Genomic DNA, 68154 nt, shown 5'->3' on the forward strand with positions numbered 1-68154 from the left:
TTTCATTCCCCTTGCGTCTCTTGCCTTTTTGATAGGAAGTGCTTTGGGGCTGGCACTGGCTATGTTTGTACATCACCTAGCACATTAGGGCCCCAACCTGGACTCTACCTCAATGTAAACGTTCACTGTTCTTATAGGACGACGTGTGTACGTTGCCCTCTTTGTCCACGCGTCTCATAGGGTTTTGCATAGGACCATCCTAGCTCAGTTAAACACACTTCTCATGATTTTATTGCAAGTCCTGCGATCGATGTGTCGATTCCAAGGCCAAAAGGGAGCACTGTGGTCATCTAGTCTGACCTTCTCTACAACACAGGCCAGGGACCTGCCCTGAAAAAATGCCTAGCGCAGATCTCTTTGACAACCGGCCAAACTAGATTGAACAATTGCTGGTGATGGAGAATCCACCTTGGAAAAACTGTATTTGTTGTTTTTCTTCAAAGCCCAACTCCTAGAATCAGGTGACTGTGTGGGGCCCTCAGGTTGCGTTTCCTTCCTTGTTGAAGTGTCTAGCCCTTGTGGCTGCAGAAAAAGGCCTGAGATTTAAGGCTGAAAATCCAGAAGGCAAATGAAAAGGTTCCAGAATGTATATTGAAAAAGAATCCTGATTTTGAAGCCACTCTCATGATTTTGCTTGTTTGGGGTTGGGATACTGTGCGTAATTTGGCCAAGCAAATTAGTGGCAGAGCCAGGAGTGGCCTCCCCATCTCTGCTCAGCCCACTGCCCTTGGCCCCACTGCCCCCTTAGGGAATGGGGAACATGCACCCATGATGTGAAGCAAACAACCTGCAATATAAAAATGGATTCTCGAAGTCCTGGTCGGTGTCAGTGAGCAAAGACATGACGCACACGCTGGAGGGTTTAATATATTTATTTACTAGTAAATAAACCAACCAGCTGCCCTTTCGGAGGCAATGCAGGGTGATACATAAACCCAAGTTATTAGACTCCTTGATGCCTTTGAATGTTGCATCCTCGTGGGAAAGTAACTGTTAAATCTCAAGAATATCTATATTTATAAGTAAGCAGGAAATAGTACTCGCCATTCCTTACTTGACAGCGACACCTCGTGGTCAGTAGTAAAAATGACACACGAGGCATAGGAAAGGGTTGGCATTGGTTAGCTAACCTTTTGTATGACAAAAAACTAGCGACGTGTTGCCAGTGCCCTAAACACATGGCTATTACAACCCTGTCATCATCAAAGTTTGAACCACAAATTGCAATGTACAATACTTTTATTTAAAACCAAAATTCTTATTTTAAACTAGCATAAGAAAAAATATATATATATAGTGAGAGACATTTTAAATACATTGATTTTCTAGAAATAAATTTCTATATTTCATATATCTATATAATATATTTATTTATATAGACAATAAAACCTAATTTTCCAGAATCACAGAAATGAGTTGGACTGCTAGAAGGCATCTGGTGCTGCTAGGAGAAGTTTACGGTGTGAGGACTGAGGGTGACCAGATGTCCCAGTTTTATAGGGACAGTCTTGATATTCGGGGCTATATCTTATATATGAGCCAATTACCCCCCACACCCATCCCGATTTTTCAGACTTGCTATCTAGTCACCCTGCGTGGGATAGAGAAGGAACTAAGGTACAAAGCCTCCATCTGGAGCCAGGGCTGACCATTTCCAGGGTTGTTTTTTTTTTTGGGGGGGGGGGGGGGGCTTAGATCTAGTTTTGGTTCAGTCCCAGCTCTAGCTTGTTGGTAGGGTGGCACTGTAATTCTATAGAACAATTCTTTCTTAGCTGAAATGCTATGATGCCCCCATGTAATGTCCCCTTCCCACCCTAGGGAGTCTGGAACTCTGCCCTAACAGAACTTAATCTGGTATCTACACCACTCTGATGGGCAGGACTCTCAGGAAAGTCTGCTTTGAAACATCCTGAGTTCTCACCCTCCCATTGGCGAAGGGTGCAAGGAGGTCTGGAACTGGAAAGTGAGAGCTGCCGAGCTGCCTGTCTTCTTGATTGGGTTTTGTAACGCCACACATCTCTGTGAGAGTGATACACATATTTGAGGAATTTGCAGATACTGTCTAACCCTTTCTGCACACCAGCATGACAGAGTCCACAGATCCCCACAGGGCATGTCCAGAGCAAGGGCTGGACTGGCCACCTTAGGGGCAGAGTTTGCCTTTGGTGCAGTGAAGAATCCAAAAGCTCAGACCCTTCTCTGGCACTTGGATAAACTCTCCAGAGTGGGTGGGCTGGGTAGCTCATGAGGAAGTTCTTTCTATCTCTGTTCTTTTTATCTCTGGTGGTCACTCATGCTTGCCTCCTACTCCTGCATGGCAATAGGACAAGAGATTTACGTACAGAATTTCAACTCTCCAGACTCTCAGTCCAGTATTTCAACCAAGTTTGAATCTCACTCTAAAACTGAGGGACAGTTTGGGGTGTTGCAGAGGAGCAGGATTCTTCTATTGCCCCGGTTTGTCCAGGGGAGGAAATCCCCCAGTCCTTACGCAGGCAATGGGAGTGGTACCCGAGTAAGGCCTGTGGGATTGGATGATGGGGCTCCGTATTTGGAGTTTGGTCCTATCCTGTGCTGAGTGCCAGATTTGCAGTGACAGGGCAGCTGAGGGCACTTGCCACCTGGCAGGATCACAGCCCTGGGGAGGAAGATGGAGCATGGTCAGGTCTGGTGCAATTCTCATTCCTCTAGGCTGAGATTTCCAGCCTGGGGAATGTCCCCCTGTTTCAGTCACTCGGCTCTCCCCTGCTTTTATGTTCACAGATGCTTTCATTTCTCACACAGACAGCTGGCACCCAGGAAAGAGCCAGCGCTATGTGTAAGCCTCCTCCCCCCACTTACCCCCGAGCAGGGGTCTGCGGGAGCAGCAGGGGGGGAAATTGGAGGGAGAAGGCTGGGAGGCTTGGCATGGGGGCAGTTCAGACCTCTGCACGGCCACGTAATTGGGCTGAAGGTGCTGGGTGGGAGCTGGAGGCATGGCCAGCCTCGCTGTAACGTAGCAGCGAGGGGGCTCTCCAAGAGATGCTGCTCCCCACCTCTTGGTTATGGTCCATTGCCGGCATTCTGCTTCAGTTCCATTGGGTGGGGTGGGGAACCTGCCACATCAATCCAGTCTGGAGGCAGGGAATGCGCCTGCCAGGGAAAGGGGCACCTCCCACCAGTCAGCTCCAGAAGAGCTGGCGAAGCCCCGTGTCCATCGAATGTCCTGCTGGCCATTTTTGCTGTGTCGCCGCACTGGGTGATGGTGCCGCGCACCTATAGCTTGCCTCTTTGCTCTCAAGACATTCCCCATCCGTAAAGGGGGAGGAGGCCGGTCAGTGCCGGACTCAAAGCTCCTCTTCCCCCTGGCGGTGCAGGCCCCGCTCGGTGCTGTTCTGTAACTCTTCTCGCTGGGCAGGTAGCTGAGCTGGGGGTGCAAACCCACCATGCTGGCCCAGCCAGCGGTGTTTTCTCGCTCGCTGTCACCTGGCTCCCTAAGGCAGCTGGCTCTGGTTGTACCAGAGAAGGAGCTGGACTGTGAGGGTGCATCAGGGGAAGGGGAGAAAACAGAGCTTTGCTCTTGCCGTCGGGCTGAAAATTAGATTTTCTGAAGAGGAAAAGTTTCACAGGCCGGAAACGGCCTCAGAAGAAGCATGCAGGGATGTGTGGGTGTGTGTGCATGTGGGCATGGGTGTGGGGAATTGTGCAATATTCTCTGGCTGGAAAAGGTGGAAAAACGAAAGCCGAGAAGGAAATGTTGCTGAGACCTCAGGGTGAAGACCTCCTTTGTGCCCCACAGCGCTCCCATGGGGCTGCCCCCAGTGCTGCCTCCCGAAGTCCCACCTGTGAGGATGCAGGTTAGGTGCACGCCAGCGAATCTCCCTTCTGTTTCTTTTGTTTCTTTTCCCTTTTCGTTTTCTTTGTGGTCTTGGGCTTCTCTGAAACACAGAAAGGATCGCTCGTTGGCTTGGGAGCCGGGAACGCCTTCGAAACCTGGTTTTACTTCTCAGCTCACTGCGGTGAAAAGAGTTTGTTTGGAAAGGGATACTCCCTTTGCGGGGAGAGGAGCTAGTGATTGGAACAGGAGACTGAGAGCCCCACCCCTCCATCCAGCCCAGCAGGACTCCTGGGTTCTCCTCCCAAGTCTAACACTTTGTGCCCCGGAGTCGTTATTTAATCGCTCTGATTAGACCTCAGTTTTCCCAGCTGTGAAATAGGGAGGAGGGTCAATAGTATTATCGCCATCTCTCAGGGGTGTTATACTGAGCTAAGGAAGGATGGCCTGAGCTGGAACTCAGGAGACCTAGGTTCAAACCCCTGCTCTGTCCCAGACTCCCTGGGTGACTGTGGGCAGGTCACTTACTCTCTCTGGGCCTCGGTTCCCATCTGTACAATGGGAGGATAGATCCCATCCCCTACCTGGTGAACCCTTGAGTTCCCATTCAGTTCAATGGGGACAGGATGCGCCCCTTGGGCTGTAGTTCTGACCATGCTACCCACCTCTCTGCTCCCTCCCTTACTTTATGGCCAGGGTATGCACAGGCTGCAGCCCCACATTCAGCCCAAACAACGAGCAGCAAGGTCCAGCAGCTTAGCTGGCAAAGTTCCTACCCAGCCTCTTGGGGCCAAAACCTCCATGGAAGTCAGAGGGGTTCCCCCAGCAGAGCAGACTGGTCAAGAGGTAGAAAGGAGCCAAACATGGCCCCAGAACCCTCAGCTCAGGCCAGGGCTGTTTCTTGGGCGTCCAGGATAGAGGGAAGAAAAAGCAAAAGGACAAAAGGGGGAGGGCAGCTGATGCATAAAAGCAGAGATGGGCCCACCTCTGGGATTTGGGCACTGCCTCTGGGATTTGAGCACCTCGGCCTTTCTGTGTTGGGAATAGGGGGGCTCACTTCAGACCCATCTCTGCAGTAGAGAGGAACATGAGAGCAGCACAGATGAGACCCCACCCTTTTTCTAGCAGGGAGCTGGGCACTCAGGAGCAGACCTGGGCTGTGTGATTAATGGCGAGAGACCCCCAGATCCAAAGCTCCCTGGAGTCAGTGGATAGCCGCCCAGCCGCTTCAGCGGGCTTTGGATCCAGGTCAAATATTCCTCTCAGCTCTGCCGAGCAAGCCTCTGTGTCAATGTACTGGTCTCCCTGCCCCGGCGGATTTCCCCCATGTTGGGAGAGAAGGGTATCAAACCAGGCTCCATCCTGGGCCTGGAGAGAAGGGTGTGTCCCCCCCTGGGGAGGGGGGTCTCTACAACAGCCCCCAGCGTAGTAGGGAAAAGAGCCCTTTTCCCACCCCAGCAGTGTAGACCTAGGGTCAATGGAGGCTGGAAAGAGGAAATGAAGGAAACAAACAGGAACACGGGAAAGCTGGAGGAAGGGATATTAAAGAGGAGAAACATAAAATGCCAGGAGGAGCCTGGCGCCCTGTCAGATTCCTCACATCCCTGGAACTTTCGCTGGCGGTGACAGCGTCTGACACCCACCCCAGGGCGATCCCTAATCCGGGCAATTAGGAACACATGAGAATGGAGTTTGCTTGGTGTTCCTCCTCGCCACGGCTGCTCGCAGTTCCGCTCTGCTGTTAGGAGCCCGGCTGCCAGGGCTTCCCATGTAGCAGAAGATTCGTTCTGCATTTTTCTTCTCATTTGTGGTACAAGCCACGTGGCGAAGCCCCGAATGAGTTGGCTCCCGGATTGTCCGCTTCAGCAGTAGCTCCTGACTCTGCTGGCGTGTTCCACAAAGGGGAAGTTCACACCGGGGGAAGGGGGGATTGTCAGAGCCCCCTAACCAATACAGGTTTCTACACACACAAATGCATGTTCATCCAGAACAAGCCCACGCATTCCTGTAGAGGACAGACCACCCAGGGCCTGAGCCAAAAGAACAGGGAAGAGTCCCATTGATTTCAATAGGCTTTGGATCAAGCCCCTATATATCGCCTGTCATTGTAAAGCCTTTTTCAAACTCCACAAGCCTATATATAAAAATTATCCATGGGGGCCCATTCATTATCACGCAAAAGCAGCGACTTCTACAGGCCCATTGAGAGAAATCTGGGGCCCCAACACATCATGTTGGCTGGGGCCCAACCCCTCCCATTTCACCCCAGTTACCGAGGTTTTGCGGGGACCCTAGTGCTCTTGTCCTCTCTTTCCTCCCCTCTTGTCAGCCCTGCGCCTCTGGGATTTAACAGCCACGCTGCGGGACAGTTTAGGACAGGAAGTGAAGAATGCTGCATTCTGGAGGTGAAGTGGAAATGCCCCCTTGGGAATTTGGTCACGACACCAGGGTTGACACTCCTGATCTTGCAAAGGGGCCACTGAATCTTTATAGGCACCAGTGGTCAGGCACCAGGCTTTAGGCTTCATCTGAAGGGTGCCCAGCATCCCCTAGCCCCACCATGCACCACTGATTGAGAGAGAACAGTGCCACCCCTAAAGGGATGGCAACACAAGGCCCGGGCAGTGACACACACACACAGCCCTCCTGGCTGGTCTCTTCAGACACGTACCTTTCTTGCTCTGTCCGGCTGACCTATGCCTCTGGGCAGAAAACTAGCTAGGGGCCTATGCACTGCTGAAACACCCACCAGAGCTGGAATTTGGTGGGCTGAAGGCCTGGTGTCCAGACTGAGTTCACCCTCTGAACCAAGGTGTAAGCTTGGGCTTTGACAAGACGGACCCATTGCTTGGGCATTTGTTCCCATGGGGTTTCTGATCCAGGGTCTGTGCAGGATTGTTCCCAGCTCTCTGCCTTTCCTCTCCCTACATCTGATTTCCTTGCTGGGTGTCTGTTTTCTTTTCCCCTTCTCCGTGTTACCCCTGGCAGTGTTCCGGCAGCTTTGATCACAGCCCAAACTCTCCATTTTGTTTCATGTCAGTTCCCAGCGTGGAATCAAGCTGATGATGTTACTTTGAGCTGTCAAGGCCCAGAAGGACAAGCTAAAGCCTTTCCTAGCCTCCCCCGAACAGCGTCTGTAAATCAGATTCACTGACGGCCTTGGAAAGATCTGGTGCTCCACCGACTGCCCTGTGGGGAGGCAGAATCCCCATTCCAATGTCTCCGTTTGAAAGGAGCCCTCGTGTTTAAAACCCCCCCAGCTCTGCTCTGGTAGCTTCAAAGGGCTGCTCCATGCTTTGTGATCCACGGGGGATACACTGAGCCATCAAAGGAAACTTTGACTTATCAGTACCATTCCCCTGTGGCTTGGATGGGAAGACTGCTCCTCCCACGAAATGGAGAGAACTCACCCAAGGTATCTGATGCCGCCACGACATCTTCTTCCTTTCACCAGCCCTTGCCTCTTGCCCCGGCGTCGGGGAGGGCCCTAGTTTTATTCTGTCCTCTTTTGGGTCCATGTTAACCCCTAAGGCCAGATGCCTTTCTACAACTGAGATTGGGGGAGGCCTTGGGAACATGCCTGACGTGGTGGCTCTGAAGCAACAGCTACGTTGACCCATCAAGGATCCTCTTCAGCATCCCAGCCCCTGGGATCCTGTATGCCAGCACTGTAAGGATGGTGGCAAGGAAGTCCAAGACTGAGTCAAGATTGTTGACAGAGGCTCCCTCCAAGCTGACATATGGATTGTCCTGCCTGGGTCTGTTTTTCAGCACAATAGGAGACGGAGGGGTTTGTTGTTACGGAGCAGCACATTGTTTTGAAAGGTCAGTAACGAATAAACATGCAATTGCACACACGGCAGGGAGGAGCAGCCAAAGCAAGACACACACCCACCCCCACCCCCCGGCTCAGGGCTAGGGGAACATCCAGCTTCAGGAGCAGTGCGTACAGGAGCAGGGGCATCCCGTTGTCACCAGTTTTCAGAGCTCGGGAGAGGAGGAGAAAGCAACATTTCCCCTAAATTCCTGCCACCTGGCTCCCATTATGCTCCCCAATGCTGTGAGTTGGATGGAATGACGAGCCAGTGGAAGATCGCGGCTCCTAGGCATCATTATTAGGGGAAAGTATTTGTGATTTATTTTATTCCTAATACAAGCTGAAAGGGCCAAGAAGGAGGAGGAGGAAGAATTTCTCTATGCTCAGCCTCCAGATCTCTCTTTACTTCAGCCCTTCACTCCTCCTTTCCCCACTCTATCACTCCTATCTCCCTCTCTTTTCTCCCTTTCCTTGCATTCTTTCCCTACTTCTTTTACGAGCTATTGATCAATCGACTGATCATTCGTTTGCTGTCTCCCCCTTCGGCTTTTGTCACTTGAAGCAATGTGGTTCTTCACTCAGCGAGTCAGGGCTCAAAGCCGTAAATCACTCAAACTCTGGGGCCAGGTACTCGGATCTCATTCCAAGAGCGACAGACCAGTACTCCTTACAAGCCAGTTATGAAGCAAATATGTCTGAGAACACTCACAGCCCGGCCAGTCACATCCAAGAATGACCTCAGCAACCTTCTGGTTTCCATTGGCCCCAAAGGTCCACAGCAAGGATTTTAGATTTGATTCCTAAACCGAGAATCCCCTGCTCTTGTCTGGGAAACTCGAGAATGGCGATCACTGGATACAGGGAGATGGTGGCAATAGAGGGGTCTATGTTTCAGCAGCAAGCTATCCTTGAAGCTGGAGGCTCCCCAGTTTGGATAATGGAACTGGATAGGTTTGGAATTAGGGCGCAGGATGGATTTCATGGCCTGTCAAGGGAACATTAGAGCAGTAAAACCCAATTTAGCGAAAACCTCCGTGGGTCGAGTCTCCTGGCAGGGGTCATTTTGCAAGCCATGGATCAGAAATCACCTTTATAATATTCAATATTAATTTAGCAAATATGCATGTGCGTAATACTGTGCAGCTCTCTAGAGCCTTTTATCCAAGGATCTCGAAACACTGATGTTCTCGCTCTACCTCCCTGAGCCAGGTATTTAGCAGATGGAGAAACTGAGGCAGACAGCAGCGTTGTGATTTGCCCAAAGTCACGTGAAGCAGTAGTGGAGTCTGGCCTAGAATTCAGGGGCTGATTTGTCAGGCTCCAGCTGCTCTTCCTGCACGCGCAATTTGACCCATATGGATTAGTGCCTTAAACCACATGCCCACAAGTGAGACAGTTGTCGCTGAGCTCAGCAATTTGTAATTCTGTTGTCTTTATTTTGATGTTTAACAGAACACCCTGAACACAAGCCCTGAGATTTGCAAATGGATGAACAGAGCAAGTGGCTGCTCCCTTCCTATGGTTTGGCCTTCTCCTGTATTTTGGGAGAGGAAGGCCTTACGGCTATGGCCAGGCCTGAGGACAAAGGGTAGGGCTGCCCAGCTATTTTTAGCACAGCGAGCATGAGCCCACGGTTGTCAGCCTGGGTTCAGCGGCTTGCTGCAGCAGGCTGGGCAGGAGTCCCCAGCAGGACCTGTGTTCAATTCCTGGTTCTAACACAGTCTCCCCAAGCGAAGTCTGATCGGTTATAGACCCTTCCTGGCTCTGCCGTTCTAGGCTGACCTTTAAGCCACAGCCAGGCATTCATAGCATAGTTCAATTCCTGGTTCTAACACAGTCTCCCCAAGCGAAGTCTGATCGGTTATAGACCCTTCCTGGCTCTGCTGTTCTAGGCTGACCTTTAAGCCACAGCCAGGCATTCATAGCATAGCAGTTGACTAGACTGCCAGAACAACCCCCCAGGAAATGGGAGTGTAACGTCTGGATTGCAAGGCCAGCTCCAGAATTGCTTCACACATGTGGATGCTTGTGTGAGTGCAATTTTCTTCATAGCCAGATGGATTATGGACATGGGCCCAGGCTGATTTCAAAGATGAGATCAAGGCTTCCCGATCATGAAAGGTGTGCTGTTATGGGGAAATCATATTAACTCAGCACCCTTCTCTTTGGTTGTTTAGGGACATAAAGAAGGTTTGAGCATGAATTTTCCCCAAATGGCTCTAAATACAAAAGGACTAAATCAAGTCTCCTCGGCCAGCCTGCTTGGGCATTATCTCCTTCCACACCCCATTCCTCACCTCCAGGGCAATGCTTCTTCATTCTACATTTCCTGGATTCCAGCTGGGCCAGGCAGGTCACTGCCTCCTCTTTGGCGCTCCTGACGACTTCGCGCGTCCTGCTCTTCGATCCCCACTTGCAGCCGCATGTTCTCCCCTCATTGCTGCAGGGGCTCCATTTGCTCCAGGGTCCCATCTCACACATCTCTGGCAGGGGGAGGAAAGACCAGTAACGCAACAGCAGCAGTGGGGACCTAACACGGCCTTTTCAGAAGTGGCCTTTTTGCCTCCTGCCGGCACACTTTGCCCGGCCAAGTTTTCGCAGGCTCAGAATTTCAGATTTATTTGCACAAAACCCCAGGCAGCCAGATGCGTGCGAGCACAGCTTGAAGGAGGGGCCAGAGCTTGGATAAGAAATGCTGTGGACAGACTTGTAGAGACTGCAGCCTGAGGCTTTGGGAAAACATGCCCTTCCCCTTTAATCCTCATCCAAAGCTCACTGAAGCCCACAGGAACCTTGCCTTTGATTTCTGTGGGTTTTGCATCAGGCCTGGAACCATCTATTAGAATTCTCCGAGTGTATGCAAGGCTGGCAAAAATGTTGCTCTGGACTGAAATCCTGTATCTGGTGCTGGGGGATCCCAGACCCATGGGGGATTGTTCAGGAATCAGACAGATGGGAAAGGGCAGAGGGAACCAGGGGAGGAGTGTCCTAAAGGAGAAGGGGCAGAGATTACCCAAGACTTACCCTGGCACTCCCTGGTGCTATGCTGGGCTGTGGTATTCGATGGGCACGTGCTGAAACACTTCCCTTTGTGCAAATAAAACTTCTCTTTGCATTTCATGCAGAAATCTTTGCTGAAGCAGCTCTCACAGCTCGGCGACCTGCACTCTGCAGGAAGGCACGGGGCATCAGTCAGTGAAACTGCCCCTCGGTTGGCAAGAGGAGTGTTAGGGCAGCAGGGACGACAGAGCAGGGCACTTCTAGTCACCTGGGGATCTCAAAGCCCATTGGCAACATTGAAAAATCCCACCCCCATTTTAGTGATGCAGAAAGGTGAGGTGGCTTACCCCAGTCACACAGCAGAGCAGTAACGGAGCAAGGAATAGAACCCAGGAGTCCTAGTGCTCAGCCTGCTGCTCTAACCACTAGACAGCCCTGCTCCCCATGCAATGTAAAGCTGACTGGAGGGGCTGGGTTCTTAGGCAGGAAACAAAGAGGAGAAATCTGGACTTTTCCCTTTCTGAAAGGCGAGCGTATTGTTTGTCATAAGGTGGGGTACGGCAGGGGAGGGCGAAGCAAGAGGGAGCTGAACGCCTCCCTCTGGACAGCAGGTGAGCGTGGCAGCTTGTAGGAGAGCTACATACTTGTGCATCTGTTGACCTCTTGGCCTCGCACCCCGAAGTAGCCAGGTGGGCAGGCGTGGACACATGCCCCGTACTGGCGGATTCCATCCCTCCAGATCAGCAGGAAGAGACGCTGCTGGCAGGCAATGCACCCGTTATCCTCCGAGCACATGATGCAGCCCGTGCAGTTCTCAAACAAGCCAGCGCTCGCTGCAAGAGAAAAAAGGCAGAGAAGAGAGGCTGTTGCCATCAGCTGGCACATTGTGCAAGCCGGGAGCAGGGGGAGGGGGACTAGGAAGGAACAAACTGCCCCAGGCTTTCTTGTCCTACATAATCCCCAACTCCCAAGGCTGGGATGGGCTGACCATCGCTCCAGCTAGTGCTAGTCCATCCCAGTGCAGGGATGGCTGATGTGCAACGTAGGCTTGAGAATGTCGAGGAGAAGCCAGGGAAGGAGAAAGTAGAGCTAAATAATAGGCTGGTGGAGGGCTGATTAGGAGCTGGTTTCAATGAAGGGTCTGGGCTAACCCTGCACACTGCTCCCTCGCTTCAGCCAAAAGGCATCACACTCAGCATCCTGCCCCACCGCCCTCCTTAGCTGGAAACCGAGGGCAGCTAGCTTAGGGCTCTCAACTGCCGCTCATCCCCAAAGCATCTGACCGCCAGGTGTGGAATTAGGGGCTGTGTCTTTAAGGGCTGAGCTTCCCAGACAGAGTCCAGTGGGGGTTAGGGGGGTGCTATAACTTATAGGCACAGCCTGTTGGAACTGGACACAGGATAAAGCAGAGAGCTGTGCAAGCACCTTAAGTACGGAGGTGATCCTCAAATGCCACGCTGGGGCTAGGGACTCCTCCTGAAGCTAGCTAGGAGCATGCTGTGTGATTGGAGGAGGAGTGAGAGGGTCGCATGTGACTGCTGACCGTGGGAGCTGAACATTGGGAAGCTTCAAGGGATGGAGAGAGGCCCCCGGCCTGAGAGAAGCTCAGACGGACAGTCCACGTGTTTACGGGCTCCTTCATGTTCTCCTTGATACGGCAGAACACCTGGCCCCAAGCTTGTGATCTCGCACCTTCGTTTCAGCAGCGCTGTCTGGATCGGATCCAGGGCCCACTGCAGCCAAGGAAGGCTCCTGTGGGTGTTGGATGGAAGTGTAGACATTACCAGGCTGGGTCAGAGCAGAGACCCACCTAGTGCAGTCTCCTGTCACCAGCCATGGCCCCGTCCAACTGCATCAGAGTAAGGTACAAGAATGCCTGCAGCAGGCAGTGAGGGGAATCAAACCTCTCCTCAGCTACTCCAAGCAGCCTAAACCCAGGGGATAGGGTTGCCAGGTGTCTGGTTTTTGACCGAAACGCCCAGTCGAAAAGGGACCCTGCTGGCTCTGGCCAGCACCACCAACTGGGCTGTTAAAAGTCTGGTTGGTGGCGCAGTGGGGCCTGGGGCTAAGGCAGGCTCCCTGCCTGTCCTAGCGCTGCACGGCTCCCAGAAGCGGCCGCCAGGTCCTTGCGGTGCCTAGGCTCGTGGGCGGCCAGGGAGGCTCCGCACGTGGCCTGCACTCTGAGTGCCAACTCCATAGCGCCCAATGGCTGGAAACCGTGACCTAGGGGCCACAGGGACCTGGCGGCCGCTTCCTGGGAGCCACGGTAAGCACTGCCGGGACCCCGCACCCCTACCCCCTGCCCCAGTCCTGAGTCCCCTCCCGCACCCAAACTCCATCCTGGAGCCTGCACCCCTGTCCCAGCCCTGAGCCCCCTCCTGCACCCCAAACCCCTCATCCCTGGCCCCACCCGAGAGCCCACACCCCCAGCTGGAGCCCTCACCCCCTGCATCCCAAGCCCCTGCTCCAGCTCTGAGCCCCCTCCAGCACCCAAACCCCTCATCCCCAGCCCCACCCCAGACCCCACAGCCCCAGCCAGAGCCCGCACCCTCTCCCACACCCCAACCCCTTGCCCCAGCCTGGAGCCCTCTCCTGCACCCTGAACCCCTCATTTCTGGCCTCACCTGGAGTCCGCATCCCCAGCCCTGAGCCCATAACCCCCTTTCCCCCCTGCATCCCAACCCCCTGCCCCAGCCTGGCGAAAGTGAGCGGGGGTGGGGAGAGCGAGTGACAGCAGGAGGGGGGAATGGAGCAAGCAGGGGTGGGGCCTCAGGGAAGGGGTGGGGCCTCAAAGAAGTGGGGGAAGGGGTGTTCAGTTTTGTGTGATTAGAAAGTTGGCAACCCTACCAGGCGGTAGTTCTCAGCTTTGCCTCCCCAGTCACACTTCTCCCGTCTACACAGCACTGGCCTCCTCCCCTCTGCACTGTCCCTTTAAAATTCTCACTCCTAGGCCCCACTCCCCAGCACTGGCCCTGGGCGATGGCGTCCTACATGCATGCATTTGCCATTCTGCTGGTGCCCTGGAGACTGAACGCTACAGACAGAACACCAGGAAAAGGATGTTTCAGTCCCACAGCCCCCTGCAGTGATACTCCATCCATAGGGCAGGCACAGCCCCAGCAGAGCCAGCCGCCCCACACTGCCCTGCCACTCCGCCTCAGCCCTCTGCTTGGGACAGATGCCCAGCCTCCATCTCCGTCCAGTGCTTGGCCTCTGTTGAGTTCTGCCAAGGCTGTCTGTTGTCCTGATGGGTGGGGGGAAAGGGGGGAATTAGGACACCCCTTGGTTTCACACAGGCTAAGAAACGGGGCATGACTTTTGGACCCCACAGATCGGTATCTGAATGAGTGTCCTAGAAGAGATGGACTCCATGTCTCCTTAGCTTCTGGCGTCTGTCTGCCTGTAATGATTTCTCTGAATCACTCATCACTAATTTCTCAGCCCTCCCTTTGTGCGTTGAACATTCCTGTTTGTTTTTCATTGGCCAGGACTACAATAATGTCTGCTTTTCCATTCACCCAAGGATCTCAAAGCACTACACCGATATTAACTAACCCTCGCAAGCCCCCTCTGTTGCAAAAAGGGCTGAGATAGAGATCAGTCTCATCCTTCACTTACATGCACATCGGTGCAGAAGGGTCACACGCAAATACACACAGACAAAACCACTGGCATCAACTATGGGACATTTCCTACATCTCTGAACTGTTGCTAGAATGCTTTGGAACTGTGGCTCTGTGCGACCAGTCACCAACTGCTCTGTAAAATCAAAGGCCTGAGACACAGAAGTTCGGTACTTAACTATGAACTTTACTGACCACTTCTGTGCTGCTTGGGTACCCGTACCACATGAGTAAAGCTCCATAAATTCTGGCCCAGCAAACTTGCCAGGCAGGAATCTAAAGGGAAGATTTCCAGGACATTCCATGTAGAGAAGGGTGATAAATACCAAATGAAATTTACAGCACAAGCCAAACCTTCCAGTCCTTGCCTAGCCCATAAGCAGCCAAATTCCCATGGAGTTCAGTGAGTTCTGGGTTTGATAGGAGTGCTGCTTAAGTACAGACTCAGGCCCTAATTCTGCAAAGTATTTAAGCCCATACTTAACTTGAAGACTTCAGAGGGATTTAAGCACATGCTTAAGTCCCTCTTAAGCACTTAGCTGAATTGTGGCCTTAGCAAAGATTGCTAGATTAGTCCCTCTGTGAATGAATAACCTTATCTAATTAGTGCCCGTAATGCAGTACATGTGGGAGGCATCTTTAGCCCATTAAATAAGAGTTGCACGTATCCTAAAGCATGTTAAAACAAGGATTAGTTAGTGGTTAAAAATATTGCCTGACCTGACACAAGTATCCAAGGCCTGTTATGCTCACAAAAGTTTATGCTCAAATAAATGTGTTAGTCTCTAAGGTGCCACAAGTCCTCCTGTTCTTTTTGTGAATACAGAGTGACATGGCTGCTACTCTGAAACCTGTTAAATGTTACAGGAAAGGAAGAAAGCTTAGGAAATGTTACAAAAAGGGCAGAGCCAGATATCGTCATATTGCCCAATACTACAGTCAGGGCCATCCCTAGTGGGGTGCGCCCTGGACAAGTCAGCCTGTATGGGCTCCCTTAACATTTTTTATACAGGTGAAATCTGGTGTGGGGAGGGAACACCAGTGCTGGGGGGCAAGAGATGATGGAAAGTCACAGGATGGCACCTGTGTTAGGGGCGAGGGGGCCCCCTGTGCTGGGGAGTCCCAGAAAAGGGAGGGGTCCGGGGCAGAAGGGCAATGGATAAGGTCAGCCTGGTGCTGGCGTGTTCCGGCGGCGCTAGGATGCTGGCGGCGGTGGGTAAGCAAGAAAAAGAAATAGAACACGCACTTCCCGCCGGTGAGTGCGGGCCTGACCCCTGCTGCCGGTGCCAGGACCCCTGCTAACTCCCTGGGCCAGCTTGGCCCCTCAGGCACCCCTAACCTCAACCCCCGGGCCAGCCTGGCCCCCGAGGCACCCCTTACCCCTTCTCCCCAGCTGGTCTAGCACCTCCCGTATGACACATGCACACTGAAGCACGGGGCCCCCAAAGCGCACGGCCTGGAGCAGTTGCCCTGATTTTCCATACCCAAGGGACAGCTCTGACTACAATAACATCTGCTTTTCTGTAACACCATTCACCCAAGGACCTCAAAGTGCCAAAGAGATATTAACTAACCCTCACGAGCCCCCTCAGAGCGAGGTCGTAATACATCCCTGATGGAGATAAGTAAGCTGAGGTACAGAGATGTTAAACAACATAACCAATCTCACACCACAAAGCAGAGGCAGGAAAAGAACCCAGGAGTCCTGAATCCTTTTCCTCTGCTCTGTTACATCACATTCTCCCACTGGAGAAACAGTAGCAGCAGCAGATGTCACAGCTTGTTAAACGGGAAGGGAATGGAAGGGGAGAGGCCTTGGAGTTCCTGAAGGTGATGTTTGCCCTCTATGAATCCATCACCTTTAGCCCAGGCCAGGGCGTTAACATGAACACGAGAGAGGCCGAAGCCGGTCTGAAGAGAAAAACGGGCCAGTAAATATATACAGTGGAACCTCAAAGATACGAACACCAGAGTTACTGACTGACCGGTCAACCGGACATCACGTGAAACCGGAAGTAACCAATCAGGCAGCAGTGGAGACAAAAAACAAAAGAACCCCCCCCCCCAAAATAAAACCCCAGCAAACACTGAACTGAGCCTGTATTGCGTCTGAAAGGTAGGCACATCTGGGCTGCCTGTCCCCACCCCCATGTGCTGGGCAGCCTCATACAGAGGTGGGGACACTGAGATTAGCAGGCAAAGCTGTGAGCCTCCGCTGCCAGCCCAAGACAGCCAGAGCAGGAGCAGCACTGGGGTCTGTGCTGCTTTCCTGGAAGCCAGGGGTGCTGTTTTTGCCCCCCTCCCCCAGCTGGGAGGGGGCTGGCGGTTTCTACCACCCGCCCCCCCACCCCTCCTCCCCGCTGCCAGCCAAGAAGCTGCCTGCAAGGAAGTTGCCTAGCTGCGTCTGGAACCTGCCCCAGGCCCGGAGTATGAACTGCTGGAGCCAGAGTTAGGAATATTTCAGCGTTACAGCCAACTTCCCTTCCCACGGTGTCTGTAACTCTGAGGTTCTCCTGTGTGTGTGTATATACACACACACACACAACCCAAATGGACCATATCCTCAGCGGGGGCAATTTGCTGCAGCTCCACAGATTCCAGGTTTAAGCATCCATCACAAGCAGAGCGAGGCTAATTTGTACCCAGACCCCAAAACTTTATTTCCTGCTCCCAGCAGAACGTGGGCTCCTACTCACCCCAGAGCAGAATCCAAGCGGCTTGGTTTTACCTTTGCATCGTGCCTCAGCCAGCTCTCAGAGCCTTGGCCCGACCTGCCTCGAGTTTAACGGCCTCATTCAGGAACTCAGGCTGTCTGCCTCAGGCACCTTGTCAGCCCCTGCCTCTGAAGCCCCCCTTTGGCTCATGGAACCGACTGGGACCTCAGAAGGGACTGTGCATTCATTCGCCACATGTGGATCCCCAACTTGCATACACAAGTTGCTATCTGGCCGCCCAGCTGCCTGATTTACATGTGCAAAATGGGTGTGTTTCCATATTTGTGGGTGCAACGAAATGTGGGCACAATTGGGTGTGAAAACGTGCAGCCCCTGGCTAAAATCCCTGTGGCCGTGAAGCTCTTTAGGACACAAATGATCCCAAGGCCCCTGAATATCTTCTATAGAACCCAGACTGGGATGGGGATACAGCTGAGTTTATTCTACTCAGGCTCCACCCACAACCCCAAACCACAATGCCAGAGTCACTGGATGGCTCTGCTGAAATGACCAGCAATGGGGTAGTTAAAACATATTAAAAGGGAGGCCCCCGTCCAGGTACAAAAATGCACTCCTACTTCATCGTCTAACGGCACTGCACAAGCACACCCAAATGGCGAGCTGAGCCTCTGACTGCGCCCAGTCACATGGAGAAGGGTTTGGGGGCATTTGCTCATATAAAGAGCAAGACATTTAATATGTGTAATGAAATCTTACGTTCTGCAGTAACTGCACCAGAAGTGCCGGTGTGCCTCCAAGCACTGATTCAATCTGTAATGGATCTTACTGCTGTCACGGAGTCCCTGGGCGATGCTCTGGAACTGCTCCCCATGAAGCCAGTCAGGACTCTGGGGCAGTCGCCTTTCTGTGAGCAGCCTGTCTTCAGGACACACAGCTCACACAGCTTCCACCTTCCTGGGTCTGACCTCGGAGCATTCAGCATCCTCTGCCCCTCCGTGCGCTTCCCCCCAGCGAGTCCGCTCAGGCGGGGCTCCTGGGGAAGCCAGAGGGTCCTGAACCCCAACTTCGCAGTCAGACGTGACTCTCAGCCAGCCAGCAAAACAGAAGGTTTATTAGACGACAGGAACATGGTCTAAAACAGAGCTTGTAGGTGCAGAGAACGGGACCCCTCAGCTGGGTCCATTTTGGGGGGCAGTGAGCCAGACAACCACGTCTGCACTTCACTCCATGTCCCAGCCAGCCCCAAACTGAAAACCCCCTCCAGCCCCTCCTCCTCTGGGCTTTGTCCCTTTCCCCGGGCCAGGAGGTCACCTGATTCCTTTGTTCTCCAACTCTTCAGCTCTCACCTTGCAGGGGGGGAAGGGCCCAGGCCATCAGTTGCCAGGAAACAGGGTGTTGGCCATTCTCTGGGTCCAGACTCCTGCACACACATGCCCTCTAGGGCTCTGCAATGATCATACACCCTTACTCCACCCCCTAGATACTTAAGAACTGCCTAGGGGAAACTGAGGCACCCCCACACTATTCAGAGGAAACATTAAGAACAGTCCCACTTCATCACAACTGCATTAAGCCAGGTTTTTCACAGAGCCAAAGCTTAATAAAAGCTAAAAGGGCAAAATAAAAATTCCAGGGGCTGAGAGAGTATCTAGATTAATATCTCTGGGGCTTGATCCAAAGTCCGTTGGGAGACTTCCCTTTCCCTTCAAAGAGGTTTGGATCAGGCCCTTGATTCTCTGGGCACTTTCGTTGCATCCGCCACTTAAACCGCGCTGCAGCTGCATGTGTTTGCATGCAGTAACCATGCATAGAGCTACAACAGATTGTATGGAACGTGCAGACAGGTTTTTGTAGTGTAAAGAACCATGAAAAGGTCATCAGCAACTTTAACAATGGGATCTGCTCTTAAACAGAATGTAGCTTCCTGCTGTCCTGATTGCCCAGCCCAGGGCTCCGATGCGTCCCAGCAAAATAGAGTTTAAAGCCAATGAAACAGATTGTGAAAGTCATGTAAAGTGAACCAAGGAACCAGTGAAAAGGGGGCTCTGCTCCACGTGCCAGGGGATGTTATTTGACAAAGATCTCAGAGAAGATGAAGCCACACTTGATACCAAAACGTAACCAGTTAAAATACAAACAGCCGGATTCTGATCCCACTGTCCACCGGCAGGATGCTGCTGATGTCCAAGGAGCTACTCCTGATTTACTAGTGTAAGCAGGATCAGCATCACACCCATAAGCCCCTTTCTTCCTATAAAGCATTTGAAAGGCACATGTGTTATCAACACAGATTTTTCATGTTCCCAAGACATTGATCTGCCTGCTAGCTTCTCCAGTCATAAGTGAGACCAAAATGTGATGCTGATTAGAATCATAGAATCATAGAACTGGAAGGGACCTCAAGAGGTCATCTAGTCCAGTCCCCTGCCCTCATGGCAGGACTAAGTATTATCCAGACCATCCCTGACAGGTGTTTGTCCAACCTGCTCTTAAAAATCCCCAATGATGGAGATTCCACAACCTCCCTAGGCAATTTATTCCAGTGCTTAACTACCCTGACAGTTAAGCAGTTTTTCCTAACGTCCAACCTAAACCTCCCTTGCTGCAGTTTAAGCCTATTGCTTCTTGTCCTCGCCTTAGAGGTTAAGAAGAACAATTTTTCTCCCTCCTCCTTGTAACAACCTTTTACTTGAAAACTGTTATCACGACCCCTCTCAGTCTTCTCTTCTCCAGACTAAACAAACCCAAATCAGGTTGGTTTGACACGATTTGTTCTTGACAAATCCATGCTGACTGTTATTTATCACCTTCTTATCTTCTAGGTGTTTGCAAATTGCTTATTATGAGCTACATGTTGCCTGGGATTTTACTTAAGCAGTACCCAACTCTGTGCAATGGGCAGAGTATTGTGCTCAAATTGTGGATCTGTCCTGTCTGTGCATTAAGGCAGGGGTCCAGAATGCCCCAGCAGGTTTCCTGGGAGAGGATGCTGCTTTACCAGGGACCAGACTCTTGTGGTTTAACTTTGTGGAGAGCCTGAAAAGCAGTGAGGTGGTCGTTTAAGGCAGGGGCTGTGTCTCCCAAGGGTGGATCTTTGATACGGGTTTCCCAGCGGTCTGTAATGTGGGTTACAGCACATCCCAGTTAAGGAAGAAAGGAATCCTCCTCCAGAACCATTTTGTAGTGGAGTTTGCACACCCAGAGTGGGGCTGGCAGCTTGAGCCTATCACCATTATTATCTATCACCCGGCTTTCCATAGCTGCTGGCATCCTCCGTCAGGATGCAGGCCCCAGTGTCCAGGCACTACAGGAAGATAAAGTCACTACCCCAAAGAACTTAGAGTCGAATAGCCGCACACCCTTGGTGCTTCCATCTCTAGCCTTACTCCCCCCCGCCCCACCAGTGTGACTGTCCTTTACAACATGCCCCCACCCTGCAGCCAGCTGGCATTCCAGACCTGGTCCCATTTCCTGGGCAGTATCCGGCTCAGAATAACAGCACTGGCATCTGCTCCAAAGCAGTTATACGGCAGCCCACGTGCTTCCCGTCGTCAGTCCGTCTTCACGCAGGGCCGCATCCAAACCCACTGAGATCAGTGACTCCCACCGACTTTGGATCAGGCCCTCAGTGGAGAGTCATCACTACAGAGGGGAACCATGCAGGTTCCCCTGCCCCCAGCAGCTTCAAATGCGAGGCGAGTGGCAGTCACCAGGTGGACAGTGTATCAGGAAAGCAAAAGCAGATGGGTGTGTGTGTGTGGGGGGGTTTATGTCCTTCATTAATCATGTTCCCTCCCGCTAGCTACTGTACCACCGGGAGTATCCAGCCCCTGCCCCAAAGAGCCCACCGCGCAAACAGACGAGCCAGGCGCTACTGCTGCCAGAAGTGAGCTGGGCTTGGGCAATGAGGGATGCTGCTGGGCTGCCCCCGCTGCCCCTTCCGTACCAGCTGCCGCCCGCCTTTTCCAAGGAGCCACGTCCACTCTCAGGCTCTCAGGGCTGGAAGAGCAGGAGGTGGGAGAGGTCTGTAGAACACCTGGTGAGCCAGGGCCGGACTCGCAGGGGGATAGTGCAGGTTGGGGGTAAAGGGCTGGAACGAAGGTGCGGTTCTCTGGCTGGCTTCATGCATGGAGCAGCGGCAGCATTGCATGGAGGTCTCAGGTCCGGGAGGGCAGTGGCGGCTGAGACAAAGAGGCAGGTCAGAGCGGGGCTGGGGAAGGCTGGCAGGTCTAGCTCCCTGGGTTCTCCAGGCTGAAGAGGGGGACACCACCTTCTGAATGGAGCCCAACCAGTTCCTACATTATGGCTGGCATCTGTGAACGGGTAGAGAGAGGAAAAGCAGAGGGAAACCGCGCCCCTCTTCCTGACTGGGCCATTGCTCTGGCGCGACGCAGCCCTCCTGCTCCAGCTCCCTGCCAGGAGAGAGCAAAGACGTGCTTCGAGTCTGGGTTCTTGCACATTCCACCCGCCTCCAGCTGGAGCCAGGCTTCGGCTCTCCTTGGATTTGGCTGGTGATTGCCAAATCAAAGGGCCAGTCCCGGCTGGAGGTGTAATGTGAACAGGATTCATTTTCCGTTTCCTTTCCTCTTGGTTTCCCTTTGTGCCACTTGAAGAACAGCCCCCACCAGCCACCGCCACCAGGGAGAACACTGTGCACCCACAGGGCAACAGCTGCTGCAAGGGCCTCTCGTTCATCAGAGGCCAGCTCAGTCCCAGCCACGTCAACAGGGGCGGGTGCAGCGGCCCAGCAGCCCTAAGCTCCTTTAACGTTGAAACCTGCCTTGCCCACACAGCTGGGATAACTGATGTACCACTGCGGGTCCCTGCTGGGATAAGGGGGATGGGATTGGCCCTGGTGGGGGAAGGGGTCTGTGGCCCCAATCCTGCCAGCTTCCACTGACATCAGCCGCGTGGCACACCTGGAGTGTCAGTGGTCAGGCTTGCTGGCCCCCAGCCCCCCACGCTCCTCAGGCCAGGGACACCACCCAGACGGAGGCAGGGACAGCACAGTATCTCTCTGTGAGGGGGCCATTGCTCGCATGCACCCGGTGGGACAGCCTTTGGAGGGAGTGGGGGTCTGGGAGAAGCTTCTGAAGACAATAGAGAAACCCCAGGTACAGATAAAAATGTAGCAATTCCCATTGCTCAGTGAGAGGAGGAGGGAGGTGAAACCTCAGCAGCTGCCTTCAGCACAAAGACCCCCGTGCGCTGCCTGACAGCGAGGGAAGCAGCCCCCAGGAGAACCCGGCAGCTTCCTTGGGGGCGAGGGCCCCGGTGCCACGTTCCAGCTGACTGCCCAAAGCAGCATCTGTCCTGGCTCCTATCCTTGGTTCTTTTACACGGAGGCATGTGCCACGGCTGCCATCTCTCCCCAGCCCCCTTTTCAGATCCCCAGGGACTCAAACTGGCACCACGCTGTGCTGGGAGGAGGTTCATTTGTGGCCACGAGGATTCAGTATGGCTTGGCTTTCCCCTCCAGTTAATAATGCACCTTGGACCCATTAAGCTGTTATGGTCGGCATTACATATTTGCTAAATGCCTGCAACATTCGTGTTCCTAGCTGCAGCTGGAGGGACTTCACTGAAATGCCGAGGGATTTACAAGTGTCTATTGCGCTTTTCAGTTTTTATGATATTTTTTGCATTCTCTTTTGACAATTTGTTTGGGAGCTGGGAGCGGAGCAGCTGAAAGAAGTTTGGAGTTCCTGGCCTAGCTTGGGATGGCACCAGCTGAAAGAGACTACGTTTCCACTATGAGCTATGGGCTTGTGACAGTGCTGAGAACCAGAAGCTGAGCCAGCACTGGTAATTGTAAATCCAATTAGTTCCCCCAGAGAGGGCCTGATTGAAGGGAGGGGTGGCTAATTACTAGTTCAGCCTGAGCGGGGCAGAGCTAAGGGGATAATTAGCCCGTTAACTGCCAGAGTGGAAAAGGAGCACAGGCAGGAAGTGCTGGGAGAGGAGAGCTGAGCCAAGTGGAGGCATGCCAGGGTACAGGTAGATCTCTGCATGGAGCAATCTCTCCCCTCTTTTATGGTTGTAAAACTACTGCCCGGGGCTGTACGAGGGTGATGGTTGATAAAGCACAAATACAGTATCCCGTGGTGTTACAGACTGCGGGTATCAAAGCCATTTCTAGGAGAAGACAGGAGTGCAGGGCCACCCCTGTCTCAGGGGCTCACGCCCGGCTTGCATACACACGCTCACACTAGCTCTCATTGGCCTAGCACGAGTATAAAGAGCCGTGTAGCAGCAGCATGGGGCGTGTCGTGGAGGCAGGGCCCAGCTGTGCCGTGTACAAACCGGCCTGAAACCAGTGGGTTTGTGCTCGGCCCAGCTCAGCCGCGTCTCCACTGCCTCTGTCAGGGCTATTTATACTCACGCTGGTTCCGTGAGAGCAACACAAGGGGGCCCAATCACATCCCTAGCTCGTGGCATAGACCCAGCCATGGAGAAATCACAAAATGGTTTCCTTTCCTGAGTTCGAGCTGTGCTCAGCGTGGAAGGGAAGCGCCTTGGAGTAACGTCCCTGGTTGCGAGCCCTCTGCCTTTCGGGCACCAGCCCACTCTACTTGGTGAGTTTGGCCGTGTCCCTTAAAGTCACATGAAGGGCAACAAAACATTAGTGTTGGTGTTGATCCTGGGCTCATTTACACCAGCATAACTCTGCTGACTTCAGTGGAATTCCTCCTGATTTACACTGGACACCTGATTCGTGCAGACTCCAACGTGGTGAGAATCTGTAGACGTGGGGAAAGTTTTGGAGTGTGTTGACCATGCAGCCCTTGCTCATAGACTGCAGAAGGAGCTGTGCCGAAGCCAGGGCTGCGGGGTTGGGACCATCCCTTGGTTCCCAGCAGGGATGGGCTGAGGAAACTGTGTTTTGATTTTGCAGCCCCCATCGGTAAGGTGTGGGTTTCACATAGTTGTCCCTTGAACCAAGGGTGGTTCGGAGTCAGGTTCCATTTCACCCAAACCTCCAGAGTTGAGGAGAGGGGAGTGTAAATTTTTGGGAGAGGGAAGGGAATGGAGCAGCAAATTCAAGGCCCAGGCTGGTAACTTCAACAGAGAGCAGAACAAGTGAGATGCAATGGTTAGAACTGTCCCTTCTAAGCACTGAGGTGGGGAGGGGGATGTATGCACCAGCCCTGACAACATGAATGGGAACCACGCATATAACGATGGGAGGAAGCCATAGAAAAAATTCAAGAAAGAACTAGATAAATTCATGGAGGTTAGGTCCATCAATGGCTATTAGCCAGGATGGGCAGGGATGGTGCCCTAGCCTCTGTCTGCCAGGAGCTGGGAATGGGCAACAGGGGATGGATCATTTGATGATTCCCTGTTCTGTTCATTCCCTCTGAAGCACCTGGCATTGGCCACTGTCAGAAGACAGGAGACTGGGCTGGATGGGCCACTGGTCTGACCCAGTGTGGCCCTTCTTATATGTTCTTAGACATGGAAACCGCCAGCATGAGAGCATTTGAAACTGTGGAAAAGGAGAGAGCAGGAGTAAGGACAGCAAACAAATAACTGATGCCAAAAGGAGCAACTGTAATTAGAAATGTTATTTTAAGCATTGATCTTATGTTGCAAGCCTCTCACCTGCCTTGTATATGGGTGGGTGGGTATGGAGTCACTAGAGATGGTCCCAATCCAACCCCCCAGACACAAGCACTCCTAAGCTGTGCATGGAGTTCACAACTCCCACCATGACAGCCCCAGGCCCCAGATCCCTCAGACCTTGGGGTGCGTGAAGTCTAGGGTCAGATCCACATTTTGCAGGTGGGCCATAGCTCTGTTGATGATGATGATGCTAGGAGAAAAAGGGATGCGAGAATCCCAAAGTAGCACTTAGTTATGCACGTGAGGTCTTTGGTCTGATTGACTCAGAGACTGTCAGTGCATCGGGGATTCTGGCTCCGATCCAGCACATCACTTAAGCACATGCTTCAGTGAGATGACTCACATGCCAAAAGCTAAGCAGGAGTGTATGTGCTTTGCTGGGGCAGAGCCCTATTTGGTACATGAGCTGGCTGAGAGAGCAAAGAGACGTTTTGCATGGCTAATGCACCAATTTGTACAAGCCTAAAAGTCTTTCTTTGCTCTTCACTCTCGGTCAGGACCCAATCAGATCCCATCAGCTGGGGCTGGCCTGTTCCCACAGACACTTCAGGCTCTGTTTTAACATCCAGCAGCCAGGGTCATGCTGCTGCACCTTCTCTGCTCGGCTCTGTGCTACTGGGGAACTGTCCAGCAAAAGAGCCCCTAGGGAAGAAGAGCAGAAAGGATCTCAGTGACTCCCTCAAGCAGAGGGAGCCAATGATACAACGGAGCAAGAGCCACACCTAGCTGATGACTCACTTTCTCACCCGTAAAGATCACAGAGGGAGGGATGGAAAGGAAACTTGATCCATTTACCATGAGAGGAGAGAAGTTCTGGAACAGCCTTCCCAGGGGAGCGGGGGGATCAAAAAACCTAACTGGCTTCAAGACTGAGCCTGGTAAGTTTATGGAGGGGATGGTGTGATGAGATGCCTACAGTGGCACCCAGCCGAACTGCGACTGCTAGCAGCAAATATCACCAGCAGCTGGAGATGGGACACGAGATGGGGAGGGCTCCGAGTTACTACAGAGAATTCTTTCCCAGGTGTCTGACTGGTGGGTCTTACCCACATGCTCAGGGTCCAACTGATGGCCATATTTTGGGTCAGGAAGGAATTTTCCCCAGGTCAGATTGGCAGAGACCCTGGGGGGTTTTCACCTTCCTCTGCAGCATGGGGCAGGGGTCACTTGCAGATTTAAACTAGTGTAAATGGTGGATTCTCTATAACTTGAAGTCTTTAAACCATGTTTTGAGGCCTTCAGTGACTCTGCCAGAGGTCAGGGGTCTGTGACAGGAGTGGGCAGTCTAGGAGTCTATGAGACACAACACGGGGTGTGCAGGTAAAGCCTGATCTGAAGCCAACTGAGCTCAATGGAAGTCTTTTCATTGGCCACAAAAGGCTCTGGATTGGGCCCTTAGTGTTTGAGGTTGAGAATTCTGGCCTCGTGTAAGGGAAGCAATGCGTAAGGTTTGCCCATGCTACGCTACTCTGCCAATGGACTTCAGTCCTGACCCTCGATAGCCCTGCTGCTCTGGTCTTGGGCAGCTGTTCCTCAGAATCTAGTCACGGCTCAATGTATGCCACCCAGAATCATTTGTACCAACCACTGTGATCTACTTGAACCTGAATACGGAACATATCTGGGCCACATGGTGGCTTGAAGTTGAGCTATAAATAGCCAACGTGCCTTCAAAGGAGAAATTGGGCACCATGGGTATAGAACTCTCCTTGTCCCCCAGGATATTTCCTTTTGGGCTGTTCCCCAAATTCCCTTTGCTGGACCACTGGGCAGCTGCTGGCTGGAGCTATCCTTCTCTGATGGATCTGTGAAGGTTTAAATTTAGTGTGGACAATAGCTGAGAACTGTTTGGAGGTCAAATCCCTGAAACCATAAGGGGGACCCTGGACCCATGAGCAGTTGCAGGCATCTGAATCATCAGTAATTGTTTTTAAATATTTCTTTCACTCTCTGATGTTTCACTATATCAGGTCTTGCTATTTCTAAGCTGGAGCCAAGGCACCTGGGTTTGCTGAGCCACAGTTCTGATTTTCCTTGCAGTGGGTTGGCATTGCCGGACCTCCATTCACATCTAGAGAGTAATTCCTGATTTACACCCATGTAAGTGACATCTGAATCAGGCCCAGCGGAGGGTAGGTGACTTGCCCACAGTCTGGCAGATAGTCAGTGGCAGAGTCAGAACAGAACCCAGGAGTCCAGATTCCTTTCAGCATTACAGAAAACACCCCTCCCACAATCACAGACAATGAGCCGGATTCTAACCTCAGTTATGCTGGTATAAATTTAAAGTTTCTCTGTAGAATTTAAGGGGGTTACTCCAGACTTACACTAGTGTAACTGAGGTCAAAATCTGGCCCCATATTTTGCGCCTCTTGATTAAAGCAAATTCTCTTTACAGGCTGGCTCCTCACAAGCCCCCCGTAACAGACTTCATGCCGAATCCCAGAGATGTGCTTGCCTGCCTCATGGCTGCTCTCAGAGGAAACGTTTGGCATCTGGTTAGCCTCTGCAGCCAGACACTATCCCAGAGGTACTGGCTGGCTCTCAGAACGCACTTCATGCAACACCAGCTGAAGGATGAAAGAAAATGGCGATAGGAGAGCCTGAGAAGGGACCAGACTCCAGGATCCCTATCCCCCCGTGCCAGGATGATAGCAGCCAGTGGCAATCACTGGACCCTGCAGCAAAAGCTTTGGACTCCCTGTGTCTCTCCCATGAGCAGTGCAGGGAACTTTGCTTGATTTGTCTTAGGTATGGTGTTGTGTTCGTCAGTTGTGTAATATTTTAAATATGAGATAAACTGACGCCGTTTGTTTATCTACACCACAGAGTCAGTGGGCCAGATCCTCAGCTGATGTAAATTGATTTCCATGACACCCCATGGATTGACACCAGCTGAGGATCTGGCCTTTTGTATTGAATCTTCAGAACATGAACAACTTTGGCACATGCCTCCAGCATGGTCGGCACATGCCGTGTGCGATCACAGGGCTTTGTAACGGATATGTCTTGGACAGCACGTAATGAACAGCTGCCCGTCAACTCAACACCTCTTACAAAAACATACAATAAAACCAGAGAACCTTGATTCTACTCCCAGGAGACAACTGAGTAGCCCTCTTCCCATTAACACTAGCCACTTCTCCAGCCGATTCTGATTACAAAAGTGAGTTGCTCGGGACACAGGGCAAGCTATAAAAACAGGCGCAGCCCTGATGGCTGCAGAATTCAGACTGATCTGTCTGATGGCCTTAGTTTGCTACCCGTGTGCAGGTGAGAGGTGCTTCCTGCCCTGCTTCGAGCCAGACACAATGTGATCTTCACCCAGTGTTGGGCATTGGCTCTGACCATATGGAAGTGCAAGACATCTCTGGTGTACAGCAGTGGCAGAAAGGAGATGCCAAAGGAGGCCACTCCTCAGCCAGGTGGTGCAGAGAGTTGCGGCAGGAATGGTCTCTCTGAGCAGGTCTGTTCTTTCATGGGGGATCTATGTGTCACACGAGCTGGGAAGAGCAAAGCCAGAGCCTTCAGACGGCAGTCGGCTTGTGGTCCCCAAAGCCAGGCTGAAAACATCTGTTTCACCCAATCAATTCCAGCTAACGGAACGGACTAGGGGAGTTCACCAAAGTAGCACTTACCTCAAAGAGCCAAACCTATCCCTGGTGCAGTTGACTCAGAGATGACACCCAGGATGAATTTGGACCAAAATGTTTGAATCTGTTTAGTGAGGCGCCCTGGCCCTGACCTTCCCACCCTCCCCACCCAAACAGCAATATTGACACTGGAGAGGCTGGGCAGCCAAGCTTCTGTACGCTGGATTTCAGTGCTCTGCAATGGCACGGCCATTCGCCTGGCCACCTGCAGTGCTAGATGTTGCTCCCCCACTCTTGATACGAGGTTCTGCACAAAACTTTGAATCACCATGAAAACCGGCCAGTTCAAACCCATTGCTTTGCCCTCTGATACCTTGGACACGCTCTCCAGATGACAGCCAGCTAAATTATCCATCCCCTCTTCCTCCAAATGACCCCCTCGAGAATACACAGCACTCTCCCGCTGTGCTTTGCCTCTTCCGGGCACTTTTACAAACCCCGCCCGAGCTAGCCCCGCAGCAGCGCCACGCAGCAGGGAAGTCCAGACGAGAGCCAGCTAACGATGAGGGGGCACTAAGGGATCAAAGGGCAAAGTCTGTGTCTGCTGTTGTGAATTATCCCTGGCCTCTCATTTTGCATTGCTCAGTGCCCCATCCCCTATAACTTAACCAGCTGGCTCAGCTCCAGGTACCACTAAAATGTCCCCTGCATGCCTCCCTCATCCTAGAGCAATAAAGTTGCCAGCTGATTATCTTTTTTGCCCCACCTGCCAATTCTTCCAGTTGCTCAGACTCTCTCCGAGCCCAGCCTGCCCTCCCCGAGCACAGCTCTGCCTGTTGCTATCAAGCTAGAAAGGCGAACTGCAGCATGGACTGTACCTTGTTTCTTCCTTCTGTTCTGCATGAGCATTTCCATGGAGTTGATGAATAACAGCAACATGAAAAGTATCCACTGCATCTGGGCAGGAGTAAATTAGGGCAGGAAAAGAATCAGAGCATCCAAGCAGCTGGGGTGCCTCCTGTCGGATACAGACCGAGCGAGGGCGGCCGAGGGAGACAAAGTGGCTCTTGCAGAAGCAGAGCTCACAGCATCCCACAAGTGGCTCAAGCAGTCATGCAGAAAAGCTTGAAGGTGGCATGAATGGGGCATCGAAGACCCAGGTGGTGCTCAGTCAATTGCTGGGATCATGGTGCCACAGAAGTGATGGCCGGTCCAGGGAGCTTGTCCTTTATATGCAGATCCCAACCCCCCACCCTCACACCCCTCCAAAATATCCCACAGCAACAAACCAACTTGCAAACAAATTGGCTGGAGTTTACCACTCAGAAACGCTCCAGGCTCCACCTCAGCTGGGAACTGACCCACTCTGCTTCTGCACGGCACTTGTACCCCTGCCAGGCCTGAGAATTCAGGTTCAACGCAGAGTCCACTGCTCAGAAACTCTGGGTGGAGACAAGGAAATTAACCCTGGCTGTGCTGGCAAGCTTTGTTTCATCCCCTTTCCTTGAATCCTGGTGCTCCCCTCACAAGGCGGGACAGCCCGTGTGAATTAGTCAGACTTAGCTTTGGTCTCTCTAGCCTTTCTTCTAGGAAGGAGAAAATTAATCACTTTAATTTATTAAACCACACACCATATGACAAATCTGCTGTGTCTTGGGGACAAAGGCTGGAGGGTACAATATCTACAAGCCAGATCTGGAGCTGGAGTAAACCTCTGTCACTCCACTAACTGCAATGAAGCTGGGCCAATTTACACCCCCAGAGGATCTGCCCCCCCGTCCTCTTTAGAGCTGTTGCTGAGCCTCGTTTTCCAGGCTGCTAATAAATGTTTCCCTGAGAGCTGTAGAACCTGGGGCTTGTCTCTTTGAGCCTTGTCTCTGAACTGGGAGTTTGCCGGCACATAGCCCTTTCGCAGCCAAGTTGGAGAAGACTGAGGAGCTGATGTGGCGGCCGGCAGAGCAACAGAAGGAGGCGCAGGGGACACTTCTGGCATTCCAGCAAAACCAGCAGGCCCAGCAACAAGTTCTGCTGGGATGGTGGATGGAGCAACAGCTGGTGTTTCAGGAATTCCTGAAGGAGCCCACGAGGTGCAGCAGTTAATACAAAATGTGACAAATCCGGCCGGGGGGAATGGAAGTCAGGAGGGCTGGGGCTCTGTAAAATGGGCCCCGGGGCTGGTCCTGACACATTTCTATTGACTTTTGAGAGAATTGCTGCTTGTGTGGCCGGGGATGCAGGATTATGGCTAGCCCTTTGTCTGGTGAGAGAAGCACAAGCCACTTACACTGAGTGACGAGCAGGCCAATATTAGACCGCATAGGCTTGTTGGCTGAGAGGTACAGAGAGAAATTTAGGGCAGTCAGGTAGACTTAGGGGGTCAGGCCCAGAGTATTTGTGCAGAAGTTGAAGGACTGAGCCAACCGAAGGTTAAGACCAAGTGGGGAGCATGTGGAAGAGATCATGGATGCCTTGATATTAGAACAAGTTATGCAGATCCTCCCAGACACCTCTAAAGTCCAGGTGAGGAGACGTCAGCCAGCAATGGTGGAGGGAGTGGTAAAGTTGGCTGAGGAGTGTGTTGGAGGCGGGTTTTCCCAGGAAAGCAGCTTGTCCCACACAATGGGGGAATGGGGGGTAAGGGGGAAGATGGGATCCCTCAAACAGGAAGGCCTGGGAGGACACAAGAGGCAAAATAGGCCACTTTGATCAACCAGATATTACCTGCTACCAGGGTTGGGGGAAAGGCCACATTAAGCGGGACTGCCCGTATACGGAATGCAGACTGGGGGAATATTGCAGCTGGATTGTGGTGATGGAGACGTCTGGGAAGGATGCAAAAACAATCCCTGTAAGGGTGGGAAAAAGGCCAGAGGTGAGGGTTATTGATTTGGTGGCTGATTGTTCACTCTTGCAGAGCAGACTGCTAGAACTGCAGTGATTTCAGGAGTGGGAAACCATGTGCATGGAGTGTGTACACAGGGAGAAAAAAAAATTATCCAGTGACAATAGTCCCACTGGAGGTACATGGGATGCTCCGAAGCCAAAGGGTCAGAGTAGTGGAAACCTTTCCCCATCCTGTAGTCTTGGGGACCGATTGGAACCGATTCCTTTTAAGGAGAAGAAAGGCCTGGGGCCAGGGGGAAGGAACCTCAGTGAGGGGTGAGAAAAAGAGGGGTTGGGATTAAGCATGGGACCCAGAGCCCACAAGGGTAGATAACAGAAAACCCTAAACAGAAAACAACAAGCCAAGAAAGGGGGGCCCAGGTGGAGAATACTGGGGCAGAAGAGAAACTGGAAAAGGGGGTGAAGGAGCAGGGGTCACTCACACAAGGGCAACCCAAAGGAAGGGCAGGAGGTGAACCCCACATACTCCAGTAAGGGGGCCAGGAGGAGGGAGTGACCTCAAAGGCTTCACTGCTAAAGGGGATCAGAGACTGTCAGCATGTGAGGGGTTGACTGGGGAGGAAACCCCAGCGGGCTCTACAAGGGATGAGGTAGATCCTGAGCCATCATTGTGTGATGACCTGTGGGACAAAACCGAGTTGTGGGGGTAGACCCCCACCTAAGGAGTACTTCATCTGTGGATGGAGAATGGCCTGCAGAAAGGCAGACAAAGGGACATGAGGCAGCGAGGGATCACCGCCTCCATAAGTAAGGTAGTGCTCTGTCAGGGAGAAAACTGAGCTTTAGTGGAAAGGGGGAGCCCAAGCTGAGCTGGGAAACATAGAAGGGGGAGGTATGTGACAGGATGCTGTTAAAAGCTTCGAACTGGCTGCTGTGGAATCCAGCACCCTGGTCACTTCGCACGCCTAGGGCAGTGGGTGTGGTTAAGGTAGGATGGGCATGTAACAGGGTACTTGGAGGGCCAGGTGGCTTAGTGGTTGATGAACCTGACTTCCGGCCCCTTGTTTCCCTGGCCAAGGTGCCTCAGTCTTTCAGGCAGGGGGTAGGGAGACCTGTGCCCTCCCACTCTACCAAGTCCCAGCCCAGGGCCCTGTGTGAGTTGACCCCTGAACAGGGGGCACTTGGAGCAGGGAGTCTAAAGCCACGGCCCTGGAATACTTCCTACCAGAGCCCCTTCAGTTTGGATTAGGGCTCCTATTGTCTAATTCTCTGGGTGGCTTCTTGTGGCGCCCTCTCATGGATTGTGGGTGGTGCCTGGCCACAGTCCCAGGCACCTTCGGGCGGGGTAGCCATGAGTTTGGTGCAGCTGAACCCCACAATGTCTCTGGGCCACAGTCACCCAGTTACTGGTGGCTTCTCCACAGTCTCCCTTGACTGGGAGACAGAACGTGCTCCCTGGTGACTGGCTTGGCTAGCAAGCTAATGACACTTCTTTTCAGCTTCTGCCTCTTCACCAGTCAGCCCAATCTGGGCCCCTCTCTCTCCTTTTTTACCCCCTCCTGGCCTGGCTGCAGGTATAATGGGGGCAGGGCTAGCTGGGCCCAGAGGCCCTCTTCAACCCCTGCCATGCTGGCAGGCAGTTTCTCTGCTTCATCACGGGGCACTTACACCTGCTGGTTGCCTGGTGAGTTAATGAGGTAATAAGCTCATGTCCATTACATCCAGTACAAACACATTTCTTTCTTTTTTAAAATTAAAAAGTTTATAGGATTTTCAAATGGAAGAGAATGTGTCCATTCAAACTTTGCAAAACAAGGAAATACAAGAGAGGTAACAGTTAATAATCCCTACAAGAAACCCGCCAATGCTGGATCTACACGCAGTACCATATGCCGTGACTGAGTGCAAAACTGGGATCCAGATGTGGGTTCTGTGCCCCACAAATGTCTTGGGTGTTCAGCTTCAGAGCTTTGTTTTGTGCTCATCTCTTATAGTTTTTCCATCTGCAGACAATGGGGTGAATGGGAATGGCATGTTGGAGAATATTTTGCACTCCTCTAGCACCCGGTACCTAAAGATCTCAAAGCATTTTGCAAAGTTGCACAACACCCCAGAAGATAGGTCAGGAGCATTTTACACATTTCAAAGCTTGGGCAAACTGAGGCGCAAAGCGGCAACTTCTCTCTCTGACGTTGACAAGAGAGAAGCCATTTTAAAATACATGAGAGAGTGACTAGTGAGGAAGATGTTAGCCAAACCTATTGGAAGTTCAGTTGCAATAGTCTCTTGTCTTAAAATTATTTTTGCTTGGCATTTAAGGCCTGAGCCTGTAATTCTTGCTCATGTGAGTCATCCTCCCTGAAGTCCATTCAATGACATCAATGGTCCATTCAATTACATCAATAGTTAATCATGTAGGAATAGGTGAAAAGTTGCAGGATTCTGCCTGTAAAGCTTCCCCAGGATAATGAAACAGCTAATTTGAATGCAACATAAAGTTCTTTCCTGTGATTGCCACTAATGTGACATTTATTGCAACCCTTCCAGATGTCCAAGCCAGCAAGTCCCTCAGGAGGAATTCATGACTAGCAAGGCTTTCGTAAGGATAGCCATGTGACTTCCCAGGAATGGGGACACTCTTGGCCAAACTATCACCACAGAACCCAAACCCAAAAGGGCAGTGGCTGGTGCTTGCTGCACTTCCCAATTCTCTGTTCTTCAGGTGGCCCAAAGAAGCCTGGGTCTTGAAATTGTCTGGCATTTTCCGGTCAGTCTTCAAAGTGATTCAGGAAAGGGTAATGTTGTGTTACAGAGCAAGAGAGTTGAAGCCAGCCTGAAACTGGAACCAGGATGTTTAATAGCAGCAGTCCCCATGGCTCTTGGGAAAGAGAAAGTGGAACTCAACTGCAGCCGTGAATGAAATTCAACAAATAGGAAAACGCCTCTCTTCATTGAGTAAGTCCATCCCATCCAGCACGGTGTGTGAGTCAGTGGACTTACTGAACTAACTGAGCTTGCCATCCACTGTCTCTTTTCTTACCATAGCGGGTTCCTGTTTCAAGATGCTCTAATTTTTCTTTGGGCCAGGCCTCCACAATTCTGTGAAACCTAAAAAAACAGACACACGGAAAATTCAGAATAGATTGAGAAGGACCAAGAATCCCCCATCAGAGGGGAAAATACAACCATCTCTCAAAAGGGATAAGTTGGGGTAAGTCCTTAAATGCATTTCCATTCTGCGCTCACATTGACGTAGGCTTTTAACTCCTGTTACACTTTAAAATACATTGGCCCTTATGCTAAAAAGGCTTGCTGCACTTCCCAATTCTCTGTTCTTCAGGTGGCCCAAAGAAGCCTGGGTCTTGAAATTGTCTGGCATTTTCCGGTCAGTCTTCAAAGTGATTCAGGAAAGGGTAATGTTGTGTTACAGAGCAAGAGAGTTGAAGCCAGCCTGAAACTGGAACCAGGATGTTTAATAGCAGCAGTCCCCATGGCTCTTGGGAAAGAGAAAGTGGAACTCAACTGCAGCCGTGAATGAAATTCAACAAATAGGAAAACGCCTCTCTTCATTGAGTAAGTCCATCCCATCCAGCACGGTGTGTGAGTCAGTGGACTTACTGAACTAACTGAGCTTGCCATCCACTGTCTCTTTTCTTACCATAGCGGGTTCCTGTTTCAAGATGCTCTAATTTTTCTTTGGGCCAGGCCTCCACAATTCTGTGAAACCTAAAAAAACAGACACACGGAAAATTCAGAATAGATTGAGAAGGACCAAGAATCCCCCATCAGAGGGGAAAATACAACCATCTCTCAAAAGGGATAAGTTGGGGTAAGTCCTTAAATGCATTTCCATTCTGCGCTCACATTGACGTAGGCTTTTAACTCCTGTTACACTTTAAAATACATTGGCCCTTATGCTAAAAATCCTCTGATACTTCCTGAAAGAACAAAGTCCAGCACCTACATAAACAGATGTAGCCTCTTATGCTTTCCCTGATGGCTGATGGAGAATCTACGGTTATGCCACCTTATGCTGTCATCCTGTCAGTTCTTTCGAACTAAGTGGATTTGGGCTTGTCTAGTCCTTCGAGGGGAGAGCACTGAGGAATCTCTACCATGCATGCTTTGGGAAGCGGGACTGGTGATTCAACTGGGACCATGCTTTAGTCCAGACCCAGTGCTCCAATATATGGCTAGCAGCACTGAATGGCTGAAGGTGCCTCTTTTGCAGGAAATGTACCCTTATGAGGACTAAAGAACCCATGGTACTCTACAGAGGAGTAAGTGTGTTAACCTCCGGGCCTGGCAAAATTCCAGCATGAGCAGCCATGTTCTGCGTCCCCAAAGTCCACCTGGAATTTGGCTGGTTTAGGTCACATGCTCTCTAACTGCTCAGTGACCAAGCTCCTGATCTCAAATCCTGCCCCGGGTGCCCCCCATACACAAAGAGCAAAGCGAATCCTCCAGTCTCACTTCCTTTTGTATCAGATTAAGGGAAAACAATGAAACAAGAAAGAACAATAGCAGAGTCTCCGGGGGGGCAACTCCTCTGCAGTAGGCAGCAGCAATTCTGAGAAGAAAAGGGCGGCTGTGTCCCGCGCAGGCAGGGTTATCAGACATGTAAAGGAGCCAGTGTTCCACCGCTGCGGATGCCCCAGCCCATGCTGCGGAAGGGCTGCGGGGCGTGAACAGCATGGGCCTGGGGGACACTTCTCCACTTCATTTTCCTCATATGCGTATGCAGAACTAGCAGCCTGAATGTGGGCTCTGGCTGTGGTCGCACAGGAGAACTTGAGATGCAAAGTGGGTTGTGCGCCATGCAGCTGGTTTGCACGTCAATATACCCAGTATTCCCCGACAGCTCACAGCTGTCTCCATAGCCACACGGGCGTCAGAATACTAGAAACAGAGATCCTGGGCCTGCGTCTCTATACAGACTGGTGTCCTGTGCCCCACGTCTCTTTTTCTCAGTAACAATGTCCTTTCCAGCCGGTGCTCAGGAGGAGGCTGCTGGCTTGGAGCCTAGATACAGACACACTTTGCCCTTTATATTGGCTTCCAGTCAATGGAAGGAGATGTTGGCCTTGTCCACCCCCTCACTGAATACAATGAGTTTAATGGAAGTTACTCATATCCTGCAAGGGAAGCACAGGGCATCTGGAGCAGGTTAATTCTTCATTGGAACAGACAGGAATGGACAGTCCATGGGAAAGAATATTCTGGGTCTATTTGATGCACAAGCATTGACTCTCAAACTGGGATTATGATGGCAATGCTTCCAGCTCGCAAGTGTTAAAACTCTCCCAAATGCACCACTCCAGCTTCAAGTCCCTAAACAAACCTGCCCCGCCCCTTGCCCCTGCAGCCCCTATGGACTCTCAGGTCAGCTGGGTGTGATTCTGTCGGCCTGATTTCCTCTCCTTTACACTGCTCTGTGTCAGGGGGGTGAGAGAAGAGTTTATCCTAACCTTCCCTAGGGGAGCCCTTTTGTGTATGGCCCGTAACTCAGAAGGAGCATTGTTCTAGACACAGGCGTCTGGCGAAATCCATGCTTCAGCTCAGGCTGTAAGCAACTGAGGATAGGAACCATCACTTCCTTCTATGCGAGTGCTTACCGCTGCCAGGTGCTACTGCCAGGTGGGGCCACAATACAAACCATAAATACTAATCTGGGGCTCTGTGGCCAGGCAAAGGGTTGTTCTATCCCCCCCCTCCCCATCACCTATGGACGGACCACTGGCTTTAAAGAAGTAGCTTTCAGTGTTACAAGGAATCTGTAAGGAAGTGCCCCCACCCCAGTCCCTGTTAAAGATGCGGGGCTGGGTGTTGCTCCAGAAAACAAGGCTCTTCAAAGGCTAAGCCAGGTGCTTGTTGCCAATAGCAGTTATTAGCTTCAGTTCTCTGCAGCCTGTGCCGGAGCAACAGGAGCTCACTCCCTTCTCCAGCCGTGCCAGTTTGGTGCCTGGAGAGCGAGCCCTGCCTGCCTTCCCTGCACGATGAAAACGTAAAGGGTGGGAAATGCTAGAACTAGGACGATTTGGAAACAGACCCGGGTTCACACCTGGCCCCCTCTGCAAGCGCAGGGGGGATCAGTTCCGTGGCTCAGTGACCCCAAGCGGCTAGGCGCGCGGCATCTAGGGGTGTGTCTACACTGCAACCAGGCACGAGTCTCCCAGCCAGGCTTCACAGCCTTGTGGGGGGGGGAGGGGCTTGCTGCTCTAACGAAGCTGATTTAAAAGGAATCCCAGCATGACCCGGGGCTTTGAATAAGCAGACTAAGATGTCCATCCACTTTAATTCCTGCCGTTCTTCCCATCCATTCCACTGTCTCTGGGCAAAATTTCACCCTCCGGATACATGCAATCAGCTGCCAATGAAATCCACGGGATGTGTGTGAGGGCAGAATCTCCCTCTCCCCTGTCTTCGTTCCTTCTCTTGGTTTTCTCCCCTGCTCCCCCCTTCCTACAACTGCCTTCCCCTTACAGTCATTCCTTCTGCCCCAGCCCTACCTCGCTCATCAGACACAAACAAATCCTTTCCCAAAGAGTTAAAGATTCAGAGGACAAAGAGACCGTTTAAGAACCTGTGGCCCTTGCCATCGGAAAGCAAAAGTAATAATGGGTTGGGATTTTTTTTTTTTAATGCCAGTGTGAAATAAATTGAAAAATTACCCATGAAACGCAGGTTTTCAGCAGCTGGCTCCGATTTTCTTTCCATAAACAAACAAGCTGAAAGTAATGCCTTAAAGTGTTTCAATTCCCAGATCGCTTGAGAATGTGTGTGTGTGTTGCAAGAGAGGGCACTCAGAGTGTGAGCATCTCCCAGTGTGTATGTGTACGTGTTAGGGAAGGAGCAGATCATTCCATGAGTGTGTCAACTTCTCTGTGTATATGTGTGAGGGTGAAGCGGGACGTTCCACGTGTGAGTGTGTGACAATGCGTGTCTGCGTTCAGCGGATGGAGCTGAGTGAGCAGGGACGGTTGTGACTATGCATGTTCGTGGGGGTTGTGCCTCAATACACAGCTGCTGCTGGAAATGTATGTCTGCTGATGTTGCTTTTGCTATGCTGTGGAAAATCCTTTCCAGACATATGGCATGCCCCAACCCCACAGCTGTCTAGATTCGGTACCCTCCAGATTTATCAAAACAAAGAGACCTTCATGGCCAACTATTCAGCCAGCTTAGTTGTACCTTTCTGAGCTCGTCTAATTTATATGCACACAACACACAAAAACCAATGGGGACCCGTGGGTGCAGAGCCCCATTTTGCTTGCGTGACTGCACATGGTGTACATGTGAAATGGATGTACTCGTGCAAATTCACGGGTGCAGTTAAGAAGGCCTGCTGAAAATCTAGCCCTAAACAGGCAAAAGAAGAGCTCTCAGTTGCTCTCCAGGTTAAACACAAAGTACAGTAGGTCAGACAGCTGGTTAGTGTTAAGGAGAGAGGCTACTGTGTGATGGTAAGAATGATAACACAGATCAGGGCAGAAAAACACTTGCTCTACTTAAGAACAAATACTTTTTAGATGGTGCCCCACATAATTGTCCCTTTGCCCCCCCTGCAGGACAGAGGGACCAGAGTTATACAGTGGGGTAATGGGAGGAGCTGCTAGGGCTGGTCTCTGAAACATGGAAAACTTTCTGGAGGTGACATCAGCTGTCACCATGGCAACTGCCTAGCATGCACCCTCTTTATCTGGAGGTGGAGGGGATCTAGGATAGGGAATGTTTAAAGTGTGAGTTGATGAAGAGCTTGGTGCAAAGTGGGTCAGTGTCTCTGCAACTGCTCAGAACCTGCTCAATGAATGAATGAAGACTAGGTGACCCTGGGCTGCCCAAGAGGCCCTCTGGTGCCCAGCTGTACTGCAGCAGGTCACTTCGGAAGGGTCTAGTGTCTCATCCAGTGCTGGGGGAGGAAGTTACCGAGCATGTTCGTTAGAGAAAAGTTTTACTCTTTTCAGTATTCAGGGTTGCGGCTCCTGGAAAATGCAAACTTGTTATTGAGGTTTTTGAAGATTTGCTTGTATGATGTGCCCATGTCTTTGTCCCCGTCTGTGCTTGTGGAGTACCGGTATGAATAAATCTTCCTTTCTAGCATCATTCAGAGAGTTCATCACTCGAGAGGGAAAGGCTGAGAATGCTAAACCTAGCTTATTTTGATCCATCTTTGGGTCACGCTCAAGTGTGGGATGGATATCAGGATGCACTTTTGGCCAGATTTCCACGATGTTTAGTCGTGCGGTTGCATGCACAAAATGCTCCCGCAGTTTTGTGTGTAAAATGAATGCAAAATTGCATGCCTACCTGGTGCATACCATCCCACTGCCATGACAGCAGTCACACGTCAGGCAATTCCACGGTAAATTGGCCATTTGTGCAAGGAGTAACCCAAGTGGTGTGAGCAATGCTGATTGGTGTACGCACAAATTGTACATGCAGTTTGCACACGCAACTGTATGCCTAACCCTCTGTCTGTAGAAGCTGATTAACGTGGGTGCTAGGGGCAACAGAAATATGATTATCCTCCAAACAGCTGTTGCAGACAGTCGAGCCAGTACGTGTGTGTGATGTCTGATGCACACAATGGGACAATTTGTCGCTGATGTAAACCTGTTACAGTCAGTAGAGTAATCCCAGCACCAGTCATTCATTTTAGTACCATCCCGCTGATGCTCACATCATCTCATCATCTCAGGTCTTCAAGCACCAGCTTCTGAGGAGCTGATTCTCACATTAGTATCGGTCACATTTGTAGTTTCATTTCCTTGGTTCCTAATGGAAACAGTTTGAGTAAACGGAAATCTAATGTGCTGTCCTGGGGACTGGCCATAAAACAACATGAAGGGGGCATAGAGGTGCCCCCTCCCTGCCCATTATCCCAACATTGGGCCAAGTGAATTAAATCTCAGGCAAGCTGCGTCTCCCTTATTAAAACTTCCCTCGTGCCTGGCTAGTACTGAGATGAAGCCTCCTTCTAAATCAAACCATTTGTGAGACACTGAAGCAGTGCTTCTCTGACGGGCCATAAAGTTATTCGGTACGTAACATACAACTGACATACTTAAGCTCAGAAAAATCCTCCTCCCAAACCCCAGACTTTATCTTCACATTTTCCCCAGATCTGTGTCTTTTGTATCTTTAATTGAAACTGACAACAAATTCCTGAAAAACAACGCCAAAGTCAGATCTATTAAAAGGGTGAGATGAAATTTCATGAGTCTCAGAGCTGGGTTTTTTCAATTATCAGACATGTGCTGTTTTCTAAGATGAGTAGAAGCCCTAGAGCAGAATCTATGTCCTGCACTCAATTTGTTGGCAAGATTTCCCTATATAGTAAGGAACACACATTACAGAATGAATACCATCAGCTTCCATTATCTTCTCTTTGATGGCCAGCTGCTTGCATCTCACACAGAAACATTTGGTGTTGAGTGGAAATAGAGGGAATTCTTTAGCAATGATCCTGAGCTACGGTGTTATCTATGACTGAGATCAGGGCCCGATTATGCTAGGTGCAGTACAAACACATAGTCTCTGCCCCAAAGTTTACAATTGAAATAACCTAAACAAAGGCAGAATTATTACCTATGGTAAAGCCAGGAACGGAACCCAGAACTCCAGTCCTGTGTTTTAACCCACAAGACCATCTTCCTCATGTTCTTACTGTAAGCCAGTGTCACTCATCGGACACAAAGATTGTGGCCCAAGTCCTAGCCACTTACTCACAGAAGATGGTCCACTTCAGGAAAGCCCCCTGATCAGCTGGGTTTCATTAGCATTCTGCCCTCGGGTAGTAACACTCAGCAAGTCGTTCATCTCCTCACTTGAGCTGGTCGAATAGTACAAGGAGAGCTTTGCAAATAAAAGCAGAGAGTTAAGTTTGCTGCTATGGGTGATGTAGAGCACTGGTTACTAGTGAGTATTCAGGTGGGTTCTAAGTACTGGTGAAAATGTTGATGAATACTGACAGTGTGTGTGACTACTCCCCTGAAAACTTGTACTGGGAATGAACGATTTGTGATTTGCTATTGAAGTGGTCACTCAGTTTTGGTTCTTCTGTTTCAAAAGTTTTAGATCTCCTGCCAGGGAATGCAAATGACACCATGTGACATAGGCAACCAGTCACACACCTCATATACCAAGTGACCTGTTCATGAACATTCCATAGGCTGAAATGTGTTTGCATAAACCATCCTGCAAATAGGTATGAGTAAGGATTGCACTGAAGAAGTTCAGGAATGATTTGCAAACAGAACAAAGGGCTAAATATACCTGAGTATTATTCCCAGTGAGTAATTCCATCATCTCTCCTCATCACAGCAGCTCAGAAGGGAAAGGAACATGGCCATTTTTTCACTTAAGTTTTTGGAAGAGGTTTGTGGACCTCCAAAATAATTAATGGTCGAAGACACCTGAGCAACAGTCCTGTCTAACATATGTCACTGGGTGGGAGGGGAGTCCATTATTTTTTGTCAAAGTCCAAATTTATTGGTTAAGGTACAATCAAGATCCAGACTCCAGAGAAAATAATTTTAAAAACCAGCAACAATAATAATAATAATAATTAATAATAAATCAAAAGATTTCAGGATCTGTTCAAAAACGTCTGGCGATCCAGATTTGGACCATGGTCCACCTATGGACTACCCCTGCTGTAGGATCTCAAGGCTTTTCACACATAAGCTTGTGCTGGATGAAGGAAGGACCATTTGATATTATTATGGAATTGTTCAGTGCCAAACTTAGTTAGAAAACAGAGAAGAAATGCATCTTCTCTGGGGTATTTGGCTTAGGACAGTGCAGTGAAATGAGAGAAAGAGATTTTTGGAGCTTGTTGAAAACAGAGGGATGAATGTAATGATGGAAGAAAAGAAGAAGGAGAAATTCTGATGGCTCTACCAAGAATAAACAGACAGTTTCACCCTAGATATGCTTGACATTTTTATAGATGTATTTGTGTTGGAGTAAACATTGGAAGAGAGATTTCCAAAAGGAGAAACTCAAGAGCATCCAAAACACTGAATATGGGTTTGATCAGTGAAGGATTTGAATGGATGGCCGTGGATAAGGATGAAAAATAGTCGGCATTCTTCTTTCATCATAACAACCCCAGATGGTGGGATGGTAGCAGCCCATTCCCCACAAGAATGGAAATTCACAGCAGCTCGCATACCAGTGTTTCAAAAGCAGTTTCTCTAGCAAGTGTGTGTGGATACACCACATTTCAAAGGAAATAATGGAGCTCTCTCCCTCCACTTCTCAGCCCTGCAGCTGATCCATCGAATAGCATGGCAACTTTGGCTTCTTCAAAGAGTGCCACCTTCCTTCGTGACACTGAGATGAGCTTTGTGTCATGAAAGCTTATTTGAGTAGACGGTGAGCCACTTTGTCTTGCCTCCTCACTGCTGCTGGGGAGCTGGGCCAATGAATTCCTCTGGTGCAAGTGAGAGGAGAATCAAGTCCTTAGTCTGGTTAAGTGAACTCCATCTACTGTTAGTCCCAGTTCCTGAGGTGACGTCCCCTCTCACGCAGGTCTCAGGCCCCTAGCCATCCCCTTTCTCTGAGAGGAGACCCAAGATTCTCTCCCTCCATGCCTGGACTGTATACTCCTGCAGTTTGCTGGGAGTATCTTAGCAGGTCTGACTTGAGTTCAGCACCTGCAGTCCTGTTCTCAGGCAAAGACAGCAAGCGGCCAGTTCTCACGCAGCAAGGTTCTAGTTATTCGAAACAAAAGCATAGCAGAGAAAACATAATGAAAACAATCCACGGCTTATATTCACATCCAGCGTGCCAGGCACTTCCCCTTCTTTCACACAGAGCCCTGATAGGACTAAACCACTTCAGGGCCTTCACACAGCACCTGTCTCTCCTGGTCATGGTTTCATGTCAGTTCCTGGAGCGAGTGACAGATCAGGGCTGTCTCTATATACAGTGTTTTGTTCCTTGCCTGCCAGGCCTCTTGAACCAGGTCAGACCAATCCATGTTATTTCTCCAAGGGCTGTAACTTCCCCAGACTTGTTCCCTGCATTAGGGATTTGCATTAATTACCCTCCCCCGTGACGTCAGTTCCTGCAGAAACATCGTTTAGCTGCCCTATTGAGCCAGGAACACAGTCACTGGCCAGCCCATAAGAATAAACAGAACATTTTGGAAGTAGATACAATAGCCTCAGAATAGTCCATATGTCCCTGGCAATTGTCCCAGCTCAGTATAATCGTCTCTGATGAGTCCATGCTTCCAAAACATCACATTTGTCCTTAGCCGCCATTCACAGAGTCATAGATTTTTAAGGCTAGAAGGTCTCACTGTAATAGTCTAGGCTGACCTCCTATGTAACACGAGCTAACGAATTTCAGCCAGTTACTCCTGACTTGAGCCCAATAACAGTTCAGCTGCTTCCTTTATACACTTTAAACAGGGCAGGGAGACAGGAACAAGAACCCACTGTGGGGTCAGGATCTTCACCCCACAAGCCCTGGACGGTACATCCTATTCAGAAAAAGCGGTGCTCCCAGCGGGAAGCCCCCACCCCGGCACCATTCTCTGGCGTGGGCAGACCTGGAATAAGGCAACTGTGAGCCACTCCTAGGGAGGCACTGGGTTCCCCCGTCCAAGAAGGGAGATGGAGCCAGTGTCGGGACAGTCAGGCTTCTGCTGAAAAAGAGCAACACTGAGGAAAAGTCCGGTCCTGGCTGACGCTTCACGTCTGACCCACTCACGCTCCCTTGGCCCAAACCTGAAGCCTCACACCACTGCCCGTTCATTTGATTTGCATAATATTACCCAGAATACTTTGCACCAGGGCACTGAAATTGCCCTCTCCATTCAGGGATTTTTGCTGTTTTTAATCTGGCTTGAACCTCTGAGCCAGTGTCTAATGGGGTACACTGGCCCTTTAACACCGATGAGGGTGGTCTCCAGGGCCATGCTACCCCATGGCAGGGGTTTCTCTGCGGAGACCCAGGGCTGAGAGGGAGAGGAAGTGGTCCCGGTGGCAGAACCCAGGCTGCTAACCCTGTCTGGGGTGTGGGACTGGCACTTTGAAATGTGGGTAAGGCCCGGTTCTCCCCTCCCTCAGCCAGCCAGAGGGAACCCGGGCAAGTGCAGACCCAGGGTGGCTGGGATCTGTGAGCCTTCCCAGTTGGACATGCTGGAAAAGGGGTCAGGCTATAAACAGCCTCCTTCCCGCACCGCTGGGACGACTCTGGATGGAACTAGTCTCGTCCTCCCCCGAGACAGGGCAAGCTCTGCTTCGGTTTGGTGACTGGATCTCCAGCGAGGGTCTGGAACCCAGCAGAAGTGCCTGAGAGGAAGAAACCCCAGGAAAGGGCTGCACTGTTGGGTTAACTCCACGGGTGTGGCTCACAGCGCCGTAAATCGGAGCAAGTCCCCACCTCCCCTTCTCAAGCAAGAGCAGCCCGAGTTGTCTGCCATTGACGTGAGCAGCTTAGAAGACGCTGATCCAGCCCCCTGGCTGTGGCTCAGCGGAATTTGAGGGTAATCAGAAGCAGATCCTATTTGCAGCCACACCTGGGCTTCAGACGTAGGCACAGATTAATTCCTCTCATTGCAACGGATTCTTTCGGCTGGAAGGGATGCCCGCCCCTCCCCATCTCACATGATTTTGCAAAACAAGCTACAGCAGAAGCCAGGCAGCTTTTCTGTAGCTGGGTACGGACACCCTCCCGGGTCAGAAAGGATGTGGTGAAACTGACACTGTAACTATCATTCCATCGCCCAGCCAAACAGACCAGTGCAGCTCCTTTGCTTCCAGTAGCCCAGCTTTGGCTTTCTCTCTTCACACAGAAGATGTGGCAAGGCAAGAAGCTTAAATCAGAGCTTTCAGGAGGGGCTTGCCTCTACTTTGCTCCCCACCAAGAAGGCAGAGCCAATTTTCTGATGCTTGTGGGACCCCACTTCCTGGATGTGGCCCAAAGATGCCGCTGGGTATTGAGCATGGACAGAACCTGAACGTCTTAAAATGAAATCCTGTGGCCCCAAGAGCTCCGTTTGGAATTTTCGTTCTCCCTCACCCAGAGTGCTGGCTGGATCCAGCTGTGCTGTGAGCCCGGCTGTCGAAGTTCTGCATGATCGCGGGGGAGTTTTGATGCCAGAACAGAAGCAAATATGAAAAATGAAATATGTATTGAGCAGTGACAGAGGAAAGGAGGTAGGGGAGGAGAAGAGAAACAGGTGGGGAGAAGAGAGGGAAAGGGAGATGGGAAGGAAGGTTTGGTGTTGAACCGGCATTCCTCCTTCCTACAAGCTGAGCAAATTCCCAGGGTTTATTTTATCTCATTACTTTCATCCCTTTGAGGTAGAATATATTAAGTAGCTTGACTTTATATAATGGAAATAATTGAAACAATGCTTTTATTTTACAGCCGCTACTTGCCATGATTGCAGCCAGCAGAGGCCTGACTCCTATAGGTGGCCAGGACAGAAACCACCCTTGGCACTAGCTCACTGGTTATTGTTGACACATGTAGACAGCATCTTCCAAGTTTCTTATAGCTGTCAAAAGAGAACACAGGGCAGCAGCTCCCGGGGGCCAGGACTCCACGTCTGGGTGGCACTGGACCATGTTCAATCTGCTTGGCATACAAGGCCACCTGTGCAAAGCTGCATGCCGGCCAAGGGACCCCACTTCCACTGCCATTGGGGAGAGAGACTTCAGGGGCTGGAACTGGCTCGGGCTTTGAGCCCCAGGGTCAAGGTGCTCTCCAGGAGAGCATAGAAGGGGAAGGAAGGATGGCCTAGTGGTTGGGAGGTGGGGGCTAACCTAGGCCTTGAGAGACCTGAGTTCAGTTTCCTCCTCAGCTACAGACTTCCTGTGTGACTTGGGTAAGTCACTTACTCTCTCTGGGCCTCAGTTCCCAACTGTCAAATGGAGAAAACAGCCCTGCCGTGCTGCATGGGATGTTTGAAAATCAGTTAACACTTGTGAGGCTCTCAGATGTGATGGGGTCAGATAAATACGGTAGCTAGGCAGACAGAATCTCAGCAACGTATGTGGGGCCAGCTGCAGTCAGGCATGTTAGGCCATATCCAGCACCAGACTAAGGCAGAGGCCCAGAGCCCCCAGCTCCTGAAGTCCCATGGTGAGATCAGAATCTCACCTTTCACTTCAAAAGGAAAAAGTTACCAGCCCTTCTGGAGGCCAAGCAAAGCTTGGAACTGTGACCACAGTGGAACTGTTGCCTGCCTGAATCTGCAGCCAGCCTGAAATAATCACTCCAAGGGCTGTGGCCTGCCCTGTTTATCCTAACTCTGAAACCTGCTGCCACCCCAAACAGGGGCAGGGTGTGCTCATAGCCCGTGTTAATCCCACCCAGACCAGACCCTGTTCCTAGACTGGACTTGATGCAATCTGGCCCCTTGTCCATCCAACGGCATTATGAGGGGCTGTGAGAAACCGCACTGAGAAGGAGGTGAGGACTGGGGAGCAGCCTCCCATCCCCATTTCCTGATCACTTCCCCTGCAGGAGGGTAGATACAGGCTGGAGGCCTCAGGCTCTGGCCAGGGCACCATCTTTGTGCCGCAAAAGCTGCTCTCCCATTAGCAGAGCTTCCTTTTTTATCTCCGCCAGACGAGATAAACTCCCCCACCCTTTGCTCACTCCTCAGAGGCCTGGCTGCTGGGAAGACAGAAGCAGGGCTGTGTCCATGAGCATGAGGCCGGCAAGGTGGGAGGGAAACGTGACAGAACAAGACGGGGTGGGTTCTGAGGCAGCTCCCATTGGCACCCAGGACTGGTGCTTCTGCACCTTGGATCAGAGCAGGAGCCAGCGAAAATGGGGATGGGAGCAGACAAAGGAAAGCCAGGTCCTTTTTGCTCTGTACTTGTCTGTGAGTGTTTCAGACCCATCTGCCGGTGGGATTAGGTGATAAGAGAGAGAGCTCTGAATGAAGCCTCCGAGAGATGAGGAATCTCTCCCCCCTTCCTGAGATCTGGCCCGTGTGGCTGGGAATCATGGGAGGGATCACACCTCTGTCATCCTAATCAGAACCAGGGGAACCTCAGCCCCATGGCCAGTGCTGGCAGCTCCCCAAGGAGTGCGGCAGAATGAGGTCAGTGGTTATCTCTTCCCATTGACAGAAAGTCTGGCAGAAGAGAGATTGGTGCCCCTGGCACAGCTGAGTCGAGGCCAGGCCATGCACCTTTGTGGAAAGGAAAGTATGCGTTTATCTTTCGGTAGCTCCCCACTGCCAAAAGAAAATTTAAAAAACACCTTCAGGCAGTAGCTCAGATCTTCTTGCAATGACCTGGCCCTGGCTCAGGGGAGCTGCTGTGATGTCAATGAACTTTCGGTGTCCATTTCATAGTATTTAGGCATTTTTATTCATTCCAAAGTCTCCAGGAGCACAGCCCACGTAACAACCGCGTACATCCTGACCCTGCAAACACTTCTGCATGTGATCATCCCATGGGCTTTAGCAGGACACATGCTTCAGCGTGTGTGGAAAGGTTTGCAGGATTAGGGTCTTACAACATGTGTGTATTTTTTTTAACCTGTATTGCCCACTCGATTTCTAGTTGCTTTTCACTGTTCATTTGAGTTGATTTACATTCATCCAGACAGCGAAAAATCCTCCATTTCACTCTGTGCTGACAGCAACTTTCAAGATCCAGTTCGAGGCGCTGACTAGCTTGGGTTGCCAGTTTAGCTGGGGAATGGCTAATTTGTTTACAAACAACATTTTCCATTAGAAATTATGTAGGAAAATCAGCATAAACATTCCACTCAGCCTTTAGGGCTTGGAAATCAATTGGTTTTACAAAATCTAAATTTGGGAGTCAGAAATGGTGTCAGTTGATATAGTTCATGGGTGACGTGCAGCCTGGGGAGAGGGGAAGCCAAGGTGGATTTGAACCAACTTTGCACCCCCCTGATCCTGAGCTGAGGAGGCTCCTGGAATAACTGAGACAGCCCTTGGGGATTACAGCAGACCCTGGGCTGTAAAACTGCCTGGAATCTCTGCAGCACTGTGTGCTTTGGCCCCACACCCAACATGCCCTACCATCCCAGGCTATGGGCGCTGGCCAGCGCTGGGAACAAGCTGGCCCAGGAATCTGGAAACCCTGGGGTCCCTGGCTTTGGGGAAGACCACATGGCAGGGCTATCCCAGAGCTGTGGTCCCTGGAAGCCCTGGCAGACTTTCTTTTGAAACGCTGAGTGTGTTCCAAATTTCCAAGTAGCTCTATCACCCTTAATGGGAAAGATGACAGCCAGCCCTGCTGCATGTTCTTTGAAAATCCAAAATGCCACAGCCAAAACAATTGCAAAACCCCCCCATTTTTCCAAGAAAAAATACACAGCTTTTCCAAGCCCCTGAGCCACTTCTCTGGCTAGATTAAGAGCCAGTTCTGAAATGAAGACGACAGACTGGCAAAGATGCTACGCTTTGAACTTTGTTGCCGTGGGACACAAGTATAAATGCTGGAACTGGAGCAGAATATTTGCTGAGAGAAGGCAGGTTTGCAAGCCCTGGCAAGAGCTAAGCATGCTGGGTAAAAGGATGTGCAGGACAGTGGCAGGTTGGAAGGCTCTTGGAAATGCAAAGCACGTCTCCTGGGTACTGGAACGGAGCTTGTGTTCTTCTTCACACAAGGGGCAGCCAATGCACCCCTGCTGATGTGTGGCATTGGGGCAGGCCATGGTCTGTCTGGCTTAGGTACTTCTATGGCCCCCCTAACCAAAATATCTGAACACCTCACAATGTTTTTAATCCTCTTTTAACCTTTATTTGTCCTCACAAATACCTGTGAAGTAGAGAACTGCTATTATTCCCACTTCACTGCTGGAGAACTGAGGCACAGTGCCTCAGTGACATGTCCCAGGTCACACAGGAAGGATGTGCCCTAACCACTGGACCCCCTGACACCTCCCAGACCCCCACCCCCTGGAGTCACTAGCGCTGTGAGCCGGGCTAGTACTTCCTACCCAGCATTCCCCAGCTCCCTGTCACTATGCTCCGGCTGCCCCTTGGGTAGGTGTGCTCTGTGGGAGATGGGGAGGGAAGGCTCTTTCACCTGCTCAGGGACCAGACAGAACTTGGTCCAGAGTGCGTGGTCTCCAATGACTCATCTATCTCCAATGAAAGAAAGATACGCTAGGGCTCTAAGCTGTACACAGTAGGTTACTTGCCTCTGAATGGGCTCCCCTCTGGGTGCTAATGCACCTGGACTGGACCTCTCTCTCTCCTCTCTTGCCGTCCGTCTGTAGCCGTGAGCTGTCTCTGGGTTTTCTTGCCATGCACCTCGTGTGTTTATTATTGATCTCAGTGAATGGAGGGTATTTTCGTAGCCAGAATTCCCTTAGTCTCTTCAGAACCCAGTATACCCAGACTCACCATAGCATGCGCAATGAATCATTTTTACTAACGAAAGAAACTGTTTGGAAGGACTGATGCGCGCATCAATTGACAGATCCAGACCAGTGTCAGCTCCTGACTCCACATGAATCCGCAGACCCAGGAGTTCTAGTCCTGTTCACATAGTTCAACGTGGGTTGATGGTTTGATCCTGCAAGTGACTAAACCCTGTGGATCCCACAGGAGGAAGCTCATGAGTATGAACCATTCCGGTGAGAAAGGGGCCATGCTCAGAGCCATGGGGAGTGGAATCCTCTCTCTACCCCAGAACAGAAGGCAGAGGCGCAGGCAGAGTCCTATGGCCTGGTGCCATATCTCAGCCCTGGTCTGGAAGTGCCACTTCTAGTTGCCAATTGGAACGGGGGCACTTGTGAGATGGACACCACTGGGTAATGGATTGAGACTCACCAAATTATTCAAACGGACCCAGGACGTCCATCAGTCTGTTATGACCTTTTGTCCCTATCAACCTGGATTGGAGTTGAACCAGTAATGTGGAGAGGAAAGTCCCTCATCCCATTACCAAGCCTTTTGAGCCATCTGATTCTCCTAGCCTTAGTGAGTCCTCTAGCCCTGTGAAACAATAGAAGACAATTTTGTGTCCAGCCGCGTGCAAATCCATTACCTGCTGACACCCAACGCTTACCACTAGTGTTGGTCATGGAGTGGATCTTTGCACCCAGCAAGAATGGATTCAGGCTGTTCCACCAAATCATTTCCACCGTCCTCTTCGGGGTCATGTGTGTGAAAAAGCAACAGAACAATAATGGCCAGACAAAAGAGCAAGTCCCCAGCAAAAAAAATACTTACAAAGATCACGTTTCATTCTGCAGCCAGCACTTTCCGGATCCACAGAGGATGTTTATTTCCTTGTACGCATTCCCCTACCGTATAGATACATCTGAAATCGGGTGGCTGAATGGCTGCATTAACAGTAAACGCAGTCCTGCGGTAAATATGGTATTATCCAGCCTGCACAACTAATATGGACAGTGCTTTGTAATCTCCTGTCTAGCTGAACTCCCTGACCAGGAGCTAAGCAGCTTACCCAGCTTTTGTGCAGCAAGTCATAAGGAAAAAGAATATGTACTCACTGGCCAGCTATATGTAAGATCTTTGGCCAAGTGTATTTTATAAACATGAAGATGTGAACCATATGTTACAACACCTAGGGTCTACTGGAAAGGCTTATAATATAGCTAACCAGTTTTCAGTATAGTGAATAAACATGGTATGAGTCGATATAGCTTAAAGATCATGAAACCTGTCAGCTTTCCTACCATTCTAAACCCATGGCCTTATTCTTATGAATCACTGGCACCCCCAAGTTGACCCCAACACCTTGGCTGCTAGTGCTGTCGTACATTGCTCCCCCATCCATTGGCCGCAATGCTGCAACCCTTCAGGAATTCCAGTGGATAGTGGAAAATGAACGTCTTCCCATCCACCAGGACCATAACAACGTCCCTCACCACCACTTGAAGTTGCATAAGCCCTTTTGGACCCATGCATTTAACCTTCAACAACGCAACTTCAACCCTGATGAAGCTTGGAAAGCCGAATGGAGTTCACAAGAAGTCACAAATAAACACCTCGCGAAAGACCCAATGCAGAAGATCCTTTCTACCATCTCCCATGAAGCTCATGGGCAACCCTAAACCGTATCCACACAAACCAAGGCAGATGTCGATACTTGCTGCACAAATGGAAAATTAAAGACTTTCCAGAGAGCGACTGGTCACCCACAACAGAGCATGGAAAATATAGCATCTCAATGCCCGATTCACCAATACGAAGGAGACTTCACAGCAATACGCTCTGCTACTCCAGACGCAATTATCAAGCTTAACCATGTAAATGTAAAATTACAGTTGTTGCTCTACATTTACATCAGCCATACGAAGAAGAAGAAGATGCTTAAGCACGTTGGTTGAAGAAATGGATGTGCATTTCCTGGGGTGGCTCTCTCAACTTGTTTCAAAGAAGGCTTGGGAGACATCGGTTTTTTTTTTTAATAATTTCAATGGCTAAGACCTGTGTTTATTTGTATGCATTTTATTTGTATTGATTTAAATTTTCAGTCACAGGAAATTTTGGGGGAGGGTCAGACAAAAAGGGAGGTCAGAAAAGATTTAATGCCAGTAGACGTTGAGATTCAAAAAGTTAAAGCTTTGTAACCATTAAAACACCAGTTGTCAACATGGCGTGCCAAAATATACACAGTCAATATCCTTAGAAGAAGTTCTCAAGCTGTATTAGTCTCACACAGCCTATCTGTACATTTCTAGTGTTATAGACCAGTAATATTTTTACATCAGTTTCTGTGTACAGTGAATCCACATTTACTGGCATGGACCAATACCAAGCTAATCCTTCCAAGCCTATTTCAAAGTTAGCCCCCGATCCAGAGCTCCTGATGAGGCCCCTTTCCAGCCAAGGGCTGAAGCATGTGCCTAACTCCACTGACACTGCTGAAGTGCTTTGCAGAGCTGGGGGCTCAGGCTAGCCTCTCGGGCTGTTGTAGTGAATGAGCCTGGGTGTGAGCCTAAGCCCCCAGTTCTGCAATGTGACCCACCAGTGAAGGCCTTTTCACCCACACACAGTCCCACCCCAGGCAGGAAGGCTATGCATGGTCCAAAGGGTTTGCCCACACAGATCACTGGCAGGTCAGGGCCTGAGGGCTCAATCCTGCTAGGTGCTGCAGACTTAACTTCCTAAGCAGGCTAGAAGGATGATGCCTATGAGTGAAGGCCAGGTGAGCCTGCATTTCCATGCAGTCCTTGATACCACAGCTGAGACCAACCAACAAGGGACCAATTGCAACAGTTATTTTATATCCGGATCATTTGTTTCCCCCTAATAGTTTTACATCTATTTTACCTTTAGACAGAACCTTATTTTTGGCACCAGGCACTTTTCCTCCAAGGATCTCAAAGCCCCTGATTTCTTTTGTGGCTTAAACCCAGCTTCCATATGTGCAATTTGCACACATTTCATTCTGCCAATGCCTGCATGTGCACTTAGAAGATTCTAACACCGCAGGTGCAGGGGATGGAATTCTCTCCCACAAAACACCTGTCACCAGGTAGCAGAACCTTGCCCCTGCATGCACTAGTATTTGCCCCCTGTAGAGCATGCACAAGTGGAGGCCAAAATGCAAAAAACAGGCCCATGTCAACAGTATCTGTTAGGCCACCCTCCACCCCGATGTCGATGGACCATATTGTGTGAGCTGTGAACAGACTGCACACTTACAGGAGTGCCTAGGCAGACCTATAGGCCTATATTTTCAACAGAGGTGAGGCCCACCAGCTCCTCTGCTCCCATCAAATGCGCACCTATGTCAGCCTGATTTGTGTGGGTAGTTACATGCGCACGTGATGCAAACGCTGGTGTGGAATCGCTGGAAGGGGGGGGGGGGGCACACCTCAGAAAATGTGTCCCAGGGTCCATCCACCAAAGCAACGATCCATTGCCAGACAGAACGACCACACCGGGCCAGCCTTCAAAGACGGAGGGACTCCGCAGACGCGGCAACTGGCAAAACTTCTTTTTTATTGCTCGACTTTTAATTGGACACATGTCCCTTCACGACGGCGTATGCTGGTGCTCACAACATGGGCTTTGATTTAATGTCTTAAGGACCTGAAAACATATTGTTCCTTTCTAACTCGACGAGGGCACAGTCATGCAAACCCTTTCCAGACAGCTCTAGCGGACAGGGCCTTTTTTCATTCATTGCATTTTATTATTAATTAAAAGTTCATGTCTCCACATCTGGAGCCTCTGCAGGAGGCTGCCCAGTTCTCTCCTGCATGTGTTGCTTTCATTGGGAAGCTCCAGTTCTACTGAGAAGGTTGAGTACTGTGACGGTGTCTCCCTGTTTCCATTTGCACAGCGGCGACTCTGGTACACTGGTAAAACAGAAAGACAGACTGACAATAAAACCACTCCCATCATATCTCCTTCCCCTAGCCCTGACTTTGCTTGGTTGGGTTTTTTCCATTTGTTGTTTTTTCAGTTCCAATTTTTAAGGAAGTCAGAAAACAATCCAACCCTGAGACCATACAGCACCAGCTCAGCTGTCTGGTACCCAACTGCGGCCTGTCCTAGTCCAGTAATCTGCAGCAACTGCCAGATGACGGGCACTACAATCTGTGGAACCTTCTAGATTTGGGGGAAATGGACATGCCCCCTAGGGAATAGGCCTTTGAGGGTCATCCTTATCTGTCTGCTTACCCATCGCAAATCGTATTTTCCTAATAGCCTGATCAGGATGACACACACACCACAAGATAGCTCATGGGCTGTAGTTCTCAGAAGGAACTTTGGTTTTTCAGCTCGGTCTGCTGGGGACTAGTACATCATGTAGGTTTCCTATTTGGAAGTCTGCCCCACCTCCCAAAATTCCATTCCACCTCTCCCTGAATAATCAACTTGGCCCCCAATCAAATCAGTAGATTCTGCCTTCCAATCAGTTCCCTTCCCCAATAAATTCTGCCCTTCACAAAGTTTGAACATTGCCCTGCTAAACCCAGGGTTGTGAGTTCAATCCTTGAGGGGGCCATTTAGGGATCTGGGGCAAAAACTGGGGATGGTCCTGCTTTGAGCAGGGGGTTGGACTAGATGACCTCCTGAGGTCCCTTTCCACCCTGATACTCTATGATTCTAAGTATCCCTAAATAAGTCACGGTTGGTGCGTCTATCTCGGCAGCTATCCTATCTGTTCTAGTAGGACCACAAGAGATCTTTGGTTTCTCAGTCTCTCCTCTCCATCTAGGGCCCTATTTACCTTGGAGACCTCCTGCCTAAGCGCTAATTGGATTTTGTCCTTCCTAGCTTGTGAGTGCTAAGCAGACCATAGCTGGGGAACAGATCTTCACCAGTCGGACATCAGCTCTTTGAAGTGTCTGAGTAAGATTCTTGGTAAAGCAGTGGAGAAAATCTGGCAAAAAATAAAAAGTGGAAATGTGAGGGGAAGATGCTTGCTCTAATAAAAAAATAACTGGTAATAACTCTAATGGCAGGAACTGGAAGGAGCCAGTTCAAACAACCTGCCAAATCACAGGACTTTTCTTTATTTGACTGATTTATTTTTCATTTTAAATGACAGGAATGGCTGGGACTGCAGGGTTTAGTAGAGCTACCCTGCTGGGCGAGGCTGCTTCTGAACACCCCGCTCAGCGTCTTGGGGCTTGGCTTACACGTTTTCACAATTGCAACCCTAACGAGAAAGCTTTCCCAGGAAATCTTCCCTGGCAGGGTACACCATGCTAGCAAAACTTGCCGCTGGTCGCTTTGGAGGTTGCAGGATGGAGGGCCAGTGATGAGAGATGCATGAGAGTTGCAGTAGCTTCCCTTTAGAGCGGGGCGGGCAAACTTTTTGGCCCGAGGGCCACATCGGGGTTGCAAAAATGTATGGAGGGCCAGGTAGGGAAGGCTGTGCCTCCACAAACAGCCTGGTCCCCACCCCCTATCCGCCCCCTCCCACTTCCCGCCCCCTGACTGCCCATCTCAGAGCCCCGACCCATCCAACCCCCCTCCCCCCCGCTCCTTGTCCCCTGACCGTCCCCTCCCGGGACCCCCCGGCCCTAACCGCCCCCCGGGACCTCACCCTCTATCCAACCCCCCCTGCTCCCTGTCCCCTGACTGCCCCAACCCCTATCCACATCCTGCCCCCTAACCACCCCCTGGGACCTCACCCCCTATCCATCCTCCCCTTCTCCCTGTCGCCTGACTGCCCTGATCCCTGTCCACCCCCTGACTTCCGACAGGCCCCTCGGGACTCCCAGGCCCTATCCAACCACCCCTGCTCCCCGTCCCCTGACTGCCCCGCCCCCTATCCACACCCCCTCCCCCTAACTGCCCCCCCCGGGACCTCACCCCCATCCAACCTCCCCTGCTCCCCATTCCCTGACTGCCCTGCCCAGAACCTCTGCCCCATCCAACTGCTCCCTGTCCCCTGACTGCCCCAGGGGACTCCCCGCTCCCTTCCCATGCCGGAGCCAGCCACACCGCCGCACTGCCCCGCAGGAGCAGCGGGCCAGAGCGCTGGCAGCATAGCGGCGTGGCTGCGAGGGAGGTTTGAGCATTGGCCTGCTAAACCCCGGGCTGTGAGTTCAATCCTTGAGGGGGCCATTTAGGGATCTGGGGCAAAAATTGGGGGGATTGGCCCTGCTTTGAGCAGGGGGTTGGACTCGATGACCTCCTGAGGTCCTTCCCAACCCTGATATTCGATGATTCTATTCTATGATCCTGGGGTGGGCTCATCAGCTCTGCCGCTGATTCCTGGGGTGGCCTAAAATCAGTTAGCTGCAACTCATCTCACCTTCTCTACCTTTAAAATGGGCATATTAACCCTCACCAGCCATGAGGCCGCCTACACGAAGTCGCCAGCGGCCCACGGACTGAGGCCGCACTGCTGCACGGCACCTGGAGATTTCAATCTTCTCCGCGGCAGCCAGGGCGGCCCCACAGCTCACATAAGCCCCACCCCAAAGAGAGGCTGCGAGTGCCACCAGCGTGAAACGTGGGACCCAAACGCAGCCTCACTCTCAGCTCTGGCTCATTCTGTCCCGTCTCTTCCCTGCCCCCAACAAGTCATGGACCTCAGGAGGACCTGGTGGTTTTTATTAGTAGGCTAGCATCGTGCGGCTGTTGAATCATTGAATAGTTCATACTGTGAACAGCAAATTCCTCAGTTCCTCTGAGGAATTTGCTGTTCATGGCGTGAAATATTCAATGATTCAGCAGCCGCACAGATCTTACTTACTAATATCTAGAGATATAAAACCCTGGATTATAACAAACACCAACGACTATCACCAGATGGTGGATTAGTGTCCTACCAGGCAAGGCCCCAGTCATGCAAAGATTCACACATGTGTAACTCCGCTTATGTGAGTGGCCCCTCCTGACTTACAGGTGCCTAAAGTTAAGCACAAGGGTAAGTCTTTGTGGGATCATGGTCTTAACAAGTGTCAGCCCCTGGGGGCTCTTCTACAAACCAGCCAAGACAGAGCCATGTGGGCAAACTTCTCTGTGAGAGTGTGTAACAGAATCTCCTGGTTGTAAACATACAGGGCCCGATTCTCATTTACACTCCAGACTGATTCTCACCACTCTGGCAGAGGTGTAAAATGGCCTTCGTGCAAATGAGAATCATTCCCATTGGCTCCCTTTTCACTGCGCGGTGGAGCTAAGCAGCTTGCCATCCAGTCCCTTTGGAGAAAGGTGACTTTTGGTTCAAACCTTTAATTATATCATTGACCCTCTTAGGTGTTAGGGGCTCTCACGTCAGGATTGAAACAATTCATCAACATGGTTTGATCTGGCATTGTGTGCTGGAGGTGCCATAAAACCGAGACAGAAAACTGAAGTCCTACCACAAATGGGCTAAGGCTGGTGGTCCAGAAATCAGGGGATTTTACGCAAATGACGCAACGACAGTGTGATTAGTTGACGACTGTGCATTCCTTTGTTTGCATGTGATGTGTTTTTATTTGTAATTAAAGGTTGTTTTTATTTTCTTCTCCTGATCCCGCACCGTGGCATGCCAGGTAAGCTGTAAAAGTCAGTCAAGTTAGAGGTGGTTGAAAAACAGAAACATTGGTTGCAAAGAATGTGTTCCTGGTGTCATCAGAAAAATTCTACATTCAAACATTTTCCATCAGCTCTAATGAAAAGAAGTTGTATTGGGCTCCTAGGTGCCTTTAAGTCCTAGTGAAACTGAAGCATAAATAGAAGCCGAAGTTGAACACTGAGGTTTATGATTTAAATTAACCTCGGGGGGACTCTCGAATCAGGAGCGCCAGCCACCACAAAGGAGTGGGGAGTGCAGAGCCCAGACACCATGGTGAGGGTCAGGAGATGGGAGCAAGGAGCCTAGACAAAGTGACGACACAAGGGGGTTTGTGCCCAGCACAATGAGGCCCCTGATCTTGATTAGGTCTGTGCCGTGCTTTGCATAATAGGGTTTTGATCTGGGGGCCTCTAGATACAACTATAATACAGAGCATGAATATTAATGAACCGTGGTCATTAAAGAACTCATTTCTAGTAGCGGCGTGGAGCTCACCCTGGCAGTTTTACCAAATGCTGTCTGAAGTCATGACTGTCTCGTCCAGATGCGATCATCTTCTTCGCTTCCTGCCTCCCACTGTTCCAAAGGTGCTCAAGAGCAGCTGCATCCCACTCTCCAGGTGCCACGGCTGTTCCTGAACTACCGCAAGCTGATAGATTCAGTTACTGAATGTTTGTGAATGTGCTTTGAGATCCTCTGATGAAAGGTGCTATTAGAAATGTGAGCAATTGTCCTTCATAAATAGTATCTCCACAATGGTTTCTGCTCTGTTAGCTGCATTGTCCAGCTGTTCCCACTCTAGGGGTTGGGAGTTTATGAACTTGCTCTCTCAGGCCCAGGGAAAAAAGAACACCCTAGTTCCGCTCAGACTCCGGCCATAATTAAAGGAGCAGACAATCTTCTCAGAGTTCAGAGTAGCAGCCGTGTTAGTCCGTCTTCGCAAAAAGAAAAGGAGGACTTGTGGCACCTTAGAGACTAACCCATTTATTTGAGCATAAGCTGTCCTGAGCTACAGCTCACTTCATCGGATGCATGCTGTGGAAAATACAGAAGATGTTTTTATACACACAAACCATGAAAAAATGGGTGTTTACCACTACAAAAGGTTTTCTCTCCCTCCACCCCACTCTCCTGCTGGTAATAGCTTATCTAAAGTGATCACTCTCCTTACAATGTGTATGATAATCAAGGTGGGCCATTTCCAGCACAAATCCAGGTTTTCTCCCCACCCTCCCCAACAAACCCACTCTCCTGTTGGTAATAGCTTATCTAAACTTCTCAGAGTGTGTGTTAAAAACAGACTCATCAGTCTGGTTTCACTCACTCTGTTTTATTTTATCGCCTTTTGTTTTGGGGCCTCACAAAAAGATTTTTTCTAATTACAGAAATACATCCAATTAAGAAATGAAACAATCAGACAATAAAGGTTTCATGAAAAAGCAATATGATGATAAGAGTTTTTTTAAAAGAAACCTTTGCAAGCCTCCTTTAATGGAAGCAGTTGTCAAGGGCCATTGAATGGTACTGCTGAATCAAGCAGCTTTAAATCATGCATCCCCTTTTAGGATAGCAGGCTTTAGCTCCCATCAGAGCTGTTCTGGCTGCAGTGTTTTCAGAAGTTTCATTTCACAGTCCTGTCTCTTTGCCATCCCACATTCTGTCTCCTGTTTTCAAGCGATGTCCCTTCGCCCCTCACCCCCATCATTTCTCCCCCCATCTTTATCCATCCATGTGAAAATTAAACAAAACATCTGATCCTGCGGAAACGTTCTCATTGGTCTGTTATTTTCCCACAATGCACAACGTTCTGATCAGCTTGCTAGTAGCACTTAGAAGAAACTGAATGGATGTCAATTTTCTGATACAATATTTAAAAAGAATGGAGCAAAGGGAAGCGGATCTGGTTTTGATTAGCTGTTGGGTTTTTAATATTGTATAGGAATGCCATGTGATGTGATCCCCACAGGTTGCTTCCTCTCTTTTAGGGCGAGAGAGGGAGAAAATTATTCCTCTCCAAGCCCTTTTTTTGCAGCACTTTATATCCTGTTTATACCACCACCAAATTTAATTTTCAGGAGTTGGACTAAAAACAAAGTTAGCTTTAATATGTTTGAGTTGTTTCGAATGTTTTGTCTTTGTGGGAAGCGTGTCGGTTCGAGTGCACAGATGAAGTTCCATTTACAATCCTTTCAAAAAATGCTGAACCGCAAAACTGAGAGGAAAAGGGAACAGACTTGGAGAGAGAAAGACAAAGCAAGAGCGTTTGGTGAAAGGCCTCTGCAAGTCGGTGGGGTGGGAACTGGGAATCAGATGAAAATGACCCAGTATTAAAGGCAAGAATAGAGTAGTGAGGTGACTGCATGAAAAATCTTCTGGCCCATCAAGGAGAGATTTGCAAGAGACACAGTGCAGCTCACTAACACTGGACAATCCTTCCTCACTGCTTACGTGGTCCTGTGTTGGCTCATGGAGCTTTCCTTTGCCAGTACAGCTCTAATTCTGTTTACTGATCAAACTAATAAGGACAGTAGAAAATGCCCATCTCCTGCCTTCCACTGCAGGAGAGCTTCCCCCAGCTGCTGATGTGCATGAATAGCTCAGTGTGGAAAAACCTGGAATGAAGAGGATGAATTCTTTCCCAGCATGGGTTGGTCCCTCAAACTCCATCAGTGAAATGTGAATAAAGGCACATTTCCCTCACAACCGAAAGGCAAATAATTCCTCCAGGATGGAACTGAGGCCCTATTTCTTTGTGGGAAACACTGGCTCGTAATAACCAGTTTTCCTTCTCTTTGCAGAAGATAGCAGAGTGGTTACTGCAGGAGAAGAATCTGGGGCTTCAATTTTTGGGGGCCCAGCCTGAGACATCTTAAAGGCCTGATTTTTAGGGAGCAGGCGCTCTGAAAATGTGGCCCCTCTAAGGCATCTCATCTCCTTCCTCCCCAAATTGAGGCACCTGAAATCACTAGTCACTCTGGATCATGTTGTCCTATGTTCTTTACTCATTGCAGATCTATTTACAGCAAAGACAAAGGGCAGCACCATGGCAATGTACAACCTCTCTTTTTTTCCAACTGCTGGCCTTTTGCAGAAAATATCTTAATACAGTATTGTAATGAAGGAGTGGAGAGTGGCACAACCCCCACCCCAATGTAGAATGCCTTCTCTAATGGGAAAGGGGGATCATTAGAGGTAACAGGCATGCTGTGCTTTTTAATTGTGTTGTTTTGCTATTTTGAGGCTCTCTCTGAAGACCACACAAGGAACGGTCACTTTCTTGGCTAGAAACCCTCTCATGTACTTTTTCCATTGAGAAATCTCTCTCTGGTGCTTACTGAGGAGTAGGGCTTCCATGTTAATCCTTTGTTTCCATCAGTTTACTTGCCTTGGGTCCAAAAAAGATCCACCTAAAAGCAGGAGCAGAAGTTTTCAAAGAGAGAGAGCGGTGACTCCAATGTATTCTAATACCTATAAACTGAATTTGAATTTTGAATTTGCCTTATTCTTGCTGCTTTTGATTCTGGCAACCACAAAATAGCAGAATAAATGAAAATGGATTTTGCTGCTCTCCTGTCTTTTCCTGAGACGCTGCTCTTCCTTCTTTCCCCTAGACTCCATTCTTTTTAAACTTATGAATTCTCTCTTCACTGCTTGGAAGGTGTGCCCTTTAGGTTAGTGATCTGTTAGGTGTGCCCTTTAGGTTGGACCCTGCCAACGCAAAATTAAGGGAAAGCAATCGCTTGATGTCACATGAGTTGTCCCATTGCCTTCACACACAATGGGGCACATTCTGCTCTCAGATCATTTGGAGCAACTCCGTTGACGTGCAAGGGGTCGTACTTGTGAAACAGAGCAGAACTTGGCCTTAAAACATTGCATAGTTGGATGCATCCAGATTTACAGTGCTGGTGGTTTGTGGGTATGTGTGGGCTGTAGATATTCTAACAGCAACTCATTTAGCTCCAGACTAAAGCAAACACAACTGGAGACCACTGAGCCCACAAACAAATAAATACCGTTTTTAAAAAAAAGAACTTGAATTTCTCATTCAGGCAAAAGGCATTTGCCAGTTGCCTGGCTAAGTGAATAATGCTTGGTATCTCCCTGATTCCAGATTAATGGAAGCCAATCCATCCATGACAGGAGCCAGTGGAGACTCATGGTGAGGAGCACGTTATGTAACTTAGAAACCATCAGACTAAAAACCTGGAGGTAACAAAGCCGCCTTCAGTACAACCGCTGCTCTCTGCCCGTTCCCCAACCAGAAGAAGTCACAATGTGAACCCCAAGCCCAGACAGTCTCCCCTTGTCTTGGGGCATCTTCATAACAGAAGGGAGGTTTCATTGTCCCAGCATGTCCAGTGAGCGGAAAGGACCTAGGAAAGGGATTGCACAGAGGATTGTCAATCTGGCCTGGAGGTGGAATTCCCCTGTGAACACTTGGGCAAAATCTAAAAAGGAGTAGAAGAAAGGAGCACGCTGGTAGCCCATGTCCTTTCAGAGTGCATGCAGAGCATCCCTTCAGAGCCCGTGCAGTACATCCCTTCATGGTGCATCCCTCTAGAGTGTTTTCCGCACCCCCTGCAGAACGCATGCAGCACGCCCCTGCAGAAGGACATGGCTTTGTTCTGCATTGTGTTAGTGTTTACTCTCACCTGTCACTGAGTCTCTAAAAAAGCCCGAAGAGCATTCCCAGTTTAAAAAATCCATACTTTGTTAAGACGGGGTTAGCAGTAAATGCATATCAGTGACTTAAAAGGAAATCAGATCTTGACAGGGCATTGTGCTTCCCCAGAAACCAAGGCCAAGATTTAAAAAATGATACCTCATGTTTGTTGCTGAAACCTAGATAATTGGCCTGATTTTCAAACAGGCTGAGCCCCCAGCAGCGCCCATTAAAGCCAATGGAATGACTCATATGCTCAAAGACAATGTGTCCTTAACAGGCTTCGCTGGATCAGATCGCAGCATTCAGCAGCACTTTGCAGGATCAAGCCCATTGTGAATAGCACCTCGTCTTTATATAATCTGAGCATGTAATGTAGATGAGGCATAAAATTTAGAATTGGGTGAGCCTGCAGTTAGCACCCAGAGAAGCGCGATTAGTATATTTATTTACCATAGGCCCTAAGTTAACAGAATGGCATTACACACAATTCAACAAAAACCTCAGCAGGGCTGGGCTCTTGATCTGGGTACCTAAAAGGCATGCTCACTTGGCTACACTTTGGATCTCCTTTGTACTGCGGATACTTTTCTCACATGTATACAGGCAGCCTGGCCTGTGCCGCTTCACAGCTGTAATCTATACCAGATGAACACGGGTGAGACTTCAGAACAACTGCCCCTCTGTCGTACCGTTTGCAGAACGGTTCTTATAAGCAGAGACCACTTTTCTTGGACCTACTGGATGTACATACACTGAGCAATGGCTGCTGGGTGTCATGCTCCTGGTGCTTTGGGCTAGATGAGTGAAAACATTTTTAATTGGAGAAAAAGAAAAGGATCACTGCTGGAAATACAAGAAGTGAACCAATATCTGGCAAATAGCAAGAGACAAAACTGCCAGGCAAAGCCATTTCATTTCAAGCCTCTGTGGAGGTTTAATAAAGGGAGTGAAAAGGTATTTTTAAATTCTAGGGGTCTCTCTTTTCCTAGAAATACTTTATTTTGAGTGAAATTATCTAAAAGCCCTTTTTAAAATGTGTCCCACCTGTAAACATAGAATTGCAGATATTCAGTTCTTGCAGGTGATTTTAATTTGATAACCACGGAGATAATTCTGCCCTGCTTTGTGATCCGAAGTGGGATCGAGCTGCTTGTATTCCGCGCTTCCTGCCGTCGGGCTTAGCCATCAGAACAGAGCAGCCTGCCTCAGTAGCAGTGTCGAGCCATGCAGAGCAGCAGTTGGCAAAGAGGTGCAATGTAGCCTATAGAGGACTGTGGGCTTATTGAAGAGTCAGAGACAGACAGACGTTATAAAACATGTATAGAGCAACAAAAAGTGTCAAGAAATGCACTTAAAAAACGCTGCAATGTCGACATCATGAGAGATTTCCAATTACCAGCTGGGGCTGCACACATTATCTATTCTCCAGTCGCTCTGTACTGGGGGAGCTGAGGGATTTGGCGAGTCATTCTGTACTTTTAATCTTAGGATACTTTCCTGTTATAGGATTGGCCAGACCAGATCCATCTAGCCGAGGTCCATCTAGCCCACTGTCTTTGAAACAAGGTACGAGAAACCACATACTGACTTATTATAGAAAAACTACCCATGGTTACCTGATACCTCCAGTCTCACATTAGTATAAGTAAGACATGAATCAAGCCAATTAGCTAGACTATCTGCAGAAAGAGAACAAAGTCCAGCTGATATGTTCAGAAAGCCAAACGTCCAGGCACAGACTGCATTCACCTAGCTCTGTTCCCACTAATGATGTCCTGGTGTCTTTCGATTCAAAACCTGAGTCTCCTGCAGCCAGTAACTTCAAAGGCAGCTGAGTTTCTGTAAAGCTCTTTAAGGAATTCTTCAGAGGATTTGCCTATCCCTACGTTCAGGGGCCGCTGAAAAATAATGCCCTTGTGCCTCTGCAGTGCCAACAGAAGCACTGAATATACCCACCTGTGCACTTTCCGATCACTAGGGGGTTGCTCGAGAAGAAAGAGCTTGAGATGTTTCAATATATTGTAGCTGGACCTAAGGGTATTTTTAATGCAGCTTAAAAGGTGATGTGGGAAACTTTTGCAAGGTTAAAGAAGTTGCATCTGCTTTACCAACGTCATCCTGTGTCTCACTATCGTCATCTTCATCTGCCTCACTGGGATCCTCTTTAGTGGCATTGGCCGCTGATCTCAAGGCCCAAGTCAAACATCCTGTCACTGACCCCCGTGCGGAACCAGTTAGATAAAACCAAGGGTCATTTCTCCAGCAGCTCCACCAGTCCAAGTCATGTCCTCCGTGCTAAGTTTTGCCCCCAATGTTCTGGTCTAAGGAGCAGCCCTCTGATAAGGGCTTATGTCCTATGTTCAGACTGATGCAATTCCACTCATCATTCCAAGTGGACTGCGGTCAAAACACAGGGCTCACCACAGTCACACTGGCCAGATATAACTACAACCTTCAAAGAAAACAAAGAAAATCACAGTGAAGGAAACTTTGAGCCAAACGTGAAAATCACTGGCCTTGGCTGCAGACAACCATGAGCAGCAAGACTGTATCCGACAGCTGATCGTGTAGCAATTTGCCTTGTGACGGGAGAATGAAATGTAATGTTTTGTAATGGGAATAAAGAACAGAATGATTGGGGATAGGCTTCTATGCTCAGGACTCCCGGGTCCATCCCCAGCTACGTCATTGGGACCGTTCAGCCCAATGTCAATTCCTGCCCGCCTGATTCTTACTGTGTTGTAATCCTAGGAGCTCAGACCCACCCCAGCAAAAAATAACTAAAATTTGATGAACCCCAAGAACAGAGGCTGAGTCTGTTATTCTGTGTGAGTGCTCAAATTTCTGCCAACCCCTTGGCAGGAAAAGTCAGCCACACCTCATCTTCATGGCAAAGGGGCATAGTGAGCTAGGGATATAAGGTCCAACAGATGCCACAGTGGAGCAGGGAAAGAACCTGGAATGGCAGCATCCAGGGCAGGAGGAGAGAGAGCAGAGACATGTGAAAGACAAAGGCCACTGTGGATACTGGAGAGACAGACAGCAGCTATGGTGGACAGTGAAATGACGAAGGCATAGCAGACAGGGATATAGCACCACAGATGCAGAGACAGCTGAAGTAGGATTGATGAAGAGCCAGCAGGGGCAGAGCCACCGGTGGCAGGGGATAGTTGTGGTGAGATCTTCAATGGCTCTGATAAATAGAAGGAGATGGAGCATTTGTGTGCTGTGATGGTCACCGTCCTGCCCTGCACTGAGTGTCTCCTTGCTCGGCCAGAGAGCACGCTTAGCTCCTAGCCTGGTACTAATTTTGAGTTTGTTTCTGCTCAGTTCATTTCTTTGGTTCGCTTCCCTTGTAATAATGTACAAGTGTGATGTTGCAATGACTCCTGCTCCCGCCTACCGTGCCGACAGCAAATGCACTTGGTTCCTGGGCATATGGTTCCATATTGGGTGGGAATGGGATCCCGTGCCTTTATAGTGCTTGCCTTGAAGAAACTGGCACAGAATGGAGCCACAACCACCTTCCCTGCTGCCGGGCAATACTGTACAGCGGTCACATTCCCATTCGGAGCTGGTTTCCTCTTTCTCCCTATGGGAGGTCGTCCAGGAGGGCTGGTATTTTCCCAGGTCATTTTAAAACCCTCAGGCATTCCCCTGGTTGGGCCATGTCTGTGGGATTCCAATCGCACCCTACACATTGAAATGACCTGGTTATGGAGGTTCCTAGCATATTTTTGTCCTCCTTTCACAGCCGGACTCTCTCTGTTTTTTTCCTGTTCCTTGTTATTAATAGAAAAATCCAGTCATTTAATTATTTTCCATATTAGCAGTTGGCCCATGCCCATGTGGTTGGGATTGCCATGCATGCCTCTCTGCTTTACTGCCACCAAAAAAAAAAAAAAATACAAAACAGAAAACACTCCCAGTTGTTCGGAAATTCAAACCTGCTGTCAGGAACTAGAGCAATTCCTTTCTCTCTGAAGCTTTTCTTCAGAGTCCTAGGTGAGACAGATGTCTCCCGGCAGGGCAAGCAGGATAGCTGGCATGGTCTGGGAATGAATAAGGATGAAGATCCCTTCTGACTCAGGAGAAAGTGGTCTGTGCAGGTCAGAGTGATGTTTCCATAGTGGAGCAGTGTGGAGGGAACCTACATCCTACACTGAGATAGGTAAGACACAGTGCCAAACTTCCCTCCCACCCAGTCAATGGCTATCCTCCCAGGAGATAACACAATGCTTATGTTGAATGCTTTCACAGTGAGATCTAGGCAACCCATTCATCTGCTCAGTTTGTGTTAACTACTCAGAGATCTGTTTTCTCAGAGCATCCTGGATATATCTTCAGTCGAGATACCACAATGATGGGTGCCTTAGAAATTGGATAGATGGAAAGAGAAAATAAAGATAAATTTCACAGTGCAAGTGTCTCTAGGAATTGATGGTGACTCTGTAGTGGTCCCTCACACTCGAGCAAGGAGGGAGGTCACCCTGCCTCCCTATGGGCAGACCGCAAGTAACAGTCTTATAGGGGAGAGCCCCAGTCCCCTGGGTAGGGCAGAGCCACGCCACAAACAGTCTTTAGCCCACAGCCACCTGGCTGGGACAGACAGCCATTAACAGCCTGTAATTAGCAGTCTATCACAGAGCTCTGGCCCTCGGGGTGGGGCAGAGCCACAAACAGTTAGGGCTCTGGCCTGTATTCAAGGCAGAGCTGTAGCGGTCCATAAGCCCAGGCCCTACCGCAGGGCAGGGTGGCAAACAGTTCGGGCTCTTGCAGGGATGAGCATCAAAGCAGTCCCAGGGCTCAGGCAGGGGGTGAGCGCCGACACAGGCCTCCTGGCCTATGGTGGGGAGGTTGCCACCCCCGGGGTGGAGAGGCAGGGGGTAGGGGGACACGGCCCCACCCGATTCCACGCGTCCCAGCCCCGGGCCGTAACAGTGGCAGGCTGATCTGGCACTGGGCCAGCGGGGAGTCCAGCCACTACACGCCGACTCACACTCCAGCAGCAGCACCGGACGAGAATCTGGTCCCTCTGGGCGACTTCCTACCACGGTCTGGGTGAAGGCCCCGTGGTCCAAAGAGCCCCTGTTTCCTCGGGGTCCTCGGCCACTGGTAGCTCCGGCAGCTCCTCGCGGTCCTCGTCCGCCTCCCCTGATGGCAAGACGCCGGTTTGCTCCGGGGCTGGGCCTGCTCCCTAGCAGAGACGTCCGGGCTCCCCTGTGGCTCCAGGGCTCTCCTTTTCTGCTTCCTGCCCCGCCCCGGGACATCTAGGGAGGGGGGCGGGGCAGGGTCGGCTCCACCCACCCAAAAGAGTGTAGTAGTCCCGCCCTCGCACTCCAGTTCGGAATTTGGCCACTCGGCCTCACGACAGCCTCCTTTACCCCTCCTCTCACTGAAATCGTCTATCGTGTTGTTCTGTTGTTCTCCCCTACGGGGACTTCCAGGGATGCCTGGTTCCTATTGCCCAATAGAGGTAACAGCACCTTCCTGGGCTGAAAGATCCCCGTTCCACCACATGACTTGTCTCTTTCCACTCCTGCAGCTCAGTAATTTCTTTATTAATGGCATAAGAGAGCAGAATGTAGCAGCTACGTCTTCCCAGCTTGTTCTCATAAAGGAACCCATTAATCCTCTTGGCCAACTTTGCATTTTGTTCCCTCGTTCTGCCCCATTTAAATGTCACTGTTTCTCATTAAAGGGCTGCTGGTCATTTTCATCTCTGTGAGCATCACATTCCACTGCCCGCTAATAGGTTCCAGTAGGAAAACGACATCCAGAATGAAACTGGAACGACAAAGATGGACATCAGAAGAGCGGGAGCTCAGGGTTTGTCTCCTTTCAAGGTATCTGTGATGTTTTTATGACCCTTCATCAAAGAGTCCTGCTGCCAGGTGTGAGCCAGTTTTCCCTAGCTCTGATCTCCTCTCGCATAGTCATTTGTGAGGGTGAGGCTGGGTAGCCGGGGGAAGATGTGGGCTCAGGAAGCCTATAACACAAGTGCTGAGCTAACAGGAAATATGACAACTGTGGACCTTTCAGAGTGATTGAGGACTGCGGTTTTATCCCTGGACCAAAGGGTTCAAAGCCTCCTTGAGTTCAGCAGCAGTGCCCCAGGGATGTCCCATCCCCACACACATGCCTTTCATAGGTGGTTTCAATTGCATTGATCTGTCTTGGTCATGGATGCCCGTAGGCAGTCGTTCTAGAAAAATGAATGCAGTGCTGGGAATCAGTTAACTGTGGATGTGTCGGCCACCACATGGGGGGTACTTCCAGGCTGATGCTCCTTCAGTCTGATGCTCAGTCACAAAAGCCCAGCAAGCTCCTGCCCCACGCTGCCTTCCTCCCACTGCTGATTTTGTCCCGTTAAAATTTTCCACCATAAGAGATAAAGAGACTCTCCATCCGTCCCCTGCCTACCCCCACTGGCCAGCGAATCCCAGACTTTCCCGAGAGGAAAGGGCAAGTGGGACATATTCCTGGAGTACAGTGTACGTCAGTAGCTCATGATTTATGCCCACAAGGCTTT

General features: G+C 50.3%; 1 protein-coding gene across 1 annotated transcript; it reads right to left on the reverse strand.

The window, feature by feature from the left end:
- Positions 1-3570: 3570 nt before the first annotated feature.
- On the reverse strand, positions 3571-29105 carry RSPO4 (R-spondin 4). Its single transcript, XM_073309376.1, has 5 exons — positions 29027-29105; positions 11276-11464; positions 10656-10799; positions 9929-10114; positions 3571-3917 (listed from the first exon to the last, which is right to left on the reverse strand). Exons 1-5 carry the CDS (start codon positions 29103-29105, stop codon positions 3838-3840), a joined length of 678 nt encoding a protein of 225 aa, XP_073165477.1. The 3' UTR covers positions 3571-3837.
- Positions 29106-68154: the final 39049 nt, after the last annotated feature.

The sequence above is a fragment of the Lepidochelys kempii genome, chromosome 13, assembly GCF_965140285.1.
Source record: "Lepidochelys kempii isolate rLepKem1 chromosome 13, rLepKem1.hap1, whole genome shotgun sequence".
In the NCBI taxonomy this organism is placed as follows: domain Eukaryota; kingdom Metazoa; phylum Chordata; order Testudines; family Cheloniidae; genus Lepidochelys; species Lepidochelys kempii.

Bases quoted from the DNA above. Each gene is read 5' to 3' on its own strand.
- RSPO4 (XM_073309376.1), bottom strand. From the start codon at position 29,105: ATGCAGTGGATACTTTTCATGTTGCTGTTATTCATCAACTCCATGGAA. The intron at 10,115-10,655 runs GTAAGTCTTGGG...TCCCCCTGCCAG, and splicing joins TAGCACCAGGGAGTGCCAGG to AGATGTGTGAGATGGGACCC. The intron at 3,918-9,928 runs GTGAGGAATGGG...TCTGTGTTTCAG, and splicing joins GAAGAAGCATTGCCCTGGAG to AGAAGCCCAAGACCACAAAG.